The sequence below is a fragment of the Felis catus genome, chromosome B1 (assembly GCF_018350175.1).
Source record: "Felis catus isolate Fca126 chromosome B1, F.catus_Fca126_mat1.0, whole genome shotgun sequence".
Taxonomy (NCBI): Eukaryota; Metazoa; Chordata; class Mammalia; order Carnivora; family Felidae; genus Felis; species Felis catus.
Genome location: NC_058371.1, coordinates 88,272,705 through 88,344,793, shown reverse-complemented (window position 1 = coordinate 88,344,793; position 72,089 = coordinate 88,272,705). Strand labels below are relative to the sequence as shown.

The following is a 72,089-nucleotide window of genomic DNA, read 5'->3' as shown; positions in this document are numbered from 1 at the left end:
GAGTGTTTTATTATGAAGTTGTATTAGTTTCTGATGAATAGCACTGTTTTTAGTTGGTCCAAGAGCTTTGCTTCTTGTTCCAAGTTCTGTCTGAAGCCAATAATACTAGAACAAAGTTACAATATATTTCTTTTTTGTCTTTTCTAAAGGTTAATGGTCTAGTTTCTGAAATAACCATTTAGGAAATGTTAACTTTATGTTAATTCAAATTATTCTCCAAAAGTTTGCCCTGAAATAACCTCTTGCCATTTTTACTCTGTACCTTGAAGAAAATAAAAAAATTCCCATGGTGGATCTTGCAGATGGAAAGAAAATGCATTAAACATATATTACTAAGCCGACTAAAGGAAAGTTTGTGGGTTTTTTTTTTCTAGAGTTATTTTGGCATATATCTAGACTATTTCTTTCAACTGGAGAAAGTAAAAAATAACCATCAGTGCACAAAGTCAACATGTTTGCCTTGGTATGTGCCAGAAAAATAAATAAATAAATAAATAAATAAATAAACCCACTTAGAAAACAAAGAAATATTCGGGTAAGTAATGCAGAAGCTTTGGTTTGAGTGATGAAGTGTAGCAGCTTAGAAGTGCAAAACCCAGAGAATCGATGACCCAGGGTTGGTTTGGAGTATAAATTTGAGGCTTGTGTCCTTTGAAAATGCATCAAAAAGAGATAAATGGATAGTGATCTTTTCACAAAGTTTCAGGGATCTAGAATATCAAGACAAAATATTGCCTGAGGGGAAAAGGTTAAATTTCCCAGATGCCTTAGCATTAAAGTATGAGAGCAGGGAGGCAAAGGTTTTAACAATAATTGCTAACTACCCTTTTCTCTACTGTTAGACAATTTGTATTCTTCAGACATTTCCTGGCCCATTCTAAAGGGTAAATTCATTAAGGTCTACCCATTTTCTTCAGGCAAAAAATAGGGATATGCATAATATTTTGTTATTATTTCCTTCCAAATATTGCTGCTTACATAATGTGTAGTATTTTCAAAAAGCAATTAGCCTTAGCAAGCAACATTCTTTAAGTGTGTGCTTTTCAAACTGTTCGAGTCCATGTCTCATTTTGAAAAACAGACAAAAGAAATTAGAAAGAAAACCTAGTCATCTCTTATAATGCTTTGAGATTTCTAATTAGAATAAATACTGTGACAACAAACAAACAAACAAACAAACAAAGGAAATGAATGGTGGGAGGAAGCTTATACCTATATGTGTCTTTTTGTTAAATCAAAGACAGATTGTATTCCTCCAAGTCTCCCTGTCCATTCCAATCTGATGCCCAGGACGGGTGTTACTATGGCAATACTATTCGGCTAGATTTCTCATTTTAGGTAGACACATCTAAACCACAGTGATAATTTGCATTTTCTTCCATTTAGATATCTACATATCGTGATACCTGGATGGATTCTGTGGAACGGACAGTCAAAGAGAACCTGGAGCAAAGCTCTGAGGTACATCAACCTCCACTAGTGTGTAGAAAAGAAGAAGTGAGAAAAATGTACATGCGGAAAAGGAGCACCCAGAGAATCCATTAAGAGTTCTTAGAACCTTATGATGAGATGACTGAAGTGATCTTAAGATAATTCCAAAAATTCTTTGATTCAAGAGGTAGAACCTAATTCCCCTCGTCTTTCAGTGTGGCTGGAATTAATAGTTTACTTCTAAAGACGAGAATAAAGCTCAAGTTACACGGTGTGATTTGAAAAGCTAGATCATAAAAGGCACTTTTCTGGGCCACTCACTCTGAAGGCAGCCCGCTGCCATATTATAAGAAGATGTCCACAGAGTAAGGAATTGTGGCCTCCATCCAATAACCATGCAAGTAAGCCATCTTGGAGGCAAATCATCTAGCCCTAATTAGGCTTTCAGATGACTGTAACCCTTGCTAACATCCTAACTGCAACTTTGTGAATGATGCTGAGCCAGAATGACCACCTGTGCCGCTCCCAAATTCCTCACCCACAGAAACTGTGAGGTGATAAATGTTTGTAGCTCTAAGTCACTAAGTTTTGATGTAAGTTGTTACATATAATATATAATTAACAGAAAAACCGAGGAAATAATAAGATTTAAAGAGAGATGGTATGTAGACAATGCCAAATGCAGTACAAGGTCATAGAAAAGGAGGATCAAAAAGCATCCCCTGGCTTTATGAAGTTGGAGGCTATTCATAGCTTAGGTAGGGGCTGTTTGATGAAAAACTGGGAGTGGAAGGCAGAAGTCTATCTAGAACTATGAGTTAGAAACTGTGATTAGTGAGTTGGAAAAGTGTATTTAAGACATTTTGTTATAGAATATAGGGGGGAGAAAGTGTGGTAACTGGAGTAGTTCCTGTGTTCCAGAGGAGGTTAAGATAAAACGCACAGCAGTACCTGGGTGGCTCAGTTGGTTAAGCGTCCAATGACAGCTCAGGTCATGATCACGTGGTTCGTGGGTTTGATCCCTGAGTCAGGCTCTGTGCTGACAGCTCAGAGCCTGGAGCCTATTTTGGATTCTGTGTCTCCTTCTCTTTCTGCTCCTCCCCAACTCACACTCTGTCTCTCTCTCTTTTTCTCTCTGTCAAAATTAAATAAACATCGAAAAAAATAAGACAAAACACACAAAAGAATAACTATTAATGTAGGGTTTGACATGTGGAGAAGAAAATTAAGGGTCTGAAAATACCAGGGGAAAAATGTGGCAATATTCCTGGGAAGGGAATGTTGTAGAAACATGGTGGTGACCCGTCTATTTACATTTACTCATTCTTAATATAAAGGGAATATAGACGATGGCTGCAGCTAGAGATAGATTTGCATGCAAAAAGTTAAAGTATGTCTATCTGATTGATATTACCTCTGTTGAGCTACATGTTTAAAAAAAAAAGAGACTAGGATTTTTAAAACAGTGGCTAAGCGACAGAAGTCTCTCCCTTTTCTATCACTTCAAAAGCAACAAAAAGCAATGGGCAAAATAGTAGTGTCACCAAGATGGTGGGGTAGGAGACCCTAGCCTCCACTGTCCCACAGAGAACAATTAGACAACGATCCACAAATGAAAACAGCTATGAGAGAGCTCAGGAGTCCATTTCAGAAGCTTCAGCAACACAGCAGAGCAAAAAACCCAAGAAGAGCTGGGGCAAAAAGTCCAGAAGAACAGTTTCAAGGTGCCTGCATTATCCCATCCCCTAAGCCAGCACTGCTCAGAAGCAAGATGGAAAGAGATCTGGCACCAGAGACTTGCCCTGACCGGGAGTGGGAGAATCTGGTGAGCAATCGGCCCTTCCAGACTTTCAGGGCACTGCACTCAATCCCGGTTCATTTTCACCCCACCCAGAAGAGGGCAAAACTGAGCCCTCACAGCTAGGAACAAGGAAGAAGAGCAGGGACTACCCGTATCAGTCCAGGAGCAGGAGCCGCAGTGGTTCCCACTGGCCTGCTCAGCAGGAGACCCCGACAGCCTACCCTGCGGAGGACGTCAACCCCCTTTGCCAATGCTGCACACCCCCCCTCCCCTTTCATCACTGAGGATCTTGCTGTGGACCATAGCAGACTGCTCCATAGAGGACCCCAGCAGCTTTTGCCACTGAGGAAACAGTGGTTACCGAGGCCACCCCAGACCCCTGCAGATTTCACCACTGAGATTTTTGCCCCTGAAGTTTTCTTTTGTTTGCAAACACTCCCTGCCTTTGTCCCTTCCCGTTCCCTCTGCCGCCCTCACACCGGAGTCTGGAAGCACCAGCAGCCAGCCCCAGCCTCTGTGACTGAGCATGCAAGACGCCAGCCCGAGCCCCTAACAACTGACCCCCTTTGCCCCGCGTGTGCCCATGGCTAGCACTTACACTTGCGTGATTGCACCTCTACGACCAAGGCCCCCGTGGCTGCTGTGGGCGTGGATCTGGCCCTGCCTCCTGTCACTGGCCCCCACGGCCATGTGCACACCCGTGGCTAATACCCGCTGCTCTAGAAGCACGTGTCAACAACCTAAACCCACACAGTTGCCTGGCACTTGGAGATTGTTCCCAATTCCTGTCACTAGGCTGCACCAGCACATGCACCCGCAGCTAGCCCCTGCGGCTACACACGTGCACGCTGCTTGCCTGACTCCTATCCCTGGCCTCCACTACCATATCAGCACCTGTAGCCAGCTCCTGTAGTCATGCAAATTCACGCTGACCTCTAGGGCTCCCACAGTTGCTCTCATACCCCAGCTGGTCCCTGTCCCTGCTGCGGGCCCCCAGCCCTTACCGCTGCTGTTGTGCCTGCAGCCGCCTGGCCACCACCACACCGGCATCTGCAGCCAGTCCGCACAACAAAGGGTGTAATTCCATCAGCCCCAGCCACCACCGCTGTCCGCTCTGGCTCCTAACCTTGAACCTGAGGCAGCGCTGAGTACATCCACGGCACTTGCAGCCAAGTTCAAGAAGGTCCTGTGTCCCCCAAACAGATTCAGTGCAAAGAGATTTCCCTCCAGACATATAATACTAAAACTGTAAAATATCAAAGATAAAATGAAAATCTTGAGAGCAGAAAGATAAAAGAAGTTGGTCATTTATAAGGGAACCCCTATAAGGCTGTCGTTAGTTTTTTTCAGCAAAAATCTTGCTGATCAGGAAAGCCTAGGTTGATGTATTCAAAGTGCTGAAAGAAAATAACTGCCAGCCGTGAATACTTCCCCTGACGGATTCGTCCTTCAGAAATGAAGAGATAAAGACTTTCCCAGAGAAACAAAAACTGAGGGTGTTCATCACCACTGCACAGGCCTTACAAGAAATGCTGAAAGGAGTTCTTCAAGGTGAAATGAAAGGAGGCTAAGTAGTAACATGAAAATATATGGTAGAGATAAGTATGTATCAAAATCAGACTACCCCGGGGCGCCTGGGTGGCGCAGTCGGTTAAGGATCCGACTTCAGCCAGGTCACGATCTCGCGGTCCGTGAGTTCCAGCCCCGCGTCAGGCTCTGGGCTGATGGCTCGGAGCCTGGAGCCTGTTTCCGATTCTGTGTCTCCCTCTCTCTCTGCCCCTCCCCCGTTCATGCTCTGTCTCTCTCTGTCTCTCTCTGTCCCAAAAATAAATAAACGTTGAAAAAAAAATTAAAAAAAAAATCAGACTACCCCAATACTGTGTGTTAATCAGCTAACTCTAATATAAAGGTTAAAGGACAAACGTATTAGATATAGCTATAGATACAGCAATGTTAATGGATATACAATATAAAAGGAGGCAAATGGTGATACCAAAAGCATAAAATGTGGAGGGGAGGGAATAAAAGGGTACAGCTTTCATATGCAATAAATTTAGGTTGCTATCAGCTTCAAGTAAACTTTATTTCTATAAGATGTTTTATGTAAGCTTCTGGTAACCACATACTTGCACACACACAAAATCTACAGTAGATACACAAAAGATAAAAAAAAAAGTCTAAGCATTTCATTATGGAAAATCATCAAATCACAAAGAAAGATAGCAAGAAAAGAAAAAAAAAAGAACAAAGGAACTATAGAACAGCTGGAAAACAATAAAAATATGATATTAATAAACCCCTACCTATCAATAATTATTTTAATTGGTGGTCTAATGTACAGAGTAGTGATGATAGATAACCATACTATAATGTATACCTGAATGTTGCTGAGAATAAATCTTAAGTGTTCACACCTCAAAAAAGAAATGGTAATTATATAATGGAATGGAGGTGTTAGTTTTTGTTATGGTGGTAATCATTTTGCAATATATACTTAAAGCAAATCAACACCTCATATACCTTAAACTTATATATTGTTACATGTCAATTGTATCTCAGTAAAACTTGAAAAAAGTAATAAAAATAAAACTCATGTTCTGATAAAACATAGGGATATTTATAACCTCAAACCATAAATTATGAAGAGAGAATGACCACTTTTGCAAAAGTCAGAAAGGTAGATAGAAATATACTAAGATTCTATGGTTGATTGAATAGTGGGCCTCAAAACAATATGTTCACTCAAAACTCGTGAATTTGACCTTATTTGGAAAAATCTTTGAAGATGTAATTACATTAAGGATCTCAAGATGAGATATAAATCCAATGAAGGGGAAAAGACAAGAAGGAGAAGTTCCCTCCCTTCTTAGGACCCACTGGAGCTGGAAGAGGCAAAAAAGGTTCTCCTCAAAGGCTATAAGAGGAAGAATGGCCCTGCTGATGCCTTGATTTCACACTTCCCACCCACAGTGCTGTGAGATAATACATTTTGGTTGCTTTAAATCAACCAGTTTGTGGAAATTTGTCATGGCAGCCTCAAGAAACCAATACAGATTACCTCAATTTTAGAATTCAGGAAAAGAACCAAAGCATGTTCTCCAAAGAGTGGCCTGCTCTGTAAACAACTTACCAATCAAACAGTAGTTTAGAAACTTGGTTCAACAGCTAAACCTTAGAGGAACTGCTCTGGGCATAAGACCTTGGGATTCAAGCAAGACAGGCCTGAAAAAAAAGAGCCACAGACAAGCCATATTTGCAAAGAAGCAATCTCAAACTTAAATAAACTCATAAAAAAGAAAACCAGAAAGTATAGTCCAGAAAGTTCAAGGACTTATGGTGAGAATTCAGAAGGAAATAAAATGTGAACAGGGAAAGTACAGTAAGGAAACCTAGGAACATAGATCCACAAGCATACAAAACCATCGAGGAAACGAATCCTCATTGGATGTAGCAACTAATGAATCAGACACTGCTGAAAACACAATAACTGACATGGAGGACAGGACTGGAACAAAAAAATGTAGATGAATGATACAATTAAGACAAAAGTTTTAAAAAAATAGACAACAATGAATGATAAGAAAGAAAGGCAAATAGTATTTCATTTTCAAAATTGGTGTCTGAAAAGAATATGAAATAATTATTCGACAAGGAAGCAGTAAAACTATTCTAAGATAAAATAAAGCAAAACCTTCCAAAATAAAATAAAAAATAATATAAACTTTCCAAAAATCAAAGATGTGAATTTATAGACTAAGAAAACACACTTATCACAAGAGAAACTGGCACAGAACAATCATGATATAAATCCTAAAAATTTTACTGAACGTTGAATAAACAGAAAAAACAAACCTTCTAGGGATCCAAGCAAAAAGGATCAAGTCAGCTAGAAGGGAAACAGAGTTATTCTGGGCTCTGATTCCTTGCTGCATCATCTAACACTGGAATCAGAGCAGTGTGGACACAGCTTTCAGAGTAGGAATGGATAATGTAAATATTCTATGTCAATTTATTTAAGCATCAAGTGCACTATGGCAAAAGAACTAACAATGGGCAATAAATTAATTTACCTGAACAACTAGAATAAAAACAATTGCAGAAAATATGATTATACATATAATGAAAACATTACATGCCCTGAAAATGTAGGAATGGGATGGCTAAAATTATAGTAGAAGGAAAACAATGAGAACTATGGTGAATAGCATGAATGTTTCATCTTTCATAAATGCAAGTTAAATGAAACCATTTAATGGTATAAATAAAGTTGTGTGTGTATTTTAAGGTATAAAGATCAATAACACGATAAGAAAAGACATGGAATAAAAAGAGTAAATGCAATAGAAATATTGAATGTCATTGCCCATAGTAAGAAGTTAATAGACATTTTCTAAAAAGGAGATTAATTTAAAAAAAACAACAACACAAAGCAATAAGAAAAAAAAAGTGGAATTCATTAATATCAAAATCACAAAAGGAAGGCTACACTTATTAAAAGAGTAATATTTTTAGGTGCTCCTGGATGGCTCAATCAGTTGAGCATCAGACTCTGGGTTTCGGCTCTGGTCATGATCTCACAGTTCGTGAGTTCAAGCCCCATATCAGGCTCTGTGCTGACAGTGTGGAGGCTGTTTGGGATTCTCTCTCTCTGTCTCTCTCAAAATAAATAAATAAGCTTAAAAAAAGAATAACATTTTTATGTTGGCCTACAAAGCACAATATGCTGTAATAAACATTCTTCACACGACAACATTTATATTGACTAAAAATTAATGAATAGGTAAAGGCATACTAGCCAATTACCTATGCACCAAAACCAAAACCAAAACCAAAACCAAACAAAAACCACAACCAACAACAAAAAACATAGATTCAACACTAATGGAACAAACTTTACAGAGAAAGACAATAAGAAAGAGATAGAAACACATAGTAGTTGTAAACCTTTTTTTTTTTTTTTTGAGAGAGAGAGAGAGAGAGAGAGAGAGAGAGAAAGAGTGAGTAGGAGAGGGAAAGAGAGAGAATCCCAAACAGGCTCCATGCTGTCAACACGAACTTAATACGGAGCTGGAGCCCATGAACCCTGAGATCACGGGCTGAAGTAGGATGTTTAACCTACTGAGCCGCCCAGGTGCCCCAGTAGTAGTAAACCTTAAGAGTCATATCTCCGTATTAGAAACATTATTATATCTTTACTAAATTATGTGTAAATATGTCTGTGCATGTGTGCATATTTCCAAAAGATGAGAATACATATTCTTTCCAAATTCTTAAATAATGTTCACAAGTTTATTATTTATTGGCCCCCTTAATAAATTCCAAAGAGTAAGAATAACATAACCACAATGCTATAAAATCGGAAATAACAGCCAAGAATGGAGGAATGCTCTTTCTACCAGAAAATTTTTCTTACACATTTCTAATATAAAATGGGGAATCAAACTAAAATTGGAAATGATGTAGGGGCACCTGGGTGGCTCACTCGGTTAAGCACCTGACTTCAGCTCTGGTCATGATCTCACAGTTTGTGAATTTGAGCCCTGCATCAGGCTCTGTGCTGACCGCTCAGAGCCCGGAGCCTGCTTCCAGTTCTGTGTCTTCCTGTCTGCTCGTCTCCCACTGGTGCTCTGTCTCTCTCTTTCAAAAATCAATAAACATTAAAAATTTTTTTAAAAAGGAAATGATTTAGAAAATTCTGTCAATTAAAATACGCTATTTCTAATTTTTTTTAACCTTTATTTATTTTAGAGAGAGAGACAGAGAGCAAGAGACAGAGGGTGAGCGGGGGAGGAGTGGAGAGAGAGGGAGACACAGAATCTGAAGCAGGCTCCAGGCTCCCAGCTGTCAGCACAGAGCTCCTGGCGGGGCTCAAACTCAGGAACTGTGAGATCATGACCTGAGCTGAAGTTGGATGTTTAACCGACAGAACCACTCAAGTGCCTCTAAAATAAATATTTATAAACCTATGAAAGACATAGGTAAAATAGTGCACAGAGGAAACATATAATATCAAAAGTAGCATACAATCAATTTGGAATGTTTGAAAAAAGACAAAATGGTAAGGAAAGAAGTGAATAATAAAGTGGAGCCTGGGTGGCATAGTCGGTTGAGTGTCCCACTTCCCCTCAGGTCATGATCTCACTGCTGGTGGGTTCGAGCCCTGCATCAGGCTCTGTGCTGACAGCTCCAAGCCTGGAGTCTGCTTCTGGTTCTGTGTCTCCCTCTCTCTCTGCCCTTCCCCTGCTCGTGTTCTGTCTCTCGGTAAAAATAAACGTCAAAAAAAAAAATTTTTTTTAAAGAAGTGAATAATAAAAATAAAAGCAAAAATTAATTCATTTTAAGCAGTTAAATGTTAGAACCAGTATTATAGCTTATTGCTCTTTCTCGTGAATAAAATTGATAACATGAATAAAAAGGGCAGTTTTCTAACCTTACTTATCAATGACAATAAAGAGATAACAACAGACATTGTAGAAATTAGTAGAATTCTAAACAACTAATATTCTCAAATTTCTTCACATTTGTTCAACAACATGAATGAAATGAATGCTTTTCTTGGGAAATATAACCTAGCAAAACTGACCAGAGAAAGCGGCTCTGGACAAAAACTTACATGATTTACCATTCAAGAAATGCAGTTGCCTAATCGCCATTACCCAGATGGTTTCACAAGGCAATTCCTCGAAACCTCAAGTAATAAATAATTGCAGGTAAACTTCAATTGTTGAACATAGGGGAAAAAAAGAAAATTTCTTTTAGAATGTGTGCATCACATTGATACCAAAATCTCATTAAAGATACACAAAAGAAAACCACAGTACATTCAAACATATTACAATAAAAACATTTTAAAAATAAGGAGCAAAATTCAGCTGTTTGTTTCTTAAATAGTAAAGCAAATTCAGTTTTTTCCTGGAATGTTCTTGTGATTAAATATTAGGAGAGCTATAAATATAAATCAACATATTTATTAAGTCAAAAGAGTCATATGAATCTCATAGATGTAAAAATTTTTTAGTAAAATCCAACATTTATATTTGATTTTAAAAACCACAATAATATAGGGTAATTTCTTTATGATGCTGTTATATGTATGTGCAAAAATAGCAATATACACGCTAATTGAGGAAATGTTAGGAACATTCTCTTTAAAATCAATAATAAAGCAACAAAATTTGTTATCGATATTTTGATTATAACATTTTCTGGAGGTATTAGCCAATGATATTGAAGAATGTATTGGGGGGATGAATTTAGAAACAAAATTGGAAGGAGAGTTTCAAATTATAATTACTTGAGAATAATATATTTTTTCCTTGGAAAATCTAAAAGGATCAATTGGAACACTAATATATTTAATAATTGTCTTATATTATTACAAATAATAAGGCAAAGCAGTTACAGGGCTCAGTAAAAAAATTGATACATAGGAATAAATGGGTTTCTCATGGACAATAACTAGGTATAAGAGTAAAACACCAAAAGATAAGATATGAAACATAAAAAGAAATATATAAAATCTTGTTTGAATGGGGCGCCTGAGTGGCTCAGTCGGTTGAGTGTCCGACTTTGGCTCAGGTCATGATCTCACAGCTTGTGTGTTCAAGCCCTGTGTCGGGCCCTGTGCCGACAGCTCAGAGCCTGGAGCCTGCTTTGGATTCTGTGTCTCCCTCTCTCTCTCTCTCTCTCTCTCTCTCTCTCTGTCCCTCCCCCACTGGCGCTCTCTCTCTCTCTCTCAAAAATAAATAAACATTAAAACAAATTAAAAAAAAATTTTGTTTGAAGAAAACCATCCATGCCACCCAGAAACACAAACGAAGGCTTTAGCACAAGGAAAGACACATTCTCGGAAAAGAATATATGACATCCCCAAAACATCAGTTCTCCTGAAATTAATCTATGAATTTAATGCTCTCCTAGTAAGAATGCCAACAGCATATTTTTAGAAACGAGACAAATTGATTCCAAAGTTAAAATAGGAATAAATGTCCTAAAAATAGACAGAAAGAGAAAGAAACAGAGAGAGATTATGTTGCTCTAGCTGTATCACTTTAAATTCACAATTAAAACAGCATGATACTGAATGGAAAGGCAATTTCTATATTGTTAACCACTACAAGCATTGATATTTTTATGTTATTGTATTTTTTATTCTGAAACTAATCAATTGCTCACCATATGATTCATTTTCTATGAGTTTTTAGTCAAAAGATTGTTTAAATGAAAACCACAGTTGAGAGCTTGAGAAAAAAAAATATATTATACAAATTGAAGGAGAATATTTATCAGCAGTAGCTTTTTGCCTGAACTAGAACCAAATAAAATGAGGAAAGTGTGAAGAGTCAAGGAGAGATGTGATTAAATCAAATTTTCTTTTCGTAGAAAGGGTTGATATTCAGGATATGACATCCTGAACAGTGGTTAACTTTCTGAAGGCATGTCAGCAGAAAGGGAAAATTGAAAAGCACTCAGAATAAAAATTAATTTAAGAAAAGTTGTTCTATCATGGACTAAACTGGATTATTCTGAGTTATACTCAAAACCACCGTCAGAAATATGTGCAATTAGTGAATTTGGATATTTTCACTGAGATTCAGAGAGTGAAATATCAGAGGAGACTTGTTGCGCTAAATGAGCAGAAAGCATTCCTCCACATTAAAAGAAATTATGTAGTTGAGAGATTCTTTCTATGGAAGGCCGGACGCTCTGTAAATCTGTCACAGTATACATTCCTTCATCCCAGACATTAGTTTAATGTATGGCATGTCTTTGCTTTTTATCAGAATGCATGCATTATAATAAAAATGAGGAATAGGGAAGAGATAGTGTTTTCGTTTTGTCTTGCCATTTGTTCTTTGCTTGTTTGTTGTCATAAAAGAGCTAATGCTGCGAATCACAACCCTTCAACAGTGACTTGCTCAATAGGAGAGGAAGGATCCTGCAAATACTCTTCTGTGGTGAGTGGCATCATCATTAATTTCATGTGTATCCCTGGATATGATGTGGGCTGGTTGGATGCCTTATGCATGGTGTAAGCTCTCAACTGACAGGCTGGGTCTGCTGCTCATTCTGACAGGTTTTCTGGCTGTTTCATTGTTACAATTTCAGAGCAACAATTTTGTTTCTTGCTGCTCACAGTCTTCATGTGATAGTTCTGGGTAAGTCTCAGGTTTCTCTTATATTATTGCTGACACGAATGTTCCAAATGTACTTTCAGAGAACTTGGTAAGAATTCTATTGTTAAATAACTTGTGCCTATTGTATTATACACACATATACGCAATATACTTTGGGGGAGAACATACCTCCTTTCCTCAATATGCTACCTTCGTGATGCACATAGATTTCTCCTTATGTGACAATTTGGGTTTCACTCAAAACAAAACAAAATTATGAAGTTTTTTCCTAAATATGGGAGGGGCCCTGAGATGAAGTTTGATGTTCAGTGTTAATCACTGTATCTTCAGGCTCGACCCTGGGAAGATGGCGGCGTAGGAGGACGCTGGGCTCACCGCCTGTCCTGCTGATCACTTAGATTCCACCTACACCTGCCTAACTAACCCAGAAAATCGCCAGAAGACTAGCAGAATGGAGTCTCTGGAGCCAAGCGCAGACGAGAGGCCCACAGAAGAGGGTAGGAAGGGCGGCGACGGACTGGCGGGAGTGAGCCCCGGCGGAGGGGTGGCCCATGGCCAAGCAGAGCCCCCGAGTCTGGCTTGCAAAAGCAGAGGGACCGGACGGAGTGTGTTCCGACAGCAAGCGGGACTTAGCATCTGGAAGGTTATAAGCTAACAGCTCTGCTCGGGGAACGGGAGGGCTGGAGGACAATGGGAGGGAGAGTTGCTGAGCCCCGGGATGACAGAGCTCAGTTTGGCGGGGAACAAAGGCGCTCGCCAGTGCCATCTCCCTCGCCCATCCCCCAGCCGAAATCCCAAAGGGAACCAGTCCCTGCCAGGGAACTTGCTTGCTCCGCGCAAACACCCAAGGCTGTGCTTCTGCAGAGCCACACCTCCGGCAGCGGGTCTGACTCCCTCTAGGCGCTGCAGGGCCCCTCCCAAAGCAGATCACTGAAGGATAAGCGAGCTGACCCCCCCCCCCCCCCCCCCCGCCCCTGTGCACCTTGCCGATCCACCCCAGCTAATACACCAGATCCCCAGCACCACAAGCCTGGCAGTGTGCAAGTAGCCCAGACGGGCCACGCCACCCCACAGTGAATCCCGCCCCTAGGAGAGGGGAAGAGAAGGCACACACCAGTCTGACTGTGGCCCCAGCGGTGGGCTGGGGGCAGACATCAGGTCTGACTGCGGCCCCGCCCACCGACTCTAGTTATACACCACAGCACAGGGGAAGTGCCCTGCAGGTCCACACCACTCCAGGGACTGTCCAAAAGGACCAAACGGAAGAATTCCCCTCAGAAGAATCTCCAGGAAATAACAACAGCTAATGAACTGATCAAAAAGGATTTAAATAATATAACAGAAAGTGAATTTAGAATAATAGTCATAAAATTAATCGCTGGGCTTGAAAACAGTGTAGAGGACAGCAGAGAATCTCTTGCTACAGAGATGAAGGGACTAAGGAACAGTCAGGAAGAATTAAAAAATGCTGTAAATGAACTGCAAAATAAAATGGAGACCACTATGGCTTGGACTGAAGAGGCAGAGGAGAGACTAGGTGAACTAGAAGATAAAATTATGGAAAAAGAGGAAGCTGAGAGAAAGAGAGATAAAAAAATCCAGGAGTATGAGGGGAAAATTAGAGAACTAAGTGATACACTAAAAATAAATAATATATGCATAATTGGTATCCCAGAGGAGGAAGAGAGAGGGAAAGGTGCTGAAGGGGTACTTGAAGAAATTATAGCTGAGAACTTCCCTGAACTGGGGAAGGAAAAAGGCATTGAAATCCAAGAGGCACAGAGAACTCCCTTCAGACGTAACTTGAATCGATCTTCTGCACAACATATCATAGTGAAACTGGCAAAATACAAGGATAAAGAGAAAATTCTGAAAGCAGCTAGGGATAAACGTGCTCTAACATACAAAGGGAGACCAATAAGACTCGTGACAGATCTCTCTACTGAAACTTGGCAGGCCAGAAAGGAATGGCAGGAGATCTTCAATGTGATGAACAGAAAATATATGCAGCCCAGAATCCTTTATCCAGCAAGTCTGTCATTTAGAATAGAAGGAGAGATAAAGGTCTTCCCAAACAAACAAAAACTGAAGGAATTCATCACCACTAAACCAGCCCTACAAGAGATCCTAAGGGGGATCCTTTGAGACAAAGTGCCAGAGACATTGCTACAAGCATGAAACCTACGGACATCACAATGACTCTAAACCCATATCTTTCTATAATAACACTGAATGTAAATGGACTAAATGCGCCAACCAAAAGACATAGGGTATCAGAATAGATAAAAAAAACAAGACCCATCTATTTGCTGTCTACAAGAGACTCATTTTAGACCTGAGGACACCTTAAGATTGAGAGTGAGGGGATGGAAAACTATTTATCATGCCATTGGAAGTCAAAGAAAGCTGGAGTAGCCATACCTATATCAGACAAACTAGACTTTCAATTAAAGGCTGTAACAAGAGATGAAGAAGGGCATTATATAATAATCACAGGGTCTATCCATCAGGAAGAGCTAACAATTATAAATGTCTATGCGCCGAATATGGGAGCCCCCAAATATATAAAACAACTACTCACAAACATAAGCAACCTTATTGATAAGAATGTGGTAATTGCAGGGGACTTTAACACTCCACTTACAGAAATGGATAGATCATCTAGACACATGGTCAATAAAGAAACAAGGGCCCCGAATGATACGTTGGATCAGATGGACTTGACAGATACATATAGAACATTGCATCCCAAAGCAACAGAATGTACTTTCTTCTCAAGTGCACATGGACTTTTCTCCAACATAGATCAATACTCGGTCACAAAACAGCCCTTCATAAGTATACAAGAATTGAGATCATACCATGCATACTTTCAGACCACAATGCTATGTAGCTTGAAATCAACCACAGGAAGAAGTCTGGAAAACCTCCAAAAGCATGGAGGTTAAAGAACACCCTACTAATGAATGAGTGGGTCAACCAGGCAATTAGGGAACAAATTAAAAAATATATGGAAACAAACGAAAATGAAAATACAACAATCCAAACGCTTTGGGATGCAGCGAAGGCAGTCCTGAGAGGAAAATACATCGCAATCCAGGCCTATCTCAAGAAACAAGAAAAATACCAAATACAAAATGTAACAGCACACCCAAAGGAAATAGAAGCAGAACAGCAACACAGCCTAAACCCAGCAGAAGAAGAGAAATAATAAAGATCAGAGCAGAAATAAACAATATAGAATCTAAAAAAACTGTAGAGCAGATCAATGAAACCAAGAGTTGGTTTTTTGAAAAAATAAACAAAATTGACAAACCTCTAGCCAGGCTTCTCAAAAAGAAAAGGGAGATGACCCCAATAGATAAAATCATGAATGAAAATGGGATTATTACAACCAATCCCTCAGAGATACAAACAATTATCAGGGAATACTATGAAAAATTATATGCCAACAAATTGGACAACCTGGAAGAAATGGACAAATTCCTAAACACCCACACTCTTCCAAAACTCAATCAGGAGGAAATAGAAAGCTTGAACAGACCCATAACCAGCAAAGAAATTGGATCGGTTATCAAAAATCTCCCAACAAATAAGAGTCCAGGACCCGATGGCTTCCCAGGGGAGTTCTACCAGACGTTTAAAGCAGAGATAATACCTATCCTTCTCAAGCTATTCCAAGAAATAGAAAGGGAAGGAAAACTTCCAGACTCATTCTATGAAGCCAGTATTACTTCGATTCCCAAACCAGAGACCCAGTAAAAAAAGAGAACTACAGGCCAATATCCCTGATGAATATGGATGCAAAAATTCTCAATAAGATACTAGCAAATCGAATTCAACAGCATATAAAAAGAATTATTCACCATGATCAAGTGGGATTCATTCCTGGGATGCAGAGCTGGTTAAACATTCACAAATCAATCAATGTGATACGTCACATTAATAAAAGAAAAGATAACCATAGGATACTGTCAATCAATGCAGAAAAGGCATTTGAAAAAATTCAGCATCCTTTCTTAATAAAAACCCTTGAGAAAGTCGGGATAGAAGGAACATACTTAAACATCATAAAAACCATTTATGAAAAGCCCACAGCTAACATAATCCTCAGTGGGGAAAAACTGAGAGCTTTTTCCCTGAGATCAGGAACATGACAGGGATGTCCACTCTCACCACTGTAGTTTAACATAGTGTTGGAAGTTCTAGCATCAGCAATTAGACAACAAAAGGAAATCAAAGGCATCAAAATTGGCAAAGATGAAGTTAAACTTTCACTTTTTGCAGATGACATGATATTATACGTTGCAGGATACAAAGTCAATGTACAGAAATCAGTTACATTCTTATACACTAATAATGAAGCAACAGAAAGACAAATCAAGAAACTGATCCCATTCACAATTGCACCAAGAAGCATAAAATACCTAGGAATAAATCTAACCAAAGATGTACAAGATCTGTATGCTTAAAAATATAGAGAGCTTATGAAGGAAATTTAAGAAGATATAAAGAAATGGAAAAGCATTCCATGCTCATGGATTGGAAGAATAAATAATGTCAAAATGTCAATACTACCCAAAGCTATCTACACATTCAATGCAATCCCTATCAAAATTGCACCAGCATTCTTCTCGAAACTAGAACAAACAATCCTAAAATTGATATGGAACCACCAAAGGCCCTGAATAGCCAAAGTAATTTTGAAGAAGAAGACCAAAGCAGGAGGCATCACAATCCCAGACTTTAGCCTCTACTACAAAGCTGTAATCATCAAGACAGTATGATATTGGCACAAAAACAGGCACATAGAGCAATGAAATAGAATAGAGAACCCAGAGTTGGACCCACAAAAGTATGGCCAACTAATCTTTGACAAAGCAGGAAAGAACATCCAATGGAAAAAAAGACAGTCTCTTTAACAAATGGTGCTGGGAGAAATGGATAGCAACACGCAGAAGATTGAAACTACACCACTTTCTCACACCATTCACAAAAATAAACTCAAAATGGATAAAGAACCTGAATGTGAGATAGGAAACCATCAAAACCCTAGAGGAGAAAGCAGGAAAAGACCTCTCTGACCTCAGTCGTAGCAATTTCTTACTTGACACATCCCCAAAGGCAATGAATTAAAAGCAAAAATGAACTACTGGGACCTTATGAAGATAAATAGCTTCTGCACAGCAAAGGAAACAACCAACAAAACTAAAAGGCAACCAACGGAATGGGAAAAGATATTTGCAAATGACATATCAGACAAAGGGCTAGTATCCAAACTCTATAAAGAGCTCACCAAACTCCACACCCGAAAAACAAATAATCCAGTGAAGAAATGGGCAGAAAACATGAACAGACACTTCTCTAAAGAAGACATCCGAATGGCCAACAGGCACATGAAAAGATGTTCAGCGTCGCTCCTTATCAGGGAAATACAAATCAAAACCACACTCAGGTATCACCTCACGCCAGTCAGAGTGGCCAAAATGAACAAATCAGGAGACTATAGATGCTGGAGAGGATGTGGAGAAACGGGAACCCTCTTGCACTGTTGGTGGGAATGCAAATTGGTGCAGCCACTCTGGAAAGCAGTGTGGAGTTTCCTCAGAAAATTAAAAATAGACCTACCCTATGACCCAGCAATAACACTGCTAGGAATTTATCCAAGGGATACAGGAGTACTGATGCATAGGGCCACTTGTACCCCAATGTTCATAGCAGCACTCTCAACAATAGCCAAATTATGGAAAGAGCCTAAATGTCCATCAACTGATGAATGGATAAAGAAACTGTGGTTTATATACACAATGGAATATTACGTGGCAATGAGAAAAAATGAAATATGGCCTTTTGTAGCAACGTGGATGGAACTGGAGAGTGTGATGCTAAGTGAAATAAGCCATACAGAGAAAGACAGGTACCATATGTTTTCACTCTTATGTGGATCCTGGGAAACTTAACAGAAACCCATGGGGGAGGGGAAGGAAAAAAATAAAAAAAGAGGTTAGAGTGGAAGAGAACCAAAACATAAGAGACTCTTAAAAACTGAGAACAAACTGAGGGTTGATGGGGGGTGGGAGGGAGGGGAGGTTGGGTGATGGGTATTGAGGAGGGTACCTTTTGGGATGAGCACTGGGTGTTGTATGGAAACCAATTTGACAACAAATTTCATATGTTGGAAAAAAAAAAAAGATTGTTTCTTCAGCACTGCTCTCTTTTCATGGCTGATAGGATAGAGATTAAGGTGATTAGCTCTAAGTAGATCCTCTCTACCCTAAGAAGCCTTAGGTTATAACAAAACACAAGCAGCTAGGTCACAGAACTGAGGCACTGCCAATGCAACACCATATAGAGTTTCCAGCTGCAGACTTTCTCCAAACTGACTTAATGAATTAGAGAAGATTGGATTGGATTCATTCTTCTTAATTTTTGCTTCTTAGCCATATTTTTAATTGTAATTTTTTTCAGTTTTATGGAGGCATAATTTGAAAACAATAAAATGCACAGATGTTAAATATACATTTAGATGAGTTTTGACAAATGTAATCCACCACCCCCATTCAAGATAGAGAATATTTTCATTACTGTAAAGATTTCCCTCACTTTGCTTTGTAGGCAATCTCCACCCACTCCGCTCCCTACCCCCACAAACTGTGAAGTCGTTTTTTTGATATCTATCAAAACTTGAGAAATAGTTTCTATTTATTCTGAATAAACCATTTTGGAGGCTGATTCTGATAATAATTATATCCACTAACCCTACCCCATCACACTTCCCTGCCCTTGCCCCATCCCTTGCTATCTAGGATTACTGTGTAATATTTAAATGCTATTTTATTTTATTTTATTTTATTTTATTATTTTATATTACTGATTCTTAGACTGATTCTTAGACCTTTGATAGGTGATTACTATATTAGTCTCTGGAAACACAAAATAATTAAAAAAACAAACATCTACACTCCCTCTCTCAAGGTGTTAATATTCTAGTGCAGAAATTAGAGAAATAAACGGAAAATTACAGTAAAAATTATATGAAGACTAGCAGTGACATTTTGAGAGTGCAGGGATTCCTAAAGATTGTGTGGTAGGGACTTCACTACTCAGCAAATATAGCAGGCATCATTTAGTAGCCTTACTCTGTGGCCATCTGATTGTTTCTAGCCAAGGGTCTATCAGTGGAAGTGACATGTGACACTTTCAGGGTTGGTCCCTAATGACCTCCTTATTGTACTACTCCATGGCTATTTCCTTTGTTTCTGGCTGGAAAGGAGATCCTTCCCAAAGTAACCCTGGAAATATTGGGTTAATGATAGTAGAGTCTCCATGAGACTGGTCCTCAAATGAACTTCACTTAAGACTGTTTTATAAGAAGAAACTTCTATTATTCTTGAGAAGTTATTCATTTTGAGTTTACTTTTGTAACTGTTAGCCTTCCCCAACAGAAAGTTACAATGTAAACTATAGTTTCTCTTTCTTACATGAAATTATTTTTCCTTTCAATCCATCCAGTAAAATTATCAATAGGGAAGAAACTTATTTAATTCTCCATATCTGCCCCTGAGCTGACCAGATGTTCCTGTTTTAAATTCTTGTGTGTTTTTTCTCAGCTAAAGTTCATTATTCATTTCAGTTGAGGTGAATAATGTTGTTATTATTATTAACATTGTAGTACGAGGATGAAGAAACAATTGTTCACTTGTTATGTTACTTACTCTAAGGCATTCTTCCAGAAAGATGTAGTTCTGGAACATCAGCTTTGGGCTTTTGACTGTACCGCCTGATCTAGAAAAAAAATGCCCAAGGAAAAGGGCAAAATATTCCAAAGTGTCTAAGTGGTGCTTAAGAAAAGTGCAAACTAAGCATAGACAGTCATATGTGGTGTCAATTTTTCTTGATTTCCAGTTTCTGCTGCTGCCAGGAAACACCAGATTTTATTTTATTTGATGCTAAGTTCTTTGAGGCTTAATGCTTAAGTATTTGGGGGTAATCTAATGCAATATTTTTTCAGTCCTTCTCTCTGGGTAGCATTTGGGTTCAGAAGAAACATACAATCAACCATGCGTTCAGAGCATATTTATGGAGCATCTGTAATGGGCCAGGCCCTGTTTTAGGCACCAGAGATGTACAGGTAAACAAAACTGACCCTCTGGTCATTTCCTGCCCTCTTGCTTATTGGCTGGATGTGGAGTATCAGCTCTGCTCCTCATATATCTCCCTCTCTCTCTCCCTCCCTCTCTTCAAGACTTGATTATTTTAGAGCAATTTTAGATTGACAGCAACAATGAGAGGAAAGAACAGAGATTTCCCATACACACCTTGAACTCATACATGCAAAACCTCCCCCATTAGCAACATCCTTCACCAGAGTGGTACATTTGTTGCAGTTGATGAACCCAGACTGACACATCATAATTACCCACAGCCTATTGTTTACATTATTGCTCACTCTCTGTGGTTTACATTCTAAGGATCTGGACAAATGTGTAATGACCTATGTGCATCATTAGGTATCACGCAGAGTAGGATTTTCACTGCCCTAAAAATTCTCTGTGCTCTGCCTGTTCATCCCTCTCTCCACCCCGCCCGATCTCTGACAACTACTGATCTTTTTATTTTCGTCATTATTTTGCCATTTCCAGAATGTCCTGCAGCTGGAATCATACAGTCTGTAGCCTTTCCAGACTGGCTTCTTTCACTTAATTATATGCATTTAAGATTCCTCCATGTCCTTTTGGGGCTTGATAGCACCTTTCTTTTAGGGCTAAATAATATCCCACTGTCTAGATGGCGCACGGTATATGTTTATTCATTCACTGACTGAAAGACACTTTAGTTGTTTTTAACTATTGTCCACTATGAATAAAGCTGTTTTTTAAAATAAATGGCTGTAGCCATTTAACATTAAAAAAAATTAATGTTTATTTTTGAGAAAGAGAGAGGGAGAGCATGAGCAGGGGAGGGGGAGAGAGAGAGGGAGACACAGAATCTGAAGCAGGCTCCAGGCTCTAAGCTGTCAGCACAGAGCCTGATGAGGGGCGCAAACTCATGGACCACGAGATCATGACATGATCCTCATGACTCTGAAGTCAGAGGTTTAACTGACCGAGCCAGCCAGGTGCCCCTAAAGCTATTATAAACATCTTTGTGCAGGTTTTTGTGTGGACCTGTTTTTTAAATCCCTTGGGTAAAAACCAAGAAGCATGATTGCTGGATCATAAGGTACAAATATGTTTTTTTGTTTGTTTTGTTTTGTTTCTTTTCAAATCTCCAAACTCTCTTCCAAAGTGGCTGCACCATTTTGCATTCTCATCAGTGGTGTATAAAGAGCTCCTGTAGCTCCACATCCCTGCCAGCAGTTTGTATTGTCAATATTCTGGATTTTGGCCACCCTAATAGATGTACATCAGTTTCCATCTCTCTCTCTCTCTTTCTCTGTTTTATTCATGATCATATTTCAAACACCTAACACAGTGTCTGATCCATCATAAGTACACAATGAATACTTGCTGATTAAAGGAATGATTTATACGCTGACCCTCTACTCAGTTGCCATCCAAGGAGAAAGTGAGGAGGAAAAAGAGAAAGAAAATGCAGTGAAGATCGAAGTCAGTTGTCGTGGTTGATCCTTTGTAGACTCTTCCTACAATGACCCTTGTTGTCAGGTGGCCTTGCGTATTTGCCACCCTACACTCAGCAATTAACAAAATTCTGTAGAGGGAGTTCATGCAGTCCACACAGACAGCCTCCAGGCGTGAGTTTGCAGAAGAGATCCAAATCACAAGTCAGGGAATGGCAAAATATTTTTCTGGTTAGAATTCACAAAATATTCTTCATTGCATTTTTTTGGATGCTGTATCTCATGTAACAAGATTTCCTGGAAGTTGTGTAGATTGTTTGGAACCTAAGACTGGCTAACCCAAAGATGTACGTCCAAAGAAGTCTCTGCTTCTTCTGTCTAGAATATTTTGTGGTTAGTTATTTTAAGCTACAGATTGTACCTGTTAATAAAACAAGAATGTACCTGGGCTTTTTAGAAAGCTTTCCTTCATTTAGATAAAAGCACTTTGTAACATAGTAGTTTATACTATCAGCCCCTCCCCCATTTGGACAAGAAAGAAAATTTGCATCTTCTACAGGCCATCCACAGGCAGTGAGGAGGAGAGATGCTATGCCAGAGGCACATACACCTTGGCACTAGATTTTCCATGTCTGTACGCCTATGCAGGGAAAGTCGGGGAGAGGAGAAACATCTTCTCCAGAAGTAGTGTTTTTGTACTACAGTTTCTTCTAAAGATCATGGGAGGTGAGACTAAAGAAGATACTAACATTTGAGATTTTACCCTTCTGAATTTATTCACCTTTAGAGTCTATGCTGTTAACAGTTGCCTAAGTTGTCTTTCTCTTCTGTGGTAATCGACCTTTTTTACTTTAACATGTGTTTCCTTGCACTTAACTTTGACTTATACTAAAATTCCAAGCTTATCTTTCCTAGCCCAATCCTTAATACAGAGAGAAGTGTTTTATTTTTAGGAAAAAAAAAAGTCCCTCCCTCAATAAATTGTTTTCTACACTATGTCTCCCTAGACACTCAAAAACATTAATTTAAAAAAGAACAACAGAAATGACCCTTTGTTCTTAATTGCATACATTTACCCTTCCATTAAACCAGTGAATCAAAGGAGCGAGGTTTATTGAGAATGAAAAGGTATTAGTTTCATATCTCAAAAATATGATCCCGATCGTATTAACAACAAAGAAAATATGTGGAAAAATGATAAAATCTAAGTGATTATATAAAGAACTATATACATGCAAAAATTTGGAGAAGGTTGCTATAAAATGTGGACAGTAGGATGAATTATCAAGGAAGAGTACCATAAAATAAATAAATTGAAAAGATAAAATCTGAAAAAGCAAACAAGAATTAGGAGCAACTTGCAGAAGTCATAAAAGGAAATAGAAAACTATTATTTTAAAGTGCCAGAGTCGGATGTTATTGCAATTTTAAAAGTCAAGAAGTATGTAAATTTTGGCAGCAATTTTGCAATGCCAGCTCCTCATAAAATTCTTTTAACAGTTCCACAAGTTATATAGGTTAGCATATAACAAAAATATAAATTAATGAGAAGCATATACAATCACTTTCAGAGCTGTTATACAGTATCTTCCTAGTCAGTATTTTTGTTTTGGTTTGGAGTGTATTAAAGGCCTTATTATTTCTGGTATACAGATTGTATATACTTCATGTCGTGTACAGATTGTGTATACAGAATGTTCATACTTGACTGTGACTCCACTTACACAGGTGAGCACTGAACCTCGACTTGGGCAGTTTCAGTTGCAATGTAGAACTTTAGATATCATGTACTTATTTTAAAAAAGTGACTTATTATTTGTACTGGGAACAAAACTGAATGAGATGAATGGCTCATATAGCTTAATTTCTCAAATTAAAACTTTATATAACCACATTCAATTGTTTCCATCATTCACAGTTAGAGACATCTTAATACATTAAAAATGATCACAATCAGTAAGGCAACTAATATTTTCACAATATATAAGACAGCTTCTTAAATATAAGATAGCTTTGTTCTAGGAATCTAAACTGCAATTAAGGAAGTTAATACTCTGGGTCTTTAAAAATGCCTATACTGTCTTTATTCTTTTTAAAACTCAACATAAATCTTTAAGACTTTCATATGGTTGGAATTTAATTTTACACAGCAATATCTATTGCCTCTCAGAGTTGAGCACATCCCCAATCTTTGATACTGTGATGATACATTCAAGACATATTAAATTCCAACGGGAACATCAAAACCTTTCTGATGGTTTGGCAAATTGCCTGAAATGTGGTGGACCAGTTCTATGAGTTCACGTACGATTGGAAGTTACTATGTCAGGCAGTACCTTTTAACCCACACAACTAATTTTTAAATAGACTCCCAACAGTTTGAATTGTAATGTGTCAATACCCAAACTCAGCTTTGAGTATGTTCTGACGTTTTAGTAGGTACCAAAAGAAAGAAACAAGGATGCTAAGCTGACTTTCACAAATGAGACTTCTTCAGTCACTCCAATAAGAATAACTTAACCATCTCTTTTGCCTGAATATTTATCTACTGGTAAGTGGCAAATTTGATACATGTGTGACAGGAAGAGAAATAATTTTAATGACCAATACAGTTATAAGTCTCCTCTGCTACATACCAAGAAAGAAGTAAATGATAAATGAGTAACAATGTGAATAACCTGTAAGAATTTGGAGAGAGCCAGTTCTAATCATCCTATAAACAAGTGTTTAAAAGGAAGATTTATTAAGCAACAGATTTAGTGTTGAAAGAGAATTTTGGAAGATGATTCCACTAATAGAAGATTATCACTGAAGAACATTTAAAGGAATCAAATGGGGCCAAAGGGATTAAACACTCATGATTGGATAAAAGAACCTCCTCGGTTTAAGTGCTTTTGGTTGCTTCAGTCTGAAGAGAGGCATGGTACCAAAGAGGAGGAAATTCAAACTTGAGAGGTTAAATTGTTATGATAGCACCAGACAAGCATGCTTTCACTGAGATTATATTACCTGTAAAGGGAACAGGAGTGAAAAGCGACAATCTTGCACTAATAGCCTGTGGATCTGGAAAGCCATAGTAAGTGGAGAAGACTGGAGAAACAAGGAGTCTGAAACACGGAATGCTTACTATACAGACAATATACAAAGGTTTTGTGTTTAATATAATAATGCATTTTATTTACTTCACATTATTTAAACATTGATTTCCACCTCTGCTTCCTAAATGACTATCGCTGCTTTAAATTAAGAACACTGAAGTTATGGAAATCTTAAGGATAATACATACTGAAAGGAAGTGAATTTGAAAAAAAGAATGTTTTTAAATGTGGTTAGCATTTGTGTATGTAATCTACGGAAAAATAAACTGAAATTTCCCTTGTAACTGCAATCCCTCCTATAAAGGAAAATGTGCCTTTCAAAGACATAATACATGTATTTGATGTGGTACCCATTTGAGATTTAAAATATCTGAGTTTAGCCTCTTTTAGGCTATTTAACTTTCTTCGTATTTCAATTCCCTGCTAGTAAACCAAGGAGGATAATATTTTCACCTCTTGGAAACATTGGAAGGTACATTTTTTTTTTTTTTTGGATTCAACTTAATACAAAATGTTCAGAGAAATTTTTTTTTTCATTTGAAAAATGTTCATGTAGTTACTATTTGATTATTCTTTTTTTCTTTATGCTTCAAATGCATTTAAATATTTTAATCTACTGGGAAAATGGTAGACGACTTTCATTCCCGTCACAGGTCTCAAATCATTCCTTTTCCATTGCATTTCTCTTGTTCACCAAGCTGAATGTTCCCTCTTTATCATTCAAAACTCAATACTGAATTACCTTCTCATGAAGGACACGCCTCATGCAAAACTTTTGAATGTATATGTAGGAACAGGGTTCTGATTTATGGACAGTTCTTAAGCTTTACTTTAATTTTCCTTTTATTTCCATTGACAGCAAAATTTTCTGGAGAGTACAATCAAGATAGTGTATTCATAGAAATAACATTAACAGAAGCTTGGTCATAAATGAGAACAGTCATAATAACGATCTCCTTTACCAAGGCATTCCACACAGAGAGATAACAGCACAATAATTAAAGAATTTGTCGTTCGTCACACAACAGATACAAAAGAATTGCAATAACAAAATCATAATTTTAAAAAACGTTCTTATACTAAAAATAAAAGCAAAAATATGAGATCATGCACTGGAGACAAAAGCTAAAAGTGAACAGTTATAGCAAAAACATTGCAAAACATAAAAATGTTCAAGTATCGTGAGAGGACAGGGGAAGATTCAAACAAAACAGTTTCAGAATAAATCAATTCCATTTACTACCCTAGGAGGGACACTGACACCATGGTCTTTGTCCACAAATACTTTAGGCTGTTAGAATACATACAGTTACCCAGTTAAGGGACAGAATCCATTTTCTTGGAGCGTGTCTACTGTTACAAGGATGGAATGAAATTCATTGTTTCCCTTGGTTACAAATAGACACTAATACTTCAGGAGAAATATTCTCGAGTATAGGCCAGTGTGATGCCTTGGAACAGTAGGGGCCTGGGCGGGGGGGGGGGGGGGGGGGGGGGGGGGGGGGGGGGGGGGGGGGGGCGTTGGAAAGCATTGACTCTAGCCCTATTTTTTTCATCATGGTCTGTGAAAGACACTTCATAGTCCTGAAATGAAATTTCACCCCATGTCTCAATTTTGCTGTAATTGAACCATCAGAACTAGCAGAGAGCAGTAAAAATAATAATTAAGTGGCTTGACGTTGTCATTGATGCTTCATTTTTTTAAAAAGTATCGGAAAAAGAAACTGGATCACTTAACGAAACTAAGAATTGCATAATGCTTCAGTGGGGTTGTTCGTACAGCAACAGCAAATTCTTCCCCCAACAGAACTCATCTACACAGTGCCTTTACACTTTGTGGTCGAAGACTATATCATATTTGAACAGTGGCTACTTTCTACATGATTAGGAAAGACATGTTTGTCATGGGAGTAAAAAAATAAAATTTGTCTGTTAAATTACACATAAATATAAGGTACAAATGTATTTTTAAAATACAGATTAAAATAATCACACTTGCATCGTGTACATACGAAAATACAGTATTCAATATTCAATATACACAGACACATTTATGATAAATGCAACTATTTGGCAATGCCAGTTCTCTCAGGGTTTTCTCTGTCCCCGATTTCCACACACACGGAAACAAGAAGGCTTCGCTAGCATCTCCTAGCTCTGGCGAACGTCTTGAAGCAGTTTGTTAATCTCCGCCACCAGCTCGCTGGCATCCATGAGTTCGTGTTTCCCGTCGTTGAGATGGTTGAGCACATTATCAAAATCATCTTCTTCATAGTTTTCAGGGATCTCCTCCATGGCCGGCAGCCACTTGGAAGAAGGCTGCACACTGGAGTGAGTTCCAAGTGGGGGCCCCGAGTTGTTGGCGGGATTCTGAAAATGTGTACTAGCTGCCCAGGCTGCCACGCCTTGCGGGTAACCCGCAGTCTTGGCTGGCAAAGGCGCCTTCCGCCGTTCCAGAGAGTTGGAGCGATCCACCTCGGGACACTCGGAGCAGGTGTCCAGGGAAGGGGGTAGGAGGCGCTGGAACACGCTGCTCATTTCCGAGAGCAGAGAGGACGTGCTGGTGTCCCCGGAGTCCTCCTCGTTTGGGGAGTCCTTCCCAAAGGTGGAGAAACTCTTCTTCTTCTCACCAGAATCTGCAGGCTGGGCGTCGTCCTCAAGACTCTGATGGGGGTGCTGCTGCTGGGGTTGTGCTGGGAATTCTTCCCCCGGGATGAACATGTTACTCCTATAGTCAGAGGACGGCGAGGGCAGAGGCGGCATCCAGCACTGGTCAGAGTGTCCCAGGACCCTGCACTCCTCCGTGCAAAGCCTCATAGCTACACCCAAGGAAGACAACAGGGATTCATCGTCATGCTTAGCATATCTCAAAATGGTAGAAAAGCATGCAAGTTTAGTCTTAAAAAAATTAGGACACAGTTTTAAACTACTACCGTGATGATACCCGTTATTTTACACATTAAATGGACTACAGTTATGGCTTTAATCTGAGTATCAATTAAATGGACCTCTTTTTTTCCCCCCTGTTTATCAAAGAACAAAAGGAAGATTATGACTCACATACTTCTCAGGAATATTATTTCTGCTACTCAAATAATGAGGAGATGGATTTATAACTTACACATGAGGATGACTGAAAGGAGCGAAGGTATGGGTGGTGGGATATTTGCTGAATATAAATTCTAAAATCTTCAGAGCTGTATGGTGAAATCTGTGATTTTAGAATGCCACCAGATTAATTTTTGAGCAGTACCTATGAGTAGCCTTCTGGATATTGGGGTCTATCTGACCAACTTTACTTTTTTTTTTTTTTAATTTTTTTTTAACGTTTATTTATTTTTTGAAATAGAGAGAGACAGAGCATGAACGGGGGAGGGTCAGAGAGAGAGTGAGACACAGAATCTGAAACAGGCTCCGGGCTCTGAGCAGTCAGCACAGAGCCCGACGCGGGGCTCGAACTCATGGACAGTGAGATCGTGACCTGAGCCGAAGTTGGATGCTTAACCAACTGAGCCACCCAGGCGCCCCCTGACCAACTTTACTTTTAATGAGGCATTGGGAATATAACAAGCTATCAGGTCATCATACTTACTAAATTCTCTCAAAGGTATTTTGGATTATTTATTGATTTGTTACTTAAAGTAGCAGTGCAAATTGTCCTCAACTACTGGACACCTATAGTTACTCTATTCAGAAGTCTTCTTTTAAAGGTTTGGAATTCAAATCGATGGAAAAGTCATCAAAACTGAAGAATATACAAAATCCATTGGTTAGCTCTTCCAGTTGTTTCAATGTCTGATTGGAATTTGAGTGGCCACGCTCATAGAAAATAATAGATGATATTAGAAAAGCAGAAAATAAAGAGGAGAAAAATTTCTAAATTTGGCAAAGGCAATAACTAAACTACAATAATAATAATGAAGGAATGCAAATAATAAATGCTATTAGAAAAGCAGAAAATAAAGAGGAGAAAAATGTCTACATTGACAAGTGCAATAACTAAACTACAATAATAGGAACGATGAAGGATGCAGAAATGTAAAACATACTTCACAAATCATTTATCTCTTTCAGTGACAATTATGTCTCTTCGGCATCATGATTTTGCTTTAGAGCAAGTGACAATGCAGAAAATGCAAAGTAATTATCTTACATTTGAACGAAACTGGATTGATAATCAACCTTAGCTATCTAGTCAGAGCTTATTCTTTAGATCTGGTTATTTAAGCAAGGTTTCTCTTCTTCCCAAATTATTGCTAAAAAGGATGACACTTGAACAATGTCAAAGCCCTTATCAGGAGAAGCAAGTAGTCTCTTGTGTTTATTGTTGTATCCCTAGCACCAGGTAAAATGTCTGCATAGAATAAGAATGCACTATGTATTTTCTAATCATCAGGGAAATGCAAATCCAAACCACAATGAGATATCACTTCAAATCTGTCAGGATAACTACTACAAAAAAAATAATAACAAGTGTTGGCAAGGATGTGGAGAAATTCGAATACTTGTCCACTATTGCTAAGAACACAAAATGGTGCAGTCACTATGGAAAACAATGTGGAAGTTCTTCAAAAAATTACAAGGGTAACTATCATATTATCCAGCAGACGCACTTCTGGATACTTATCCAAAAGAATTGAATTCAGGATCTCAAAGAGCTATTAACACTCCCTTGTTCACCGCAGCACTATTCACAATAGCCAAGGTGGGAAGACAACCTGAATGCCTACCAGCAGATGAATGGATAAAGAAAACACAGTATTTGCATACAGTGGAATATTATTGAGCCTTAAAAAAAGAAGGAAATTCTGCAATATGTGACAACATGGATGAACCTTGAGGACATTCTACTTAGTGAAATAAACCAGCCATAGGACAAATATGGCATGATTCCATGTATATAAGGTGTCTAAAATGAACAAATATATAGAATCCAAGAGCGAAATGGTGTTTGCTAAAAGGTGCATGTGCAGGGGGGTGAGAAAATGGGGAACTGCCAAACAATGGGCATAAAGTTTTGGTTGACCATAATGAAAAAGTTCTAGAGATCTGCTATACAACATTGTACCTATAGTTAAGAATGCTGTATTCTACAATTAAACATTTTTAAGAGGGTACGTCTCATGTTAAGTGTTCTTATGCAGTAAAATAAAATTTTAAAAAAGATTAATATGCAGAAAAAGAAAGGCGAAGAGTAAATGTTTCCTCTCAGAAAAAAAGAGAAATAAAGGACTTTTTAAAAGGGGTGGAAGTCCCTCCCCTTCACCACTAAACCTTCGAGATAATTTGGTTTTATATCTCATCAATTCTGGACCTCATTCCTTAACAGAGAAGGGATAATCTGTGGAACAAAATCGAGAACAAGTGTTCTGAAGGAGAAAAGGGTCTGATTGGTAGGAAAACTAGAAATACACAGAAAGTAGAAAAAATGCAGAAACAGCAGAACTAACTATGGGTTAAAGGAAGGGCAAACACCCAGAATCCTTGTGTGATTTTGCCATGAAGAAAGCACACTCTTTTAGCATATCATTTCCTATTTAAATTTAAATAAAGATGGATGATTTAAGAAGAAAAGCATGTTTAGATTTACTGACGGCATGCATTTTTACTGCTGGGAAATAATTACTATTGTTCATCATTTATGTGGACAAAACTAAAAGGAGTTGAAAGTAACTGGAATGCCTTAATAGCACTGAGGTTTTCTCAGCAGTGAAATAGCTATCAAAGTGGTAATGAAGTTTTTTCCCTAATTCCCCGGGTCTCTGAAAATGGAAAGGAGATCCGTCTCTCTTGTCTTACACGCATCCTGTTGGAAGGACCGGAAACAGGTCTGATGATACCTTTCATTTGTTTTCCGGCCTTTGACCCTGTGGGAAGGACTTAATTTTTTGATTATTTGATTGGCTTTGTTTTCTTTTAACATTTAATGACAGTGGGGGAAAACGGAAAAATTACATAGGCTTCTAAGAATCCCGAGTATGATCAACTTTCTAGAGACCCGAATATAATGAACATGCAACCAAAAATACAATCTGGATGATTCAAATGACGGTATATGTCCACAGGTAATTTTGTTTACAGGAATTTTTTAAAACAGGGAATGCCATTTTATAACTTCACAATAAATAAATGGAGCCCTGAGTATTAAATAATAAATTAACATAATTTTTTTAAATTCAGAAAATAGGAAAAATGGAAGAAGACAGGCTAATAGAGAGAATATTGGCAAAAATAGAGATAAGAAGGTAGTGGCACAGAATAGATCATTTCTGTTTCAGTGATATGCTCAACCTTTTCCCTGGAGACACAACTATTTAAAAACATTCTCAGTGTACATATAATTCAGAGCCACAGAGGTCTCATACCACACCCAGTAAGTCAGAACTTATTGGCAAGTGGTGCATATGGCTAATCTTTCTGTCTCTCCTTGACACCTGCCAGGTGGTTACATTTCCCCTGGGAAGGGGAAGGCTTGAGGGAGCAGACAACTCTTCTTTCCCACTATATGACTTTCAATTTTGTGACTTACTATACTTTTTAGGTAGGACTCGACATAAGAAGAAGAAACGAAAAGTATGTGCCGAACTTCCATCAAGTCATGAGTTACTGAATAACCAATCAGTTATCTATTCAGAGCCTGCCATATGTGGAGTGCCGTGATAGATCCCTGCCCTCAAATGGTTTCAGATCTAGTTCTGAGTCTAGTGTAACAAATGAGGCCCCAGATGCCCAGTTTAAGTGCCAGCCTATATGATGCTAAAGGCATGTCAAGAAAAGGAAAAAAAAAAGAGGCAAAGCGGAGACTAAAGTAGTTTAAGACACAAACTGTGAGAGATGAACAGCATTCAGATAGACACAGTGAAGAGAACCCAGTTTTTTTTTTTTCCAGGTAGAAAGGCAACATGAACAAAGGATTGACGTGGAAAGATGGTTCCGACTATTGCAAAAGATACGAAACAGCCCAAAATGAGAGTTAATAAGTTAGGAGTGGATTTTATTGGCCTCGGAATGCCAAAGGAAGTAGTTTTATTAGGTGTTTCTGGGCAACAAAAGTCAATAACTGATTTTAAGCCAAAAAAACTTGAAATTAAAATGTTCTGAAAAAGTTGTTCAAGCTGCATAAAATAAATATTTGACAAAGGGAGGAGGTGCTAGAGAGTGAACCTCAGCTTGTACGCTGGGCCAGTAAACGGGCCCTGGAAGAATAGCCAGGACCCGGATACCAGCCATGACGATGGACAGAACTTGGAATTAAAGAGAAATGTCGGAGTAAAGTAATCACCAATGGCAGATTAATGAAAAGTGGAATGAGCTCGGGAAAGGAGTTTCACAAGAAACAAAATCAAAAGGCCTTTATAAATCACGCTGGTGCCGCTAAGACATTGGAAAAGTGGAGATTCTGCAAGTAGTTCAAGATTTTGCACTGTAGCTCAAAGTTGAATGAGTAAGGAAGAAAGCATGTTGACAAACATGAGCTAACGGGCAAGAATGCTTGCTGATTTTACTGCTCAGAATGCAGGATATTTCTGTGGGAATTAATAGAATGAATGACCAGAAATGACCTTGTTGGCAGGCAATGCAACATAACATAATCTATATTTGATCACAGTTTAATGCAGAAAACCAGTTGGAATAAGACACTTAAGTCCTAAAAATACACATGCTTTCGAAAACTGCACTGATTTCTGTTAATGGCATTCAGATGTGGACTTACATTTTTTTTTTTCCTACTTGGCCTGTTTCCTGGGAATATAAGTTTACAAAGCATGAGCTGCCAGAAAGAATAATAAACCAGAAAATGGGTGAAGTATCATCAGAAGGATGGTCATAATTAAAGTAGCTCTGCACAGATACTCAGTATACACGTAACTTTCTACACCAGCCAGACATGAAGAAAGCTTAAAATATTTTATAAGTCACTGGGAATATCCTGGTGCTCTATGCCACCTGAATGCTTTCTCCACATGGAGGCAGGTAGACAGTAAGAAAGAAATGTATCTACAGTGGAACAACATCATACACCAGCAATATAACTCTCCCACCACACGCCCAGAGTAAGTATGACTGTGCAAATATGGAATGTTTTGAAAGGGTTGTCTGTATATTGAGTGGTATCATTGTTGATAATATAAAAGCAAAACTCCTAACTTTGAACGAAATGTTAACTTAGAAGGAGCCGAAAGCCACTCACTAAATAAGACTCACTATTACCTAGACTGTATATCTACCCATTGTTTCCTCAATGTCTTTATTAACATGCATTTTTATTTTATTTTTTAATGCAAGCATTAGATAATTCTCCTGCCATGAACATGTCTGGTGTTGGTAACTTTGAAAGAATGAAAGAGAAGTCCTGCCTTTTTCTAAAACAGGTCAGCTAATATAATTATACAATTTCAGAATTAAAAAGGACTTTAGATATCATTTAGGCCCACAAATAGAAAAGTTATCTCAATAGGGAAAGGTATTTTCCTTTTAGCTGTATCAATAAATTATAATTTCAGGGGCGCCTGGTGGGGGGGGGAGGTCCATTGGGTAAGTTTCTGACTTCGGCTCAGGTCATTATCCCACGGTTTGTGGGTTCGAGCCCCACATTGGGCCTAGAGACTGCTTCCGATTCTGTGTCTCCCTCTCTTTGCCCCTCCCCCACTCACACTCTGTCTCTCTGTCTCTCTGTCTCTCTATCTCAAATAAATAATTTTTTTTTTAAAAGAACTTACATAATGAAATACTGATGTTATGCCCACTGTACTACTTTTCATTTGAGAAATCACAGTATTCAACATTGAGGACCAATATTCAAAATTAGGGTTCCATCAACATCATGGAACCAGAGAAATTTAGCCAGCCAGCCCTTTCCTTTCATTGGTAAAAATAATAAAACTGATTCTCTTTGAGCAAGTTTTCTGAGGCTGTATGTATCCCACTGGATTTTCAGAGATTTATTTTCTTCCTTGAAATAGGGAGTCTCTGAATAAAACAAAGAAACAAAGACACCACTGTGCAAATATTGGTTCTTATGTACATTGTAGCCCTAATGCCAGCAGAAGTCCTTTCCACACACTCATCCTGCCACAGATACGATATCTATGACTGTAATAGCATAATGAAATAGGCAGCATTTAATCACTTCGTAGAGGACAGTTAGACTTCAGAATATAGGAACAAATCCATTACTAAACTTATTTTTTAAAAACCTGTTGCTTCATTACTCTTAATAGGTTGGTATTTAAGAGTATGGGATTGGTTCAAATCTCACCTCTACCATGTACAAACTGCCTGATTTGGGATACATTTTTTAACCTTTATAAGCTTCAGTTTTCAAATGAAAAAAAAAAAAAAAAAAAAAAAAAGGAGCACTACTCTTGTCACGACCCCACTCCACATTCCTGTGCGGAAGCCTTAGGAGACAGGATGTAGGTACAGAAGTCCTCAGGGGCCCCAGGTAAGCACGGGGACATTGGTGGTCACTCTTGGTGGCAACAACTACCACTACCACTAGGACTCTCTACGCAGTGATTTCGCCTGCATTTCTGTAGCTCTCTGAAGCCCCCTCACAACTCGTTCCAAAACTCTCTTACTTATCTGTATTTAGAAAATAGATATTGGATGGAACTCAGACAGCAAGTAGTTTTGCTCTGCCTTTCTTTAATTTATCAAATGGCAGGCACTTGATTAACACTCAGCTGATCAGATTCAGTGGAGTTTAGGAACGTAAGTAGCCAGGGCAACGTTTTTATGTGTTCCTAAGAGTCGATTGAATATTACAGTCTCTGGTAACGGGGTTGCTGCAGTGATATAGTCAGTGTTTACCCAGTTGGTTCAGACAGGTTCTACTGCACAGTCAGAGAGGGGGGACTCTACGGAAAACGTGGCTTTTAACTTCCCAGGGTCTCCTCCATCTGGCTACAGACTTAACATTTCCCTTGTAAACGCGTGTGCCTCTTCAACTACCGTGAGGGTAGGAAATGAACGGTGGCAAAAATATTCTGTGCTTCCCACCTACAAAGCTGCATTCTTTGTCCTATTTTTGGTGATTGAAATGTACCATTCCCTAGTGTATTTTAATCTCTGATTCTGTGAGTGGGTTCCCATCACAGGAAATTTGTGTCTTCCAAATTATAGCCCAGTTCACCACCAAGCACCAAAACAGGCCGTTTGAATAACAACAACCACCCAGTAATTTCATAGAGTTGCTCAAGAGTATCCTGTGGCAGCACTGGATGGGGCAGGGAGAGGAAAGAAATAGTGTGGCTCTCTATCCCCCTCTCCCCACTCCTTCCTTCTTGTCCTGCTCCGCTCTCATGCTTACCCCTCCTCCACCAACTGCCGTGTCTGAAGTTTAAGAAAATAATTCTGAGGGGCTCCAGGTCATGTTCAATGCTAATAGTGTACAGATGACAGACACTTCAGTGCAAAGGACAAAGAAAAATGTAAGCATGGGAGAAACTGTGCACTCCATGGGTGTAGCAGATCTGAAAGTAAGAATTCATCATCTGTCACCAGCCTCTTACCTGCTGGGATTCTTCCATCTGTAAGGAACAGGTCACTGAATCCTTCACCCAGCAGCCTGTCTATTGGTGAATCGCGCCCCAAATCATAATCACTGTCTCCTGCTTCACTGTCACCACGGCCACTGTCTTTCAAGCTAAATTTGTCCATGTCTTGGAGGGCATATCTAGAAAGATAAATCAGGGAAAGTATGGTTTTTACTCTTTAGCATTCACGCCATTAGAGACTCAATAGGTAACAGGGGGATAATTCATACCTATAACTCCTGGAATATTTGTTTCCTCGAAAACTTGGCCTTGGTTGATATTGCCCCTGGTGAAGCATTGAAAGAAGCTGGGAGACCTGCTGGAAACCAAACACACAGAACTGATTTCTGGAAACAAACCCCCTAATACTCACGAGCTTAAGCAAGGAAAAACAGTTGCTCACTGCTTTTCATCCTGATTAATTGAACATGTTATCTCTGTTTTAAAGATTTACACATGCTGGAATGTGGCAGACGATGCAGCCAGGCACCACACACAACTGAATACATCCCGGAGAGGCTTGAATGATCTCATACACTGTTTTTTTTTTTTTTTTTTGAAAGAGAACTCCTTTATAAATAATAGTCTGAGTTCCTTTATGTTTTAGTTCAGGTTAAAGAGATCCATTATAAAAATACATGGAAAATATTGTAAGATGCAACAATCTAGCACATGCAGTTAAAATAAGGTCAGAAAAAATGCAAAAGTTGAACAAATACAACATGCATTCAGATGGGATTCTGGAGGCCTCGGGGTTTTGCTGGTGCTGTTGTTGTTATCTTTTGGCTTTTTTTTTTTTTTTTTTCTGAGTAGAAGCCACAACTGCGAGAATGAAACAAGTCCCTTTATTTGTGGCTTCCAGTATCTTAATCTGGGAAGGAAGGGTATTCTAATTAGATAGTCATTTGGGAGATTCACATTTATTTTTCAATACTATGCATCATACATGCAAGCCCATTCTTTAAGAAAAACAGAACAGCATGCTAAACTATGCATACTTGCTACATACAGGTGATGTACCTTGTATCCCATTTAATTCGGATATTGTTAGTATTGTTTACTGCTTAAAGGAGACACTTAAGAACTAGCACATACACAACCTCTGCACACTAGCAGCTGACCGTGTCAGTGAGTTGGTACAGAGTGCGATCTTACCTCAACGGCAGGAGTGGCATGGGTGAGTTCTAGTGAGAAATTCTCTGGCACGTGGTTGGATGAGATTGTCACCAAACTGTTGAGGGACTGGTGACTGTGGTGACTCTGCCGGCTGCCCATCTGCCCTCTTTCCAAGGTGGGGGATGAGGATGGAGACGATCTGTGATGAGATCTGATGGGCAGAGTGCCATTCATCGTAGGCACCAGTGTGATGTCCCCTTTGTGAATCTGCCTGGATGGCCTTTTTGGGTGGTGCTGGTAAGTGGATTCTGCTACCCTGCAGTTGTAGGATCTAGTGTCTTTCTTTTCTCGGTTACACCTCGTTGCAAACAGCACCATGATAACCAACAACACTGCACAAATTGCTCCTAAGGAAATAATTATAACCATGGAGACATCCAAAGATGCCTGGCTGACTGAGGTCATTGCTGTACTTGTCACTGACTCTGCATATTCAAAGATCGTACACTTCAGAAGGACTTTGGTATGCAGCTGGGGATTGCCTTTGTCCTGGATGATGACTGAGAGCTCCCACTCGGTGTAGGAAACAGATTCCATGCTTACGTTGGTATGGATGTCACATGATCGTGGATCGATTAAAAAGATATCCTCCTCGTTGCCTGCTATTATGGAGCAGCTGAGTTCAGCATTCACACCAGAGTCTCTGTCAATTGCCCTTATTCTTGTGACATGAAAGCCACTTTCAGCCCCTTTGGGTATGGAGATTTCTGCAGTATTATTGCGCAGAGCAGGCCCTATAACCACAGGGACGTTGTCATTTTCATCAATGATGGTGAGCACAACTGTGGTATTGCTTACTAGTTGCTTTGGACTTCCTCCGTCTCTTGCTTCAACCACGAAAGTGATCTGACTCACTTCCTCATGATCAAAGATTCTGAGGGCATAGATGGCTCCATTAGATGGGTCAATGGTGACATAGGTGGTTATGGAACTGCCCAGGATAAAACTCTCCAAAATGGTATATGTAACTTGCCCATTTTCTCCAAGATCAGGATCTGTGGCCGTAACGGTGGTGATATATGCCCCTGGCGAGTTATTCTCTGAGATTGCAAATTCATATCGACTTCTCTGGAAGTGGGGTGGATTGTCATTTATATCATTGATCTGAACAGTAAAATGTTTCACTGAAGAAAGACTGGGTGTCCCCTTGTCTTCAGCGATTACAGTCAAACTGTATTCAGATCTCTTTTCTCTATCCAGTGTGGCATTTGTCAAGATTAAATAATTGTTTTCATAAGTCTTCTGAAGTTTAAAGTGACCATGTCCGTGAAGCTTACAAACTATTTCTCCATTCAGCCCAGAATCCTTGTCCTGAACCCTGACCAAAGCAACAAATGTGTCAATGGGATCCCCCTCAAAAATATAAGATATTTCTTCTTTTCCAGGGGACATGAGGTTTATGTTGATTTCAGGTTTATTGTCATTAACATCCACAACCTTGATTATAATTTTGCAGTGAGCTGGGATTGAATTTGGGCCCAAATCTTGAGCCTGAACATCAATCTCATAGGATTTGGTGATTTCATAATCCACTTGCTTGAAAAGAGTCAAATGTCCTTTTTCTGAGTCAATTTTAAAAGTCTCTATAATTTTGGGAGACACATGACTGCTGAAGGAATATACAATTTTCCCATTAGCGCCCTCATCTGGATCTGTGGCGTTCAGGTCAAGGAGCAAAGTGCCAACGGGGGAGTTTTCTAAGAGTTGTATTACATAAGACTGCTGCTCAAAAGCAGGGCTGTTGTCGTTGGAGTCGGAAATGCTTATTTTTAGTATGGATGAGCCAGACCTCTGAGGCACCCCCATGTCTGAGGCAGTGAGCTGAAGCTCATAGCTTGACTTCAGCTCGCGATCCAGCTCTCTGACCACTATGAGTTCTGCATACTTGGCTCCATCGGTCCTGGTGCGAACCTCAATACTAAAAAAATCATTGGCAGAGAGAGAGTAGGTGTGGAGGGAATTTTCCCCAACATCTGGATCAAATGCACTGTCCAGGGGGATGCGCGTGCCAACGGCCGCGCTCTCGGATATCTCAATAGGTATGACAGATCTTGAGAACTGGGGAGCATTGTCATTGATATCCAGCACTTCGACTTCGATATGGAAAAGCTGCAGATGCTCGGTGGGTAGAGTGATCACATCAAACTCTATGGAGCAGTTCAAGTTTTTCTGGCACAGTTGTTCGCGGTCGATTTTAGCCCCTATGCTGATTTCTCCGTTATCCTCATTTACTACAAGGAGAGGAGAATTCCCCCTTTGCATGGCTCGGAAACGAACGGTGGAAGGATTAGGTAGCTTAACTAAAACATCAGCCACATCCTCTGATAGTCTTGCAATCACTGATCCAACCCTCTGCTCCTCATAAATCCTGTATTTCAAATTCTTGCCCAGCACATCGCAGTTGAAAGACACCGTCAGGAGTGCAAAAACAAATCTAAAGTGCATTTTAGCATTCATTTGGCACCTCGGTCAGTTTGGGAGACTCCTCACACAGACCAAGTTAAAACAGCAAAGCAATTCCCCTCAACTTCCTTTGGCAACTTAAAGCTAAGCTACGTTTGGTACTTGCCACTTGAAAGCGTCTCTTAATAACACAGCACAGCAATTAACAGCTCGCAAACTTTGGGTTTATACACACCGTGTCACGACTCGCAGCTCTCGTCGGCGCGGAGTCCGAGCCTTGCATTTGTCCTCACCGCAGGCAGAAGAGGGTCACCTCCGCGCTTCCCTCCTTGTGTTGTCGGAATCCATCGATTGCAGGGTGCCGGCAGAGGCTGCAGTGAATCTTTCTCCAGCGATGCTCTCTCCCTTTCTCCGCGCGGCTGCAGACTAAACACCCGTGATTGCTGACTCCAGTCTAAAATCTGTACAACTTCACTCCAACTCAGACAAAGCTCTCTTGCCCGGCGTGTGTTGAATCGCTTCCAGCCAATCAGCGTGCTTCCAAATCAAAAGCTGATGGTGTCCCCAAAGCGAGGGCGGTCGCCGAGAGTGGAGGGTGGAGAGGGAGAGCGAGCGGCGAGGAGGAAGGCGGGGGCTTGGGGCGGGCGGGGGGTTGGGGGGGGGCGCGGCTGGGAGAGCCGGGAGGAGGGCCGGTTGGGGGCTGGGGGAGGAGGATGGGAGCCGCTCCTTCGCTCCGCTCCTCCCTTCCTCCTCCCCACGCCCCCCTCCTCCTCCCAGTCTACTGCATTCACTTTCTCTGAGCGTGCCACGACAAAGGGGAGCAAATTACAGAAGAAAAACTTTAAATCAACTTCTGGTCGCCTTTATTTAGTTGGCATCTTAAATCGTTCCGGTTTTCTTAATTGCCCTTTCTTCTTCCGCAAACATGTAATCATCTTGCTTTTCATAGTCTTTAAGTACTGGTTTAACTTGAAATACCTCTAAGTGCATTTTGTTGGTGAAGGAATTTAATAAAATTTGAAAACTTGCTTCTAATTATGCTCCTCAGACCGCCCCCTTCCCCTCCCCCTCTGTAAATGCTTGGGTCTTTCTCCTGTGAGCACAGGCAGATTTTCTTGGGGCTCTGTTTTAAAGAACAGAACAAGTAAGGAGGTTTCATTTTCTGTTTTTCTTTCATCTTTATTCTTTGAAGATAAGAAAAGGGCTATTTTCCACTCTTTTGAATTCTCTTAATTAGCAAGATTTAAAGGAACACCTTAGGATTTGAAACTAATTACCGATATAGTTCTACCATCTATCACTTTTTTCTTTGAGTTGGGGCAAAATTGGCTATGATATTTCTTTGTCTTGTACTTCAAAAAATCCTATTTGCCTTCAGTAAAAGACATTTCATGCTTTAGCATGCCAGTTTCTACCAAAAGGTTTTCTCTATACATGGTGAGCCTTCACAATGTAGACTGGGGGGGACCTGGACCCTGTAGTTTACAAGTCAAATTTTTATAATATATGCATTATTTATGAAAGCACTTTTCAGATATGTATTTTAAGAACCCAAAGCTTGTTTACATTGAAGAATAAAATGCCTGAGCCGAAAATTGCATTGTGTGTGCATCAGAATGCTGGGAAATGTCATGGGAGGCTTGTGCTTTATCCGGGTCACAGAAACTGATAGGGTATTCTTATTTGAAAATATGATTATTTATGATATTCTTTCTGCTCCACAATTTCTTTTAAGTTTATCATCACGGCTCTATTGCTGCTTTTTTCTTTCTTTCTTCTTCTTTGTGTGTGTGTGTGTGTGTGTGTGTGTGTGTGTGTGTGCCTCTTGCATTATTCCTCAGCTGTCTTCATCCACTTGCATATTTGCTGTTTCGCATAATCTCACTGTCACTTTTTTCCATTTATTTTCTCCCACTCTCTATTTTGCCCCCCAGAAACATATAAAAAAGGTAATTTTCTGATTTTTCCACTTTGCTTACTCTCAGCAGAGCTCAGCTAAAGTCACTAAGAAGGTTCCTTCCAAGAAAGAAAGCAGAGGACTCCCAGCGTGAACTCTCCTTCTTTTTAGGCATTCAAAAGCATTTTATAAGCCATTGTCTTTTTTCCCCCTCCAGAAACCAGCGCTGTGTGGCAAATTGTGCAGAATAGGAATGCCTATAATGAATGTATTTAGCACTGGGTCACGCTGATGAACATTCTGCCCCCATGAATAATACTGTTTTACAAGGTTGTAGCCCTTTCAAATTGCTGATCCCCAAACCCTATAGGCAAACTAGGAAGACTACCACAAGCAACTAGGACTTTAGAAACCCATAGCCATCTGGCCTGGATCTCTAACAAGCTGAGCCAATAATTATATCAATGCAGGCTTTAGCGAACCCCTTTGCAAACACCAAAAGAGCAAAGAAAGGAATTAGTGACTATTCAAAGTTGGGGTGAGAATTCAAAGGTAATCTCATTCCATTAGTTCTAGGAGAGTTTTCTTTGTGGATTTGATAAGTCTATCCCCAAAATCTCTAAGGGCCATAGACTTGATTACCTTAACGTAGAGGACACTTGTCCCGAACACTTAACAAGGAAAAATAAATTTAAAAATCTATCTTTTATTTTTGACAATGAGTTTGAACCGAGTTAATCCTTGTCAAACCAGCTTCAGATTACCACACTGAAGTATTTAGAATAGGTTGTAAATTAATATATATTGTACTCATAAAGAGTGTGTTTCTATGATCAGGTCTTGGAATTCTTTCATGGAGGATGGCTTTTTTTCACTTGTGATATCACTCTCATCAAGCACCATTTCATTTGCAGCTTACCCATCCGTTCCTGAGAAGTTATATATACCTGCTTGATAGCCCTGGGCTTTTGATTTCTCCTTAGGATATACTCCTGTGTTTCCAAACTCATTTGCAAAAAGTACAAAATAGGAAATAAATCTTGCACTTTTGATTAGCTTCAGCAGTTCAAAATGTCCTTATTTGGTAGCCCTGAAAAGAATGTACAAACAAAACAAAACAAAACAAAAGACACTGCTCTCCTGTCATTTGCTATTTGTCAAACAGTTTGTATTAGGGGAGAAAAATGATAAACGTCTGTTAGTTGTCATCTAATGATGATTTGATTGAACTTTCTCTGTCTTCTAGAATTTTACAAGGTCATGAATAAGTAGTCATGAAGAAGTTTAGACCCTCTAAAATCACATCTCAGATACCCAGAGAAGAAGGATTGAATGTTCCTTGAAGTCCATCCACCTTCTAGATGGTAGCCTTTGTTGACAAAGGGAAGAGATGGCTCTGCTTCTAGAGGAATTCTGAGTGATGTTAGGCATGAGGACAAAGGGCTCCTAACTCCCGGAGGAGAATCTTGGTTATTTCCATCTGGTTGTGTATGTTCTGCCCCCAATGTTCCTTTCACCACTTCAGCCCAAGTTGGCTAAAAATTGCTAAACTAAAGAAAAGATACCAGCTGACATTTGCAATACCTCCTGTCATTTCTAATAAGAGTTTTATTATGCCATTTATTTTGATTACTCTTTTTTTAAAGAAAATGAAGCTTTATAATTCCAAATCTGTAATGTTTCCCTTGTTACTAAGAGGCAGGGGAATGTAAGACTCAACTACAAAGCTCAAACGTCTCTCCATTGCATGAATAGTGTCTTTTTTGGTACTGAAACACAAAATTAAAGTCCTAAAATTTCTTATAATCCGATGTGGAGGGGTTTTTTAAATGTTTTATTTATTTATTTTGAGAGGGGGCAGTGGCAGACAGAGAGAGAGAGAGAGAATCTCAAGCAAGCTCTGTGCTGTCAGCATAGCCGCGGGGCTCAGGCTCACAAACTGAGATCATGAGCTGAAATCAAGAGTCGGATGCTTAACAGACTGAGCCACCCAGGTGCCCTGCAGATGTGGAGTTGTTTTTGTTTTTGTTTTTGTTTTTTAAATTCTTGGTTATTTGCATTTTATTAGAGCATGTAAAATGCAAAAGAATAGGTAGAGAAATAAATATTCACTTCCATCTGAGCATGTCATATCTTCCCCATCGTCAAAAGAAGAATACAAATCTCACAATCTTCTTGTAGATTAAGATAACATTACACTCATTCCTCCTAGCATTTGTCGTGAGATGTGTTGTAGGAGGAATTCCTGGTCCTGCTTGACACCACATGTCCATAACAAGCCTAAGTAATTACTCTACTGTGTACCTTGGGAAATTAGATAAGAGCTAAAGTTTTACCAGAAAAAAAGTTGGTAGAGTTAAAGTATTCTAATACCTTGGAACTGTTTAAGACCAGTTGTTAGCTGTGTGACCCTGAACAAATTATTTAACTTCCCTGAGTCTGTCTAATCCTCTGGTAGTAATAATAATACACCATCAAGAATTCTTGGAAGAATTAAACAATCAGAGCTTCCCACAGAGATTGGCCAAGAGTAAATATACAAGCAAGATTAGTTTCTTTTTCTTAGATTCTGGGTCTGTTTTCTTCCTAACATGTATTGGAGGAAAAAAAAAAAAGTTGATTATATTTGCCATCCTTGTTGCTTTTCAAACTTTTGGTTTAGATGTTTATATAATTTTATGCTGGAAAGAGGAAGCTCTCCATTTTTGATTTATGACTGTCACCTTTGAAACATAATCGACAAAACTAATAGTACTGATCTATGATGTTTTTGAAAACTTGCTGGCTCACTGATGAAAATTCCAAAAGCTCTATCACATATATCTAAGTATGCCTTCAGACCCTGACTATAGAAATATATCTAATAATACAGTTAAAAGAGGTCTATCAGGTGCTTAATTGTCTCTTTTATTTGGTAAGACACACATCTAGTATTTGCCTGTTCTCAAACAGTTTGAAATGAACAGTTTAAAAAAGAATCATGTCACACTATACTGGGAAAGCAAAAGGATATAATTTGATATGATATCTTGGCAATGACAAGGAAAGATAAAACTTGTCAAATAAGATTTTCATTTAGAAAGCACTATTAGACTTTCTATCAATCATATTACATCTCTTTATGTCATTCCCTGTATTCCATTTACTAATCTATTCAATAATATAATAATAAAAATCACTGAACAATATAAACTCTTTATTGGAACAAAGTTATCACCATAAGATCAAAGGTTGGTAAATAAAAATGGGCCCTAAACTCAGATTAGACTTGTAGAATAGAAATGGACTTCGTAGATTCCGACCAAAACTGAATAGATTAAATGCCCACAGGAGGGCCACACACCTGGAGGCAGACCTATGCAAGTGCCAAGAGCGAGCCATCGACAGAGGATCGGGAAGAGTTGGAGCCCATGAAATGCAGTGACAGATGCTGGGTCAGTTTTGTCTGAGTGGGCAATCAGTACTTGGGAGGTCCTGCCAAAGGTAGCATGCCAAGTTCTACCAAGTGACTTAGGGTCTGGCACCAGGTAATCAGCTGAGTCTGGCTGTGACCCATGTAGGTGAGCTCCTGCTTATTTTAGGACTTCATGCCTCCCCAGCCAGACAGGTTATGAAATTAGAGATTAAAATGAAAGAATAAGACAGCCACCTAAGAGCCTGTATTCTGAGAATGGGCACATACTGGGAGCCAAGTCAAAATTCTAGACCAGATCACAAAGTTAAACCAGAAGGCAGCAACGTTGATTTTAGAATTAATCGTGTGACCGATAGTCCCTTAAATGCCTTCTCTTCAGGGCAGAAAACTGAGGCAGAATACTAAGCCTGTATTTAATTTTTTTGCCCCAAATCTGCTGCTTGGGGGATGTGAGGGACTTTGCAGGGAAGTGGGGTAAGCCCTTAACTGAGCTGGGTCTCACTTCTTAGTTTAAAGCATTGCCACACAAGTATAGGGTCCAGAGAGCAGCAGCATGGGCATTATCTGCACATTTGTTAGAGAGGCAGAATCTCAGACAGCACCCCAGACCTACTCACACAGATTCTGCATCTTAATAAGATTCTCCGCCAATCCCTATGCACATTAGAGTTCGAGACACATTGTTCCAGAGAGTACTCCATTGTCTGAAGTGGTAGGAATCCTGAAGTACAAGATGGCACTCACATCCTGTGTGCTGTGAGATTTGGCTGCTCCGGGGAATTTAAACAGGTGGCATATGGTAAAGATTACCACAGAAAGGGCCAGAGGTTGGATACCATTTATTCAAGATATACATAGAGGTGACGGAAGAAAACTTGATTTGGCTAAATTCATAGAGAAGGAAATAAAAGTTTCCTCTGGATCCCATGTTTTATACCACTTATCATCCTGTCCTCCACCATTGAGGCAGTACACTTTGCATTAGGGAGAGAAATACTTGGAAAAAAAGATGCAATTCTTCGTGAAGTGTTATTCCTGAAGGCGAAAATATTTCCAATGTCATCACATACATGTGCATTTGCATACACATATGTACATAGGAATCCCTGGTTGTGTGTTTCTGCATCTACCAAGTATATATAAATTATAAGTTTACCTTATGTTCTCCATGCCAGTATTTCTTCAACATTCAGTGGTGTGAGAAAGTAAACCTTGGTATACTGCTTATTTATCCTTAAGTATTTCTAGCTAAGGATTAAGAAAAGAAATTGAAGCGCGGCAAAAAGTTTCTTTTCGATGCTTCCATTTCATGTACAATACTTCTGGATGTCTCCAATAAATATCTAATATATCCAACTTCCTTTTTTCAAACTAGGAGCATCCCACTATATACACACTGATGTCTACTCTTAAGATATCACTTCTGGAAGTATAAAGGGTAACTAATATGACTTAGACCGATGAGCATCCACTTGAGTGCTGTAAGTCAAATGAATGCTATTTTGGATATATAGATTCGATTACAACCCTTTGAAAGGAGGCTTTAATATAGCATAATAAGCTTAAATAAATGTCTGTTGAATTATTAGCATCAGTTATGCACAAAAGTGTACTACTAGTAAATTCAGCTAGGTTAATTGTGACTTCATCATCCAATTACTTATTTACTTAGAAATTGTGGGAAATTATTTAGTCCACGGTTACTATCCATCAGGTGAGCCACTTTCAGTGAGGAGGACTCCAGGATTTGTGGTGCAGTAAGAGAGAGCAACGTTATCACATTGTGGGCTGCTTCATTTTACAAGGAAAAGAAAAGGTTCAAGGTATTCTCTCAAATAGCAACTTTTATCAAGAATAATTCAGATTTTACAAGATCAAGGAAACACATGATTTATAGATTTGGGACACAGATATCTAGCTATCTGGCTGGCCTCTGAAATGTCTATACTTCCTACCCCTTTACCAACCTAGGAAGAAAATGAACAGTTTGCACACAGTTTTTCCATGATAAATGTCTGAATGTGTATTAATTATACTATAGAAAATGTTTCAATTGGAATAAAACTGGGGAGAGTTGTGAAGGCTTCTTTGAAAATAATGCCAATTTCCTATAAGGCATATAGCAGACTATCCATTTGTGACAATATGGTGCCTCTTTCTTATCATCTAATATCTATTTTGAATCCAGAGGAGTTTATTTATAATAAACTAACCGATATTCTCTATTTACAGGAATTTAATTTCCTAAGAAGATTCTCACTTAAACAAGAAAGCATTTTAGAAAACACTGTCCCCAAAGCAGCAAAACATTTTAGAAAATATCTACTCAAAAATGTAATTAAGAGGGCAAATTTAAGAGTTTACATTTAGATTGAGTTACTCATAAAATATGCCATTGAAAAAAGTTGCATTTCACATAGCGATTAAGCGTTAGCATCTTGGAACACAGTAACAGTAAGGCAATAGTTGCTGAACACCATTATGTGCCACGCGCTTTGTTTGTATTTCCTTATTTAATTTTTACTATAACCTGAATAATGAAATGTTTATAATTGCTAGAAATGTATGCAATACAGTAACAGAATGCAGAGTGTCAATAAGGAGTTTATTATCGCAAAACACAAAATACACAGAGATAGGGCATTTCTGGTGTGGAATATTTAAGCAGCCCAGTGATGCCATCAGGAAAATAGGTTTCTCCCTAACTTCTGCTCTCTCATCTTCAGTATGCTGCCTTCTCCTTCTTAGCCTTCCTGTGTGGGTTCCTTTACCTTCCCAAGATGGTCATTATATTTCCAGGAAATATCTCTCCACTGAACTGAATCACAAAAAGGCAGTATTTCTTTTATGGATCTTCTTTCACCCAGAGGAGAGTATAGATCTAGAAGGTATTATGTTAAATGAAATGTGAGACTGAGAAGCAAATACCATAGGATTCCACTCATAAGTGGAATTATAAAAAAAAAAGAATAAACAAACAAAAAGCAGAATCAGACCCATAAATACAGAAAATAAACTGATGGCTGCGAGAGGGGAGGGAGATGGGGGGGTGGGAATGAGTGAAAGGGAGAGGGAGATACAAGCTTCCAGTTATGGAATGAATAAGTCATGGGAATACTTATTATAAAGGCACAGTGTAAGGAATACAGTCAATGATGTTGTAATAGCCATGATAGCTACACTTGTGGTGAACACAGCATAACATATCAATTTGCCAAATCATTAAATTATACACTTGAAACTACTGTAACATTATGTGTCAACGATACTCAAATTAAAAAAAAAAAAGAAAACAAATATATTCTAGGAGCCTTCCACTTAAAGCTCATTGGTCAGATTTGTGTCACATGAGCCTTCTTTAGTCTCTAGCAAGGAGAGTGGAATTGTTGTGATTGGTCTAGATTAATAAGGTTTTAGGTCTGGGTTAGAGGAGTGACTCCTTCATGTCATACAAAGTGCTAAAATATCGAGACTTGGTTAACAAAGTACAGTGGACAGTGGATATTGAGTGGAGAGCAAAGCACGTATTTTCTGCCACATTAATCCTACAACAATTTTATGGTATAGAAACTAAGGCTCACAGGTTTAAGTAAACTTTTGCACAGCTAATATCTAATTGATATTGAATTGTTGATATCTGCCACTGCCTCCAAAATCTTCCCATATAGTCATAATTTTTTATTTGTTTTAAGTATTAATTGAAAAAGCCTGTCCCATTTTAAATTTCTTAATGTTTTCAAAACTATGAAGCTATGGGAAAAGATACCAGTACACATCAAGGGAAATTGTGAATGGAAACGTATTGCAACCCATGCAATGAAAATATATTATCACTGCTTTGTCCTTTGGATAGTATCCTTGACAATTATCAATACTACAAGATTAGTTGAAGTGATTCTTGGGCAGGACTGGAGAAAACAGAGGAGGCAAAGGTGGAGGTGATATTTTCCTGATTCTAAAAATCTCAGATCCCTTAGGACATCTTCATCCACCATGTGGTATTTCTCTAAGATCAGGCTCATCTAGAAGGAAACACAAGTGAATTATCTGTACATTTAAAGGTGCAAATAAAAAATCTGGGACACTGAGAAAAGGAGAGTAGACATTCAGATTCCTACGTGTGTTATAATCAGGAACATTCCAGTATTTGAGCTAAAGCTAATGGGGGACAGACACAATGCTGTACAAGAGATACTGACCTGAGATCAAAGACACCCACTTCCCACTCATCAGCTCTTTGATGTTTCATCATTGTTCATACCGTCTTCAGCCTTCCCAGTGTTAAGTCACTCTCCACAAATATATTTTTTTTTTGTATAAAGTAATGAATCCTAAATTTGGGAGGAAGGCATAAAAAGTGCACCTGGATATCCTGCTTACCTCAAGTACTCAAGAGTATATTATTTATTTTGACAAACTTTTCTAGAAACTCTGCTTTCTGTTGTGAGGGTAAATGAAAGACACTAACATTCCTGGCAAAGCAAATAACATAATTTAAGGCAAGCAAATGTGCTGTATGTTGCTTTGCCAAAAGTACTGAATTTAACCATCCAAATAAATAACAATAAAAAAAATCTGTCTTTACATTTTAAGAAGCAAATACAGTCTGCACATCAAGTCTGCACATCAAATGTCTGAATTTCCAACATTAACTTAAGGAAATAATAAAATAATATGCACTTTCTTCATACAAACTTTCATAGACAAAATGGCTGTGCATTTCTGTTTTAATGGATTCTTCTAGTAATAGGAATATGGAAAAGCAAATCTCACCTCTTCCCATATTTATTCAGTGTAGTTTACCAAAGCACAATGAAATTGTTTGAAAGTGATTTTTCTGGACAGTGTTAAACTTCTAGAAACCCCTGATGTGCAAAAAAAAAAGTAAACATATTTGAGCTTTTTCACAAATAATCAGCAGCTACAACATTTGCTGCGGTTCTTTCTGTTTTGCTGTAACTCTACAATGTTTTAAATTCAAAAGGTTTCTGCTAGAATTGGATTATGATTATTATGCAGGAGCATATCCCAGTATAAACAGCTTTCTTGGCATTTACATATTGCTCCCACATGCTTCCATATCTGACTTCTCGGTAAGTCAGAAGCACATATTTTATTATTATGAAAAGAACACAGTTTTTTTTTTATTTACTATAGAATCTTGGGTTTTGACAAACAGAACAATCCAGCACCATAGAGTTTATACAGCCAAAACTTGAACCGATAATAATGACATGAACGTACAGAGCATGTAAATATTTCAACCTAAAAATCTGTATTGTTAATGCAAGATCATCAAATGTTGTCCACAGTGAATTCCGAAATTCCAGCCTAACTAACTACTTTTATAATAGTGAGGGTCAACCAGTGAGCAGAAAGTGAGAACCTAAGCAGCTTTTGTTAAACCTCCACGGAGACATTGAGCCTCTCTCTTCCGGTAGTGTAAACGTGACAAATCTTACCCCATCTGCAGCCACCATTGAAGGAAGTCCTATATCCCACGACTGAAAATCACCTTCCATTCCTCTATCATGGTAAAACCAGTGCCATAAAGTCATTGCAAAAGACAGCCAACAACTTTGTTATTGTAATAGGCTTTTCCTATAAGGAATAGCAGACCAGTGTTTTCTCAAAGCAGGTATATACATCCTCAACAGTGAAAGTAACTAGTATATAATAGAGTTTCTTAATGTTTCATGCTGTTCTGCTGTTCTCAAGGAAAATTCTAAACTGCTACGTATAAAATACTGCCAAACAACCCTAAAATGCCCAGGATGTGAGAATCATTTCCAATTTTGCTTGCCTCCATTCTGGTCATTTATTTCCCTAAGCCAGGGCACGCTGGCCTTCCTATTCCTAGATATCTAACAAATTAAAATTATTAAATGATTGATGAGCGACAACTCTCAATCAACAAAAACAGAACATTTTGGCTAAGGCTATTCAGAAAGATCAAGAGTTTTTGTTTTTATTAAGAAATGAATATTTATAACAATTCTACATCCTAACCTTTTTTTTTTCTTTTGGTTTTTCTGTAGGGACAAAAATGTCTCCTTTCCTTAATGTCATCCAAAAGTATGTGGCCTTGTAAATCTGCCCTAGAATAAACAGCCTAGGTGGGGAGTTACAAGAGGAGAAGGTAGGGCATGGCGTATCAGAAGAATATGCATCATATATTGAGCATCAGTCTTTCTACCTAAGTCGTTAACTGTTCTGGGTGCAAATGTTTCTCTATAAAGAATCAGATGTTCTTTCTCCTTCCATTCCTCAAACATGGTAAAACCAGTGCCATAAAGTCATTGCAAAAGACAGCAAACAACTTTGTTATTGTAATGGGCTTTTTTTTTTTAACAATGGGTCTAGCAGGTGGCATGTGGCGATGGCTGGGTCTCTCTCCATCTCCAGGGTGCCAAGATGTCCCTCAAAGTTTCTGTGGGAGGAATTTGTTGGTGGGATTTGGATTGTAAAGGCACGCGCAAGCATCTGCTGCCTCCCTGGTCTCATTACCATTCGCACAATTAACTCCTGTGGCTCTTGGCTCAGCAGCCAGAACCAAGGACTCAATTTTACTGCCTCTTTGACAATGCTCATTATCATTCATCTGAACTTAAGAGTTCTCAGGCTTTCAGCTCACAGGAAAGTTTTCTCAGGAAAATAGATCACACACAGGAAAGCCTTAGGAATGGAGAGCAAGGAGCAGAAAAATGGCTGAGGACCTAAACTGACACCTGGGAGGAACTGAGGTTCTGGAATGTGGAATTTTAGTTCACTTCATAAGGGCGTGTCACATCTTTCAAGACTGTATCCTATTTCAAAGGCCTACGTTTGATCTCCTAATATTTTCCGTTAAGGAACTATGATTCGTTAACAACAGTTGTTTCAACTATTCTCATTGATCCCAGCTCCAATTTTGTATCCTGGAGAAGCTTTGGTCAAGACTAAAACTCTGTCTCCAAAAGGGTCTTGAGGCATTTTCCAGTAGAGATCATACAGAGTGTTTTGAAATGCAAGGAAGGAAAGATTCACAAAAGATAAGACAAAAATCAGGCATGCCCATATTTGTAAAGCCTCACTCAGTCTGATTAATCAGTGTTAAATTGCATAATTATCAGGAATGCTACCTGAAAATGAAAAATGTACTGTCTCTTTAACCACTTGTCTCATGATAAATATTCATAAACTGCAGTTATTAACAAGTTTATGTTGGGCCAGATCGAGGTGATAATGTATGACTTCTTTCTAGCTTAAATAGCACAAATCTGTCATCTATTGACATGTAGCCTACAAAGAGGTTAAAAGAAAACCTCCTTCCTTGTTACTAAGCGATATAAAAACCGTACCTTCTCTTAAAGATAAAACTTAATTTTGAAGAAGAAGCATTAAACCAGTCTGGCTCAAATGGAGTAAGGCTGCTTTGTTTGAAACAACAAAAGAATGATTAGGCTGTTAAAAGCCAGGGAAGCTGTGTTGTGTGGTGAACGCCATGGAGCCCTATTTGTACTTTTATGGAAAAATCAGCTCGCCAAAGGGAAAGTTTACAAAGCTATCTCTCTGCAATAAGTAAAACTTTATTCCAATGATGACAATTGGGAAGATTATAATATTCGTCATATCACTATCATTTTTTTTTATTTATTGAGCTTTATATTGTCTTAGTAAGGGGAAACCACCTTACTGATCTTGATTATACTGTTTCTCCTTGGAGTTCCACAAGGCAAAACATATAATTTCATCTCCCTCTCTCCCTCCCTCCCTCACACCCTCACTCCCTCTCTCCCTCCTTAAATACATACATATATAATATTTATATTACATATTTAATACATATTTATATTATATATGTAATACATATTTATATGATATATTTAATTTGGCATTAGGAATAAAGACATTTTCTTTAAGATCATAAATTCATTACTATAAATTTAAGTTACCTAACTTTATATACCATTTTATATTGCCTCCAAAATGCACATTTTCTCAAGTATAACACAAGAGAAAGTAAAATAGAAGTTTAGGATGTGATATAATTCAAACTCACCCTCATGTGAATGGAGAAAAACAAAACCCTCACACTAGGTACTCTAACGCTTATGGTTTGTTAGAATTCAATTCATGTTTGGAAGATAGGTAATATGTAGTTGAATCTGCAGAAAAAGCATTGTTTCCAGGCTGGCTTGACAAAATAAAAGTGAGTATCTGAATTCTTCATATCCTGTCTTGATAGAAGTGATAGCACTCTACTAAGAAACTTTACACACCTGGAATTTCTTCCCAGCTTAGAACAAAATGCTTGGAGTTCCTTCCGTACACTAGAGTCCAGTATAAATCTCTGGTGCTTACAGAGTCCACATTGGCTCTCACAGTAAGCTGTGGACTCCAATCCTGACTCTTCATTCTGTAGACTCATGGTTGCAGACTCTACTAAAACTTGCATTTATGAGAACAAAATTGATGTTATTTACTTCTTGAATGCTGGTGCCCATATGAAATGCTGTTTGGTGTGGAACTTTTGTATCCCTCTTCTTCCCCATCCCAGACCTTAGAATCTTGCCCTTGTACCCTCTAGAGTTCTTCCCCAGTGTATCTGGAGCCAGTCTTGTCCTGCATCAGGAGGGATGTATGAATGTTGGTGCCTACCGCTAACTGATACTCTCTTGCCTCTGACCCTAAGCATGGTCCTTGGTTCTAACTGAACTTCTTTCTTATACCTGATGTGTCCTCTGCACTTACTGTCCCAATTCTAAAGTTGACCTTCAGAGCCTCCTTCGTTTTGCTAGTTTTATTCTCCTGCCGTTCCAAATCCAAATTATTCAATCCTGCTCCAGACTTTTTTGGTTTTTGCCTTTTTATCAGCTGGTGAAATTCTGTGAGGCTGACATTCCTTTGGGGATATTCCCTGGAATCCTCATTGTTTGCACCACCTACCCATGAAAGTACTAACGATCTCATGTTATGCTGCCAAGAACTCATCCGATGGCGGATCGTGGTCTGCTGCCAGACCCACTGGTGTTCTGTCCACTGCACTGGATCTTCCCTTCTGTGTTCTGGATGAGCCTTCTAGAATTTGCTCCGCTCCAGTAAGACGCTTTGTTTATAGATTCTCTCCCCTCATGGTCTTGCGCTGTGTGGTTAACCAAGCCTTATTTATCATGCTTGCCTACGTCCATAACATAAATGAGATTGTAGTCATATTTCTGTTTGCTAATGCACTGCAGAAAAGGTGAACTTTATAGAAACTGGACACACGCCAACTACTTATATTCTAGTTTAGGTATTGCAGAAGTCTCTGGTGTGGAATACTGTTAAAAATAATAGAACACAGGCACCTATGTTATCAATTCATATTTAGATTTTCAAAAGTAATACATTATGTCTTACCTTTGCGAATCATGTTCCTGAATTTCAGGTGTCATGTTTTATTGTAACTAAAGTAAAACAAGCAAGAGTATATCAAGTCAATTTCAGGAATTGGTTAAATAATTATGCCAAAAAAAAAAAGAATTGGTTGTCATTGTTATGGCAAAAATACTATATTTTCTCTAAGGATTTTAATATGAGTGTAAACATACACATATAGATATGTGTGTTTACATACATATTTTTATAAATTATGTAATAGTCATATATCAATTTAACTCTTAAAGGAAATCTAATGACATACAGCCACATACTAAAATATAATTAAAATAATAGAGTGCACTTTCTCTCCAGAGTTATAAGTTTGACAACATCCAAATGTTTACTGAAGTGTTTTCTAAAAAGCATATGCTCCCAGGCGCATGAGTTAAATCTCTGAGCAGATACAATGCATAAAGAAGCAGCTGGTATCACCTCTCACAAATTAAAAATATACAAATTTTAATATTTTCATGATGAGATTTGGAAGTAACCAAATTTTCAAACTCTACCATACATACAGATATAAACAAATGTTACTTTATTCTTTATGTGTGAAAAAAATATATCACTTTCCTTATAAAAAATAAAACAGAAACATTTACCTAGGAAAAATCTGTGTATGTCTCTAACAAAACTGATGTGCTAAATTTAGTTTGTACGTGGAATATCTGCAGTATACCCGTGTTACTAATCAATGTTAAAATGCTATATTCACATTTTGCCTTTGAGTGCCCTTTTAAAACCATCACGTTATTAAGATATTGTTTGACTGTTTTGCCCTTACAAAAGTCCCCTTAAATCATGGAATAAGGCTGTTAAGCAAATGCAAAATAAGTCAACCATGCATTGTATGGCATATGGGCAATTCCTATCAAAGAAGTTTGTATGTGGATAAAAGTAAAACTCTATAAAATGGGATACTGGGGTATAAATGGATTTGGAGGATAGCTATTATAAATGCTGCACCAGTCAAATCCCTTAAGGAAGTTGACTATTATTCCTAAAGTTTTTATTCTGTATCTTGAAGATGTAAATAGTAAATAGTAGTAAATAGTAGTAAATAGTAGCACTTTTTAATTTAAATAGTAGCAGTTAACTGATTTAAAAAAAATCACAAGATGGAGACATTTTGTATTTCATTCCTCAAAATAGTGTTTTAACTTAGCTATTTTTTAAATTATAAATAGAAGATTGGTCAATGAGGTTTTTTATTTAATGTTTTATTTATTTTTGAGACAGAGAGAGACAGAGCATGAGCAGGGGAGGGGCAGAGAGAGAGGGAGACACAGAATCTGAAGCGGGCTCCAGGCTCTGAACTGTCTGCACAGAGCCCGACGCGGGGCTCGAACCCACAAACCGTGAGATCATGACCTGAGCCGAAGTTGGACGCTTAACCGACTGAGCCACCCAGGCGCCCCAGATCAATGAGGTTTTTGATGAAAGATTGTTTTATAGAATGGATGACATTGATTCAAAAAACCTTCTTCTGCTCAGGGTCATGACAACCTACCTTATTACCTCGGCTTCTCATCTGAGAGTGTATGAGCTTTAGAGAGGTACTTGGTCAGGCATTCTCTCCTTGGTTAGACATTAGAATCATCTGAAACTACTGGTGCCTAGTTTTCACCCTCAGAGATTGACTTAATTGCTTTGCCTTGTTTCCTGGCTATTTTGAAAAATTCCCCAGGTTGCTGTAATACGCAGTGAAAGTTGAGAATTATTTGACCTTTTCTAATAACAAGAATTTGACTCTAAAGATTATTTCTGTATCTTGCATGAAATATTGAAGCAACTAAACTGATTTCTGGTTTGGTGGCAAAATCTGTGTTACTTGTCTGCCTGCAGATTCGAGGATAGCCATGGAAGAACCACACAAGGGATGCTGGGCCTAATTTGGAAACAGAAGGGGAAGGGGCGTGGTCATCTTCAGGAGCTAGAAGAGAGAGTGAGCAGGTACGTAATGCAGGGAGACAAAGATATGGGGAGGTGACTTTCTCTCAACCTTTTTCTACTTTACAATCCACTGTCTTCTTATGATTCACATAAGAGTACAAATTATGTATAAATGATGGTATATTGGAAGGAGAAAAACAACAAAATGCCAGCATTAAACTATAAGTATTTCCTGGCCTGTCTTAAAAAAAAAAAAAAAATTGGAAAAAGACCCTGGCTTTAGTGATTCTCTAAAAATGAGTAGCTTTTTGACCAAGAAGAAGTCAGGACTCACAGGTTCATAACTGATGTGACGCATTTCCATGCAAGCATTCTAGCAGTATGAAAATCAGACCAGTGAATCTGACTTAAAAGTCACCTTTACTCTTCCTGAAAAAGGAACTTCCAATTCAGAGACAATCCTGAAGAGAAACGGTGATAGATGTGTTACAATACAAATGTTACGCTTTAAATAATTTAAAATGTTACGAAGTGGGGACAAGATTCTCTGAGACAAAATGGGAAGCCACATGTCCCTATCGAAAACATGTATTTAAGTGCAGTTCTTTTCTGAGGAAACTGAATTAGGCAGTCTGTGTAAGGGAGATGAAATATCTAACCAGGCCAGGTGAGCAGGGGTGGCAGAGGGTAGAGTTTTAAAGGGTTAAAGAGATTTCTTTTTTCCTATCACTATGGGGGAGTGCCTGAAAGACTCTTTAATACCTTTGATGTGTGCCAAGTTACTTGAGTAATGTGAAATTGATACTTCACTCTATAGCTCAAGGACTAAAATTATTAAACATTCATTTTCCTCTTAAATGATGTATTATGGACAACAATTGACAGAAAAGAGAAAGGGCGAGTGTTAAAAAGAAAGAAAAAATATAGAGGAACACAATGAAAGTAGAGGCATGATGTGAGAAAGCTAGAGATAAGAGTCTGAGGGAAGACTTTCGGTAGACGCCATGCTGAGGGGTGGTCTGAGTTACCACAGGCTTTGCCACTGGTTTGAGATTTGAGCTTCAGACCAATTAAATGTGAAGAGATGTTCACATGTAAAGAGATGTTACTCTCTTTCTGCCCTAATTTCTTTCACCGGTTTGCATTACAATTATTTGACTAGACCAATGAGTCTATAAGTTGGTCAATTAAAATTATATTCTTAGCACTTCATTTTCTAGCCAATAGTTCTCTTTATTGAATGAAGTAATTACCTACCTTAAAATGATTTTTATAAAAAGCAAGTCACTAAATGACAATAATACAAAATAAATTATTTCGAAAAGGCCACTTATCGCAGCACTATTATAATCACATACACACACACACACACACACACACACTCAATGTAAAGTAGAAAAAAACACAAATACTTACCAATTGTGTACTGTTTGAGTAAACTGCGGGGGAAAAAAAACCCATCCTGTGTAAGACTACATAGCTGGATGAGTAGCCATTCCATGAAGTGACCATCAGGATATGGAGAAAATTAGATAGACTACGCTGCAGGTCATTTGTGAGGTATAATCCACAAAGTTTCAGAAAGCTTATTGATGGAGGAGAGGAGAATAGGGTGAAGGTGAGTGAGAAGGATATAAGCTGAATTTCTTTGCCTTCATCCTATGCATATGTTCAACTTTGAAATCATGTAAATATACTTTATCACTATTAAGCAGAACTAAATTTTAAAATATTTTAAAATACAAATAACATGAAACAAATGACATAAATATGTATATAATATTTTTGAAATCACACAAACTCATTTATACATATATTTCCTATTTGGGTCACTGAAAAGACCTAGAATCAATGACCAATCCAATAAGGATGAATTCCTTTGATGCCCTAATTGTGGTCTTTCAATAGTGTTTTCTATTGAAACAACCTAGGGTTCCTTGGACAGATGGTTACTTCTAGGTCTGAGGTAGGAAGTGTGTAAGATGACCCTGGACCATATTGTCATAATGGAAAGAAAAAGTGTCAGCAAAGCCTTGAGGGATAATGTCTACAACTCAGGAGCAAACTTGAATAGACCCTCAGTAGCCAAAACTGGAATCATTTGAGCATTGCTAAGAATAATACATTTGATGTTTTGAAATACGTTAAAAATATTTAAATCCATAAATTCATAATGACAATAAAAAAATTCATTGATCACCTTTAAACATGCTAAAGAACCAAATGTCTTGTACCAAAAGGGAAACAATTGGGATTTGTCCCGCTTTTTCTAAATAACCTCTGATTCTCGTTAATCAGAGTTGATATGGAGACTGTTTTAAGGAGGTATTCTATCTGATAAAAGAAGATATATGTTAAAATTAGAATATCGTCATTTTATCCATAATAATCATCAGTTACTGATGATTACATCAATTACATAATAATCATCAATTACTGATACAAAGTACAAAAAGACAACCAGAGACATTATATGCCTCCTGATGGGACTAACCACCACTGCTTAGAAAGTAAACTTGCCAAAACCACCTAAAAGGAATCTGATCATTCTCTGGATTACCAAAATACAGGATATAGAGGGAATGACACTCCTGAAGACACTGTTGGGATACAATCAACAAATCCCGGCATGTGAGAAACTAGGGGAAAGATAACCTGGATCTTCAATGAAAACTTTTGGTAAAATTATTGAGAGGAAGTGATGAACTTCATATTAAAAGATATTTCAATTAACCATAAAACATGGCCCTTCTTTTTATTCACATTTCAGAGAAACAGAGTAAACTTTTTTTTTTTTTAACGTTTATTTATTCTTGAGACAGAGAGAGACAGAGCATGAACGGGGGAGGGGCAGAGAGAGAGGGAGACACAGAATCAGAAACAGGCTCCAGGCTCTGAGCCATCAGCCCAGAGCCTGATGCGGGGCTCGAACTCACAGACCGCGAGATCGTGACCCGGGCTGAAGTCCGACCCTCAACCGACTGAGCCACCCAGGCGCACCACAGAGTAAACTTTAAAAAAAAAGAAAAAAAAACTGTTGGGAAATTTTTATCATATTAAGGAATTATTTGTTTAATATGTGATGGTAGTATTATGGCTAGGTTTGATTAAGAATCCTCCCATGGACACAAAATCAATTCAGTAAAAAAGCATCACTTCAACCCTTAGAGTCTTTTTTGATAAGCACCCTAAATGATAATTTCTACAAAGTTAATTAAGTATCTGGTAATAGTTACAAAAAAACAAAAAACAAAAAAAAAAAAACTACCTACTTGCACAATGAGGAGCACAAAAAATTCGTTTGCTTCTTTCAAATGCCACTTAAGCTTGTAGATTATTGTTGTTGTTTTAATCAATAAATCAATATGGCAATATGCAGTGCCAGTAATTCAGAATTTGTTCCAAGCAGTGTGGTTTTCTGGCAACTGTCCTTCCTGAATCTGACATACAATCTGAAAGTACTAGGAATTTATAATCTCTAATTGACTTATATGCCAACAACCAATTTTTTTTTGGCTGTTGGTACCCATATTTGTGCTTTGGTTGGTAGAAGTGAAAGCTTAGATATTGTGTAGTTAAAAGGTGGGAAGTAGATCCCAGAGAAACCATAATACATGAGAGTAGAATGGTAAATGATAGCTGAAGCATATTCGTTATCAATTAAGCTCCTCTATGTCTTTCATCTGATCACCCAAGGTAATGAGTTTATAAGACATCTGTTTCTGTTATTTCCAGATATTTACATTTTTATGAATGCCTAAACGAGTATCTTTATACATATTTAAATGTATATGTGTGTACATGGGTTTGAAGACGTGTGTGTGTGTGTGTGTGTGTGTGTGTGTGTGAGACAGAGAGAGAGGAGAGACATCTCACAATGGTAAGGAAGACAAATACTCTTAGATTTTCCTGGGTTTCAATCCCAGTTCTGGCTTTGGCACTCAATTAGTCATGTAGACTAGGCCATTTACTGATATTCATTGATTCTCAGTGATCTATCTTAAGAAAGGGGTACTAAAATCCCAACCTCATACTTTTACAGTAAGGATTAAGTAAGATTATGAATTTATAGAATTTAGCACAGTTCCTGGCACCTAGTTGGCACTCAGCAAGTGATGAACTAGGTAAATTAGGATAAGTTATTTACATCCCAATTTTTTTTTAATAAATGGGGGCACCTGGGTGGCTCAGTTGAATAGGCGTCCAACTTTGGCTCAGGTCACAATTTCGCTGCTCATGAGTTCGAGCCCCGTGTCAGGCTCTGTGCTGACATCTCAGAGCCTGGAGCCTGATTAGGATTCCGTGTCTCCCTCTCTCTCTACCCCTCCCCCACTCATGCTCTGTCTCTCGCTGTCTCAAAAATAAATAAACATTAAAAATATTTTAAATAAATTATTAGGGATCACAATATAGAAAGAGACTAAATGCATGAAGGAGAGGGTTAAGTTCAGAAGAGATTCTTCTCAATATTGTTACTTTCTCTGCTTAGATTATCTTTATTGAGCCTGGAAAATTCTATTTCAAACCACTAGTCCTGAAAGAAGAGTCTAGAAATCTGTGAGCACGCTCCCCACCCCCAACTAACAGTAGTACTTCATAATGAAATTTACTCTAGGTTTGTCATAAACCAGGACCCTCAGATTAGAACTCCCTCAAATATTTCTATAGGAATATACCTGCTATGCAACAAAGTGCCTCTGAGAACACAAAGATCAATACCTGGTCCTATATTTCATATGTCATAAGATATACACAATTTCTGGAACTATAAACATTCTGTTTACAAATGATTTACAAATATTTTAAAACAGTGTCAGTGTTATTGTCATTATTTGTTTTAATGTTTATTTATTTTTGAAGGAAAGAGAGACAGAGCATGAGCAGGAAGAGGAAGAGAGAGACACAGAATCCGAAACGGGCTCCAAGCTCTGAGCTGTCAGCACAGAGCTTGATGCAGGCCTCGAACTCACAAACCATAAGATCATGACCTGAGCTGAAGTAGGTCGCTTAAAAGACTGAGCCACCCAGGTGCCCCTGTCATTATTTTAGTTTCCTTCAACAAATTTGATTCATTATAATGAAAATACCAAACATGATGATAAACAGTCTCTGAAAAGCTTAATCTTTCCTTAAAAAAAAGTTTTATTTAGACTACAGCAATGTTTCATAAATTGTAGTCTTGCAACACCTGTACATTTTTATCATATGAGCACTACCTGTATTATTTTTACAAACTAGCATTTTGTTCAAACTGACTTAATATTTCCACTTAACAATTTTAAAAAGGAAATTTTATATTATTACTAAAAACAGTGGTGGAAGAAAGAAATGGAAAACCCAATCATTTGCCACATGAAAAAAAGTATAACCAATGAAAATAGTTCATTATTTTATTTTATTTTATTTTATTTTATTTTATTATTTTATTTTTTATTCATTTTTTGAGAGCGCAAGAGAGAGAGAGCGAGAGAGCACAGCAGAATCGGGTAGAGAGAGAGAGACACAGAATCCAAAGCAGGCTCCGGGCTCTGAGCTGTCAGCACAGATACTGATGCGTGAACCCGAACCGTGAGATCATGAGCTCAGCCAAAGTCGGACGCTTAACCACTGAGCCACACAAGTGCCCCAATAATCCAAAATAAAAGATGATTAAATCAATGTCCCTTCATTGTGGACTTTTATAAGGCCTTGATTAGTTTCATACCTTAGTCACCCTTCCAGCTTCTCATATGATTGCTTTCCTTCACTTGCTTTTGAAGGACACTAAATGTCATTCAATCTGTTGTAGTCTTTATGATTTCTCATCACAGGGCCTTTGCATTTATCATTACCTCTACCTGGATATCCTTTCCTCTTCTCTATATCTAGTTAATGATGATTTGTTCTTTATACTTTAGTTGGAGCCTTGCTCTTTCAAAGTCATTTCTGACCTCTCTGATCAAGTCAAATTACCCTATTACAGATTCTCATTCTATTTTAGCTCTTGTCAAAGTAGTGATTTTTTTATTTGTTTTTATGACTATTTGACTAATCTCTCTCCCATTACCTTCTAAATTTTAAGAGGTCTGTGATTATGAATGGCTTTGCATTGCATTTTGTCTCTAGCAAGTGGCATCATGCCCAGCCCACATGTATTAAATAAATACGTGTATTTTTTATGTATTAAATAAATGCATTTCTATCATATTTTTAAAACCATAAAGAAACAAAATTGTATATATACATATATGTAACATAACATATAAAATATAATTTATATATTTTAAAATAACCACTCCCTTTACTTCTCTTACTCTGTTGTTTTCCTCACTCCTAACCACATTGAGTTTGGATTTGATAACCAGGCAAATGACAATTAGATATGGCTTTTGAGATACTGCAATATTTTTTCCAGAGAAAGGCTTGTTTGCTTTCTCAGGGAAGACAAGGATAATCAAGATGATTGTATTATTCAGTATTTTGATTTTCAGAGTTCTCAAGCCTGCCAAATTCTCCCAGGCAATGCCAGCCATTTCAATACTAGTAATGCACCATTATTTTCAGATCAGACGTCTAATTTTGACATAAAGGGTCTAGGTTGTATAGTCAACACACAAATCACATAATCATTGATATAAAAATGACAGTTCCCCACAGACCACCTAAAATCATGTATGTCCCCGATGGTGAATATTGGAATAAAGGATAGTTTTCAAAGTCATATTACTTTATAATCATGAAGATTTCATGCATACAAGGTATGTCCACATGTTATGTGTTCTCCTTATCCCTAAAGTACTAAAAGTTGGGAAGAGCAAGTATCCATATTCCCATTTAATAAATGCTAAGCCTTAGCAAAATGGCCAAGACTTTACTGATATTTTATGATAGCTTGTCAGGTTCTAAGAATTATAACTATCTTAGAATTATAGGGGTCTGGTTATTAATGCAATAGTTATTAATGAAAGTCAAGGAACTTTGAAGTTGGTACTGAGAGGAACTCCATATAGACAAAAATTTTGAAATGTAGTAGTAGAAAGAGTTTTGCTACAAAAGAATCCGAAGTACAGTGTACCAAAGCTTTCAGTGAATGATAGGCAGTGATTGGAGTATGTGTAGATAGAAACAAAGAAGAGAGACAAGAATATAATTCGTAATATAATCAAATGAAGTAAACTTCAAAGAAGAGTTTCTCAAAAGAGGGAGATGGGGGCGCCTGGGTGGCTCAATTAAGTGTCTGACTCTTGATTTCGGCTCAGATCATGATCTTATAGTTTGTGGGATTCAACCCCTCATAGGACTCTGCACTGACAGCGTGGACCCTACTTGGGATTCTCTCTCTCTCTCTCTCTCTCTCTCTCTCTCTCATTCTCTCTCTCTCTCACTTTCTTCCTCGTCCTCCTCCTCCTCCTCTTCCCCTACCTCAAAATAAATAAAAAAACAATTTAAAAAATCAAAAGAGGGACATTAGTGGTAAATCTTAGTAGGATCTGAGAGAATATTGAGATAACCTCCTAACCAAATGTTACCTCTGACACAGGAAAATTATGATTCTTGACTTAAGGTATTTATAAAAGAATCAACAATTTTAAGGAAAAAGTCAGTATTCGTTATGCCAAGAAAATTCAGGGATCATCCAATGAAATATTTCCCTGTGATATGGGAAAGGGCTAGAATAAAGAGGGTCACAGAGAGCACAACTTCCAGCGGTGGTCAGCAGTGGTCCTGAAAGTGACAGGAAAGTAACACACGGGTGAGAACCTCTGTACTTTTTTTTTTTTTTTTTTTTTTTGCATGCTCACATCTACTGAGATTCTGAAATAAAATCAACAAAGCTATGCTATGGTATGCTATTGTAGTTATATATTTGAATTCAAAGAATAAAAAAATATTGCCAAATGTTGTTTCTATGAAAAAAAATATTGTGTTGTTCCATACAAGATACTAGAAGATAGGAGAAAGTAGTGGAATTCAACAAAATTTGTTCTCCAATACCATCATCAAAAGGAGAAAGTGGCAGAAGGAAAAAAAAAAAAAAGGAACTCCTGGATGAAGAAAACAAACAAATAACAAAAACCAAACCCTGAGAAAGTGTGGTAAACAAGGATTGTCCTGGTTAAATGGTTATTTTATTCCTTTCCTCCTTTTCATCATGGAACGCATGGAAAGTAGATGGTTTGAAATACACTGGGAACACAGCTTGATTTTTCTCAATATGTGTGACTCACTCTGTGCAAGGCTCAGGACCAGACTTTTGAAGATACATATAAATGAGGCTCCATAAGCATTTGCTATAGCAAACTGGGATGAGACGTGCATAAGAGAGAAACACAAACCATAAATGCTGAAGTGGGCCATAGTTGGGAAGTGAGGCTATAGGAGCATAGAGGTTTAATTTTTCCTAGAAATGTCACCGATGAATGGATGTGATGGTACCTAAACTGGGCCAGGAGGATTGTGCAGACTATGTGTAGTTGAAGATGGAACAGAAAGGAATCAGCATGAGCCCAGGAATATTCAGATGGGGGACACCTTTCAGGGAAGGTGCCTTCCATGGAGGATAAAATTGGCAATTCAGGCCGAAGAGAAAATATGGAAGGTCTTAAAACCTTCTAAATAAACATCCAGTTAAAAGGCATGTGCTTAATATCGGTCGCAAACTCCTTTACAGAGCCTCTGAAAACTTTTGCTTCTCACATGCACGTGCCCATTCAGGCGACATTTTGCACACTGTTTCAGGGTTTCAGAGGAGGCTTTGAGCCATTACTAACTTCTGATTGTAGGCAATGGGAACTAAAAGAATAGGAAAGTAAGACGATAAAGTGCAAACAGTGTCGGTGTTCCATGTGAATCTCATCATCACCAATTAGAACTCTGAATACAAAGTGGACTTAAAATTCTAATGGTACTTCACAGGTGTGAAAGGATTAAAAACACTTCTCTGCAAAGGGCTATACAACTCCCAGGATAGTAAACCTCACATATGTGAGCACATATCTTTGATTGTCTGTATGAGAAATAGCAGCCCCCCTCTGCCCTGAGAAGTGCACTGCTTAAAACAAAAGAATATATCTATTCTGAAAGCTGAGAAAAATGACTGGGTTTTGTTCCTCCCATGTTATTTGCATAAAGGGATTTTTATCGCTCAGACATTTCTTGAATTAGAAAACAGCTTTCACAGATTTTACCCTTTGAAAATGACAATATCTAATCTCTTCGCTTTCAGGAGCCAGGCCTGCAATGCCAAATACCTCAAAAGGGGAATAGTCAACTATTTTTCACAGATCCTCTATAATAGATGAGATATGAAATGAATTTCATGGAAGTTGAACACCCTGGAGGTTATTAGTTTGCCATAATATATGATATTATTCTGGCATCATATCATTATCATTATTATTTTCTTGTGCAACCAACCTAAAACATTTGAAAAATTTATCAATTTTATCATTTATGGATCTTAATAAAGAATGTGTGTCCTTTTCTTAAAACCATTAAGCTATGAAAGACATTTATATTTTATTTTAAGTTATATGTACATGCGCTGAATATTTAAGATATCAACTTAAAGTATACTGGGAAAAAATAATCGATATTTAGTTACAAGATACAATTATCCTTAGAGGGCAACATGTATTCAATTAAGACACTAAATTACTGATTATAAAAATGTTTGATAGGGGCACTGGGTATCTCAGTCGGTTGGACGTCCGACTTCAGCTTAGGTCATGATCTCAAGGCTTGTGAGTTCGAGCCCTGAGTTGGGCTCTGTGCAGACAGCTCAGAGCCTGGAGCCTGCTTCGGATTCTGTGTCTCCTCTTTCCCTGCCCCTCCCCTATTTGCTTTGTCTCTCTCTGTCTCTCTCAAAAATAAATAAACATTAAAAAAAATGTTTGATAATATATGCCTGTGATATCAAGTGTTTAAAAAATGATTAGAACTTTTAGGTCAAATGTAATAATAATGAAAGATCATTTTCTAGCTATTATGTGGTAGTGCTACGAACATATATTTTAATGTTAGTATGCATGTACGTATTTTTCTTCCCCCAGCTCGATGAGAGATTGCATATGTATATTCAGTCTCTTAAAGGTTCAATTTTGAAATTCTCTTAAACATTTTTGAACAAGCTTTAGCCAATTTTAAAAGTTGGGAGTTTAGGGACGCCTGAGTGGCTCGGTCGGTTAAGTATCTGGCTTTGGCTCAGGTCATGATCTCAAGGTTTGTGAATTCCAGCCCTGCATCAGGGCTCTGTGGTGTCAGACCAGAGCCTGCTTGGGATTCTCTCTCTCCCTCTCTCTCTGCCTCTCCCCCGCTTGCTCTCTCTTTGTCTCAAAAATAAATAGACACTAAAAAAAAAAAAAATTTAATATTGGGAGTTTAGGATCTTGTCTTTTATTAACAATTTTTCCCCAAAAACCCTAGAAATCAGCATTAAAATGTAAATAAAACACAACTGTACAGGTTTGTTAAAACTAACAGAACTATGCATGTGAAAGGGTGAAAGTAGTATCAATTAAACCTTAATAAATCTGAATTTAGAAAATACTGTGCATAAGGAGAGGGATAATGTAAAACCTTTTGTGTATTTTATTTAAAAATGGTAATATTGTTTATAACTCTCAGTGTAACCATGAACTGAAGACACTTTTCTCAATGAAACAACATCTTTCCTAAAGAGTACAAATAGAAAAAACTTAAAATTCTCCATTGCTCTCTATTTTTTTTGTATTCTTTTTTTTAAATGTTGACTTAGCATTCAGTTCACTACAAGAAAAAAAAAAGCCACCAGCGCATTAAAAATTAAACAAATACCTATTTTGGGGGTTTCTGGTAGGAGATGTCAAAGAGTTTTCTTGATATATGTACTACATTTTCTTGTTTTTATCATTTAAAAGATTAATGGTTATTTGTCTATTTAGCTAGCAGATGGGAAGTGATTTTGCGATGTTCTATATTCATCACAGAGTGACTGCTCATTCTTATTTTCCTTCTATTTCAGAAGAAACCAAAAGAAAAAGAACTTCCATTACATCGGTGCTAGTTTCATTATTGTGTCATTGTCAGAACTTTTACACTAATCCTAGATATGAGTCTATGCACTAGGTAGCCACTAAAATAAGATACATGGCCTCGTATGGTATCCAGCAGTCTGTGTGATCCTACACTCTTACTCCAAAGAACCCGATACCCACAACTCCTGCCCTTGCTGATCCAGCCTTCCCTCTTACAACTTTCGATTATATGCCTTTTCTGCTAATCTCCCATTGTTCCCGCTGCTAGCCACTTTCCCTGTCTTTTTAGATAGTTTTTAGACAAGACCTTATTCTCCAATTGCCAGTGGCAAAACTAAGACCAAAGAATTAATGTTCTATAATGGGTCCAAGGAGTGTGACTACTTTCAAAAGGAAAACAATGAGTTATCTCCCTTTCTCCAACCATATCATAAGAAGGATATGCATGATCCAGGCCTCTAGATTTGATGTGAGATGTTCGTAAACTTTCCATGCCCTCTCTAACTATGGAGAGAGTAAGAGAGATAACGATCAGCATTCAAATCACTAAATATCCAACTCCTCTAACTCAGCTAGGAATAGCGTGAGATTGCTCCCCAAATCAAGAATAGACATGATAGCCCGATTTTCTCCTTCTCATATGTTTCTTGGCTTGAGCTCCAGGACAACTCTCCCACAGCTCTCCAAACCATCACCTATCCTACCTTTAAGTGAGGAAGGTCCTATTCCTTTCCAAAAAGCATCTCATAAAACATTTTTGTTACTTAGGCAACTTCATGTTCTCTATTCAAAGGAAGAAGAACTCTTCATGATGTATGTAAGGAGACTCTACAAAGGAGGAATCCATATTAGAATGTGCCATTGTCCACTTACCTGTTGCCTCATTCTTTTTAAGGGCCATGCATTGTTTTTAAGTTTATTTATTTGTTTTGAGAGAGAGAGAGAGAAAACATGTGGGGGGAGGGGCAGAGAGTGAGGGAAGGGTGGCGGAGAGAGAGAATCCCAAGCAGGCTCAGCGCTGACAGTGTGGAGCCCTACTTGGTGCTTGAACCCATGAACCGTGAGATCATTACCTAAGCTAAAATCAAGGGTTAGATAGATACTTAACTGACTGAGCCACCCAGGCACCCCTAGAGCCACACATTTCAAATTAGTTGAGACCACACTACCTTTGGTCCTGAAAGTCACCTTTATATCAGTTCCAGAACAGGTATTATTTAATGGTAATCTTTTTGGTTCCATGTGTTAGAAAATATTTTCTAGTTGCATTATTAATAAATATGTTGCTAAATCCAAGAAGACTCCATTTAGCTATTCTTAAAATAACATATCCAATAGCTTTAGTGTGAATTTAATTTGAATCCATATGAAGAGATATGCTTTTTGAGTATGTGATCTTACAGTGGGATAAATTGCAATATACCAGTTTTTCATTAGCTAACCCTTCGTTCCTAGGTAAAAAACACTTATGAAAATAAATTAGATCTTCATCTAGTAACTTTACACATACTATTTAATTTATTCCTTAACAAAACCTTATGTAGTAGATGCTATTATTCATGTCCATTTTAGTGTATAAGAGATTGAGGTGGTGTTCTGTTAAGTTACTTGCCCAAGGGCAAGCAGATAGTAAAAGGCTATATTTGGATTTGAATCCAGACCTCTTGCTCTTAACCATGAGTGAATTCACTTTAGCAGATGTCCATTTTTTTTTTGTTTTCTTTTTTAATGTTTATTTATTTTTGATAGAGGGACAGAGACAGAGTGTAAGCAGGGGAGGAGCAGAGAGAGAGAGGGAGACACAGAATCCGACGCAGGCTCCAGGCTCCAAGCTGTCAGCACGGAGCCTGATGCGGGGCTCGAGCTCATGAAGCACAAGATCACGACCCTAGCCGAAATCAGGCGCTTAACCCACTGAGCCACCCAGGCGCCCCTAGCAGGTGTCCGTTTTAACTGAGGCTCTTCCTACTTTGTGTCAGACACCTGAGTGGATTGTCACGACTCAGTTTTAGTGGAGCCAACCAACCCTTGCTACCCATCCCCCTGTCATCTTACTCATCCATGAGATTTAAAATAGATCCCACCCAAAGATTTCCTGCCAAAATGTTAAGGGCATAGAAAAATTATCAATTACTGGATGGCCCAAAAAACTGACAAAGAGCCACTGCGGAATAGAAACAAGATTTTGAATTATTAAATTTTTCGAATTCCTAATCAGAAGCATGTCTATCAGTGAGATTTAATATAGGCCTTCTGAATTTTTGTCCCTCATTCCTGAAAGAGAGCTCATGGATCTTTCATCGACTTGTCATCACATACTTCAAAAATTATACTTAAGAACTGTGAGCTTGCAAAATATCTCAGTTTTAAAACTTATTATCTTCCTCCATATTACAACTTCTGAAAAGCAATATCATATTTCCAAGGGTGAGTCACATCAAAAAGTAGTTATTTATAGAGGCCATCCCTCATGCCATTCTTATAGATTACAGCTTCCAGAGAAAGTACAAACTTTGTCCCTTGTGGTTTAGAAAACTACTTTCTGTATATCCTTGATTTTTTTTTTATCTTATCCCTTTCAGAATACTTATAATTTGTTGTTGTTGTTTTTAATTTTTTTAATGTTTACTTTTTAGAGAGAGAGAGACAGACAGAGACAGAGAGACAGACAGAGAAAGAGAGAGAGAGAGAGAGAGAGCGAGCATGAGTGGGGGAGGGGCAGAAGGAGAGGGAGACAAAGAATCTCCAGGGTCCAGGTTCTGAGCTGTCAGCACAGAGCTCAATATGGGGCTCAAACTCCCAACCATGAGATCATGACTTGAGCCTAAGTCAGACACTTAACCTTCTGAGCCACCCAGGTGCCCCAATTGTTGTTGTTGTTTTATACACTGCCTCCTTCATCATCAATAGGATATGTATCTCTTTATTATCTTAACGCTGACTTTCTCAACCTCAGCACAGTTACATATTAAACAGGATGATTCTTTGTTGTAGGAGGCCGTCCTGAGTATTATAGGATGTTTAGCAGTATCTCTAGCCTCTACCCACTAGCTCCTAATCGCAACTCTTTCTTTCCTTACTCTCACTGTGACAACTAGACATGTGTCCACATTTGCCACATGTCCCCTGGAAGATGCTTCCATGTTCCTATCCTAGATTTTAAACTTCTGTCTTAAAGCATGAAAAAGCTTTCTAAGTTTCCTAAATGAATACAAGATCATCTCCATAGTTTTCAGCTTTAAATTTTATTGCAAGGGGAACTTAATGTATTAAGATACACAGGCAATGAGGGGCAGTTATATAGTCTATCATGGATTTTGGACTCAGAATCTGCCTCTGATACTTAGTAATCATGTGAAATCTCTTACCACAGTGTCCTCATCTATAAACCCGAGCTGATGGTTTTCTTCTCCCCTTCCAGATTGTCTCTGCCCTTGTCCTCCCTGCCTGCGAGGCTGAGGTCCCAGGACTGATCCCATTTTTCAGAAGAGGAATCTGAGAGTCTATGACCTTAATAAGCAATTTGCCTGAAATTATACAGTGTGTGTATAAGTGACATAGGCTTCACAACTAGGAACAACAACTAAAACCAGGGCACATGACATTAATGCAATACTGACTTCCTAATTTAATGGTTTTACTAATTAGGAGAGTTTCATAACCTTTATTTAAGGTTAACTGTGCCTCCAAAACTGTACTTAGTCTTGTAAAGGCTTCCTGTTATTTAATTCTCAAAAATGTTTCTATAAAGATTATCATCATTCCCCTTTAACAGATGAAGAAACTCAAGTCACAAGGCTTTTTGTATGCTATTCTACCCCTGGAACATTCTTATCTTAATCTCTGCCTACTTTGTTTCTTCCAAACGGTGGGATCTCATCATATCTATGAGAGTCCTTCATCTGAGAGGACTCTTGTCGCTACCATGTCACCTAAAGCCAGTCTCCTCTATTCCTATGTATTTCATGTGTAGCACTTATCTATAATTTCTAATTATTTTATCTCTATATTTGTTTTGTTGCCATTTGCCTGCCTCTCCACTAGGATTAGAGGGAGTAGATGTCTTGCTCACTTTTGTCTCTCCAAGGCATAGCACATCCACAGACATCAGTTTGCCTAACAGGTGTTGAATGAATTAATAAAGAGTCGCAAATCTAAGGAATGATAGAGTTAGGAGTTGAACTCAAACATTTCTAAATTAAAAGCAAGATTTTACATTGCTATGAGTTGTTTCATTTTGAAATCCAGGTAATGTCTCATCCTGAAAACAGAAGAGCAGCCTAGGAATACAAGGTTCTCCAACAATTTTTGGACATTAACTTCATCCTTGAAACTTCTCTTAGTGTTGACCATCCCTTCCCTCAGTACCCTCAACCATTTGTCAGTTTCATTATCCCATTTTCCATAGCATATAGTTAATCTGATTACTTATAATATCCTTACTACCTAAATCCACGTAAGGTCTTTCTTTCCCATGTTTTAACACCCAATTTTTTTTTGTTTGTTTGTTTAAGTAGGCTTTATTCCCAGTGTGGTGTTCAAGGTGGGGCTTGAACTCATAACCCTGAGATCAAGAACTGAGCTGAGATCAAGAGTAGGACACTTAATCAGCTGAGCTACCCAGGTGCCCCACAATACAGTATTCCTGCCGATCTCCTTGCTCCACCCTTTCTTTCTTGATATATTCTCCAGAGAACAGTTAGTAGGAATTAAAAAGAAAATATTGTAACATTGTATTGTTGGAAATGATCCATCAATTTTCCTTCAAGATTAGAATAAATCCAACGTAGCCCCAAATTGAAATAAACTCATTACAATAGCCAACAACACCCTAACCCCTGACATCATTGCCTACTGCTCCCTCCATCATTCACTGTTCCTCAGTGTACTAGCCCTCTTTAAGTCTCTTGAGCAAGACAAGCTTATTCCTTTCTTTGGTACCCCCCATCATTGTATGTTAGACTGCCTCATCATTTAACGTCCTATTCAGAGAACCTTTCCCTAACTACCCATTCCTTAATAGCCCATAGATCTTGTTTTTTGGGGTTTGTTTGTTTGCTTGTTTTTTTCCGTGTAGCATTTATAACTATTTGAAATTATTTATGTGTTAAATGTATGCTACTCCACCCTAAAGATTTTAGACTCTTTATCTGGGGGATGGCTATACTTATACTTGAATTTCCTAGAATAATATGTGGCACAGAGTAGATACGATAAAAAAAACAAAAACAAAAAAAATTGTTGAATAAATGAATAGATACCAGATGATACTCATTATGCATTTGCAAAGAATTTTTAAGAGTAAGGGCTAAGTATCACGTTCC

General features: G+C 38.2%; 1 protein-coding gene and 1 long non-coding RNA gene across 6 annotated transcripts; both read right to left on the bottom strand.

Annotated features, from left to right (window-relative positions):
• Nucleotides 1-26,550: 26,550 nt before the first annotated feature.
• PCDH18 (protocadherin 18) lies at nucleotides 26,551-39,739 on the bottom strand. Of its 2 annotated transcripts, none has more exons than XM_011281686.4 (4): nucleotides 36,741-39,739; nucleotides 35,816-35,904; nucleotides 35,562-35,725; nucleotides 26,551-27,866 (listed from the first exon to the last, which is right to left on the bottom strand). In XM_011281686.4, the coding sequence occupies exons 1-4, from the start codon at nucleotides 39,216-39,218 to the stop codon at nucleotides 27,199-27,201; spliced, it is 3,399 nt and encodes a 1,132-aa protein (XP_011279988.1). In that variant the 5' UTR covers nucleotides 39,219-39,739; the 3' UTR covers nucleotides 26,551-27,198. The 2 variants fall into 2 exon arrangements, with proteins under 2 accessions (XP_011279988.1, XP_011279989.1); XM_011281687.4 differs by having other exon boundaries at nucleotides 35,816-35,901; nucleotides 36,741-39,738.
• Nucleotides 39,740-47,062: 7,323 nt separating this feature from the next.
• On the bottom strand, nucleotides 47,063-67,602 carry LOC109499419. Of its 4 annotated transcripts, XR_006596753.1 has the most exons (8): nucleotides 67,470-67,602; nucleotides 57,188-57,356; nucleotides 56,106-56,232; nucleotides 53,858-53,904; nucleotides 49,939-50,077; nucleotides 49,250-49,341; nucleotides 48,676-48,807; nucleotides 47,063-47,357 (listed from the first exon to the last, which is right to left on the bottom strand). It is a non-coding gene; the product is annotated as an uncharacterized LOC109499419 (long non-coding RNA). The 4 variants fall into 4 exon arrangements; XR_006596751.1 differs by lacking the exon at nucleotides 56,106-56,232; XR_006596752.1 differs by lacking the exons at nucleotides 47,063-47,357; nucleotides 56,106-56,232 and adding an exon at nucleotides 47,377-48,498.
• Between the last annotated feature and the right edge of the window lie 4,487 nt (nucleotides 67,603-72,089).

Coding starts and splice junctions, on each gene's coding strand:
- PCDH18 (XM_011281686.4), bottom strand. CDS start 39,218: ATGAATGCTAAAATGCACTTTAGATTTGTTTTTGCACTCCTGACGGTG. Junction 35,905..36,740: donor ATGCCACTCCTGCCGTTGAG/GTAAGATCGCAC, acceptor TTTGGTTTCCAG/CAGGTCTCCCAGCTTCTTTC. Junction 35,726..35,815: donor AAATATTCCAGGAGTTATAG/GTATGAATTATC, acceptor TTATCTTTCTAG/ATATGCCCTCCAAGACATGG.